Raw genomic sequence first — 72,089 nt, 5'->3', positions numbered from 1 at the left:
TTGTTGATGAACAAGTTCGCCAGTTGAGGTCCATGAGGATTTCTACAGTAAAGGTCCAGTGGAGGGGCCAACCAGTCGAGGAAGCAACTTGGGAGGCCGAGGAGGACATGGGGAGCAAATATCCACACTTATTTAGAACTCCAGGTATTATTCTAAACCCGTTCGAGGACGAACGTTTGTTTAAGAGGTGGAGAATATAATGACCCAACCGGTCATTTTAACTTTTAGAAACCTGTCCCCTAAAATAAAACTCCCCGAACATGCTTTTATTAATTTATGACTCGCGGGGATGGTTGGTTCGGGATTTGGAAGTGTGTGGGTTGAAATTGGAACACTTGGTTCCTTAAGTTAGCTTTAAATAGACAAGTTTGACTTCGGTCAACATTTTGAGAAAACAACCCCGAAATTGGGATTTGACGGTTCCAATAGGTTCGTTTGATGATTTTGGACTTGGGCGTATGTCCGAATCAAGTTTTGGATAACCTGGGAGCGTTTTGGCGCTTAATAGTAAACATCAACTATTTGAAGGTTTAAAATTCTTTAAATTTGGTTTGGAGTAGGATTTTGAGTAATTGAAGTCCGTTTGGAATTCTGAGTTTGGGAATAGTTCCGTATAGTGATTTAAGACTTGCACGCAAATTTTCATGTCATTCCGAGTAGTTTAAGTATATTTCGGCGCATTGGAAGTAATTTGAACAACTTGAAATTCTTAAGTTTGAATCAATTTGGTTTAGGGTACGATTTTTAGATTTGTTGTTATTTTACACATTTCGAGGGTTTGAGCAAGTCTGTTTTATGATTTCAAACTTGTTGGTATGTTCGGGCGGGGTCCCGGGGGCCCCGAGTGTCAATCGGACGAGGCTTGGACTAAGTTGGAAGTTGGGAGTCAAAATTAAAACCCCCAACTACTGTCAGAATTTTACATGCGCTTGGCCAGTCGCAGGTACGACATTCGCAGATGCGACAGAAGCTCGCAGGCGCGACACTCGCAGATGCGAGATTTCTTCGCATAAGCAGAAAAGGAATGGGAGGCCTGCCACCGCATGTGCGGAATATTGGGCGCACCTGCGAATGCGCAGGTGCGAGGCTAGACGCGCAGATGCAAGAATTGTCCAGTCGAGTGGAACTCGCACCTGCGAGGATTTTCTGCAGGTGCGGAGCCGCAGGTGCGTTCCAACCTCCGCAAGTGCTAAAGGCCTGTTTGGGAGAAAGCTTAAAAGAACGGGAATCCACCATTTTTAATTCCACACCTTTTGAGTTAAATACATAGATTATAGGTAGATTATAACTAGTAAATCTTAGAAATCAAGGGTTAGGTGAAAAAACCAGATTTTTATAAAAATGAGATTTTAACCACGAAAATAGTTATGGAATTGGGTAGAAATTATATATTTAAGTTCTTGAGATTATGGGTAACGTTTTCATCCGAAAATTTCCAGAATCCGAGAACGTGGGCCCGGGGTAAATTTTACCATTTTGGATAAAGTAATTTATTTAATAGATAAATTTCGAATCATTTAGCATATATTAATTATTTTGTATAATATTTGGATAATTTTGGATTTTCGGCGTCGAATCGAGAATTCAACGCGGCGTGGTAATCGGAAAGTGGACTTTGAGACGAGGTAAGTCTCTTGTCTAATCTTGTGAGGGGGAAATTACCCCATAGGGATTAAATTAAATAATTGTTGCTAATTACAGGGGCTACATACGCACGAGGTGATGAGAGTCCGTGCGTAGCTACTATTAATGCTAAAGTCTGGGTAGTTTAGGACTCAAAGTATGAATTACATGTGTACATTGTATTCTTTATTTAATTAATATTAATTGATATATATGAATATATTGTGAATTGTCAGATAAAGATATTAAAGGATGAGAATCTCATATGCTTGATTTTCTGTTTAAATTAATTAATTGTTAAAAGAAATTGTTCTTCCTCTCAAATTTATCTTATAATAAATATACTCTCCTTCCGGAGGTACATAAGAAAATGTCCTCCTTTCTTGTGGAGCGGGCCGAACACCTCGGCAGGATAGATGCATCTATGGATCGCGACGCACGTCCTTCGGCAGTGTACACGATACTCTGGATTGGGCCGTATGTCCTCGGCAGAAATCGTGCTTAATAATAATAATTACAAGATACTGTAATAGTTATTTCAAGCTTGCGAAGCTAATTGATAAATTGGAGAATCCTTGAAATTTAATGAATTATTATTCCTGCTTGTTAAGGAATTAATTGTTATTCCTGTAAATGAGATTAATTGATAAATTGCAAAAAAATTTAATTTATGGAATTTAATTAATATATATTGAGAATTGTTGCATTTGAAGGAATATGATTATTTCCGCTAGTTAAATAAATTAACTATGAATCATGTTGATTTAGATATTCTAGTTGTATTTCAGTTATTATTATTGACCCATAGTGAGTGTCAAAGTCGGCCATCTCGTCTCTACCACTTCGAGATTAGACTTGATACTTATTGGGTACACGTTGTTTACGTACTCATACTACACTTGCTGCACTCTTTGTGCAGGACCTGAGGCAAGTACTAGTGGGGGGCCTATCGTCTTATACCCACGTTATCTAGGGGCATAGTGGTGAGCTTCCTTTCTGAGTCGTTCTGCAGCTACTAGTGTCTCTCCTTGTATTTTTTATTCTGTCTATTTTTATTTCAGACAGTATTTGAGGTTTTGTATAATATACTAGAGGCTCATACACTTGTGACACCAAGTCTTGGCACACATATTGGTAGAATTTGGTATTTTATTATTTTTTTTTGGTTTTAAATTTTGTCAATATATGCTTAATTTATTAAGTTGGCTTGCCTAGATATAGTGTTGGGAGCCATCACGAACTATAGGTGAAATTGGGTCATGACAATAGCTTCGTATGATGATTTCAGACTTAGGCGTATGTTCGGATTTGGATTTGGTAGTCCGCAGGACAATTCGACGCATTTTGGAAAAAATTGAAAAATAGAAGATTTTTGGAAAAGTCCGACCGAACGTTGAATTTTTTATAACGAGGTCGGATTTTCGATTCCGGAAAGGTAAATAGCTCCATTACGTCAATTATGACTTATGTACAAAATTTGAAGTCATTTCGGATTGATTTGATACGTTTCGGCGCAAAATATATATGTTTCGATTCGATGCGCGATTCGTAATTCCGGCGTTGTTTCACGTGGTTTGAAGCCTCGACTAAGTTCGTATTGTATTTTGGGACATGTTAGTATAATTTTTTAAGGTCCCGAGGGCCTCGGATGGATTTTGGAAGGTTAACGGAGCAATTTTGACTTAAAGGAAGCTGCTGGAAATTCTGCTATTTCTGGGCAGCACCTGTTGGGATCGCACCTGCGGAATTTGGGCGCAAGTGCGACCTCGCAAAAGCGAGGATTTCGTCACAGAAGTGAGCTGGGCAGAGCTGGAGGAAGGTCGCAGATGCGAACAGCCTTCCGCACCTGCGCAATCGCAGGTATGATATTTTTTACGCAGAAGCGACGAGGCAGCGCAGAAACGAAAAGGCTGCGCACCTGCGATCATCGCAAAAGCGGAAATGGCTCCGCAGGTGCGAGCTTTGTGGCTGGGCAATGACCTCGCAGAGGAGTGCATTTGCTCGCAAAAGCGAGCACGCATGTGCGAAACTGGGCAGAATCATAAGGACCAAAAATGGTCATTTCGCCATTTTCGTTTTTTGGACTTTCGGAGCTCGGATTTGGGCGATTCTGGAGAGCTTTTTCACAAGCTTGGTTGGGGTAAGTGTTCTATATTCTAATGTGATTATATTTTATGAATCTATGATTATATTTATCATTTAATTCAAAAATTTTAATGGAAGAAATCATGTTTTTTGCAAACTCTTCCAAAAACGCAAATTTAAGATTTGGAGGTTGAATTGTTATTGGAATTAGATAAAATTGGTATGGTTGAACTCGTATCGGAATGGGTTTTCGAATTTCATGAAAATTATATCGGGTTCCGAGAAGCGAGCCCTTTGTTGACTTTTGTTGACTTTTTAGAATAAATTTTTAAGTCGACGTTTTATTATCCGAAATTATTTTCGATGAATTTTAATGAAGTTATACAATTGAATTGGATAGATTTGAGCTGTCCGGACGTCAATTCAAGCAAGAAGCCGATTTTTGGAATATCGGCCTAACTTCAAAAAGGTAAGTATCTTGCCTAGCCTCGAGTGGAGGAATTTCTCCTTAGGCATCGAATCTTATGTGCCATTTGTAAAATGTGAAAAGCCTCGTACGCGAGGTGACGAGTACGTACTCGAGCTTATATGTGTAAAATTTATTGAGTTAAAGTTTTAGGCATATTGTGTATTAAATTGGATATTTGTTGGCATTTATTGAATCATCTATTGTCATGCCTCAATTCGCATTTATTGAACTTGTTTTTATATGACGATTTGATGTGAATGTTACATGTATATTTATGTGAATTCCGTGAGTTTGATGGTTTGATATTCTTGGAATTTAATTTCATTATGAATTTTCCCTATGCAAATAATTAATTAAGCAAGTTTAAGAAGATGTGCTAATATAATTATCTAAATTTAGATTTAATGAAGGCTTTGCTTTATGCTGAATAATTTCTATCTCTGTTGATTATTTTTGTGGTGTTATATACATTGCGTGGAGCCTTCGGCTATTTGTTGTGAAATTAATTGATTTGGTTGTATCTTTAGAATTTGGTTGTGGCCATTGGGTAAATTGTGATATGAATTGATTTTGTTTTGTTGCCGTGATAATTTTCCGTATAAATTATTATGTTGTGTGAGTTGTCACTTTGAGGATATAAGGGTGGCATTCCACTATTGATATTATGTGGGTATAAGGGTGGCATTTCACTGTTGTTGTGTTTATTGAAATATTGTCTGGGAGGAGCGATAAGGGTAGCTATATGAGAGATAAGGGTGACAATAGAAGCGATAAGGGTGGCTATTGATATTGTCAGGGCGGAGGGATAATGGTGGCTATTATAGGAGAGATAAGGGTGGATATTGTCAGGGATGATATGTAATGATGTGGAGTGCTTGCATTGGTGATTTTATATGATGTTGTGATTTACCTTGTGTTTATTTTATACCTTGTACAATTTTTCTTGTTGTTAGTAAATTGATAATAGTCTGATTTATGTTGAAATTGGGAGCCTGTGGCCATTGCCAGGCGGATTATAAAAAGAAATGTGGGCACGAGGTGCCGTGAATAAATAATGATAATATTGGCACGTGAATTGTCCGTGCAGTTGAGATATGAAACGTGGGCACGAAGTGCCGGGGAAAATATGATGGTTTTATTATTGGCACGTAAACTGTTCGTGCAGATGTGATATGAAAAATGGGTCAATAACAATAACTGAAATAAAATTAGAATATTTAAATCATCATGATTTACAGAATTTACAATAATTTGTTTAATCAGCAGAGATAATCAAATTCCTTCAAATGTAACAATTCTCAATATATTAATTAAATTCCTTCAATTCAAATAGTTTTCAATTTATCAATTTAAATCTCATTTACACGAGTAACAATTAATTCCATAAACAAGCAAGAATAATAATTCATTAAATTCCAAGGATTTTCTAATTTATTAATTAGCTTCTCAAGCAGAAATAAATTATTAAAGTATCGTATAATTATTATTATTAAGCACGATTTCTGCCGAGGACGTACGGCCCGATCCAGAGTGTCGTGTACACTGCCGAGGGACGTGCGGCGCGATCCATAGATGCATCTATCCTGCCGAGGCGTTCGGCCCGCTCCACAAAAAAGGAGGACATTTTATTATGTGCCTCCGGAAGGACAGTATGTTTATTATAAGATACATTTGGGAGGAGAACAATTTCTTTTGACAATTAATTGATTTAAAAAGAAATCAAGTCTATGAGATTTCCATCCTTTAATATCTTTATCAAACAATTCACAATATAATCATATATATCAATTAATATTAATTAATCAAAGAATACAATTTACACAAGTAATACATGCTTTGAGTCCTAAACTACCCAGACTTTAGCATATATATCCTAAACACCATTCGTTGTGACAAGAGTGTTGCCCAATGGTGTTTTGTATTTAACAGACATAGAAGGCAAAGTTGTGGATAAGGCTATCAATTCTTATGCAGTCAAGAGATATTATGTATGATTTCTTTGCTTATCTTCAATTGCACATTTTGTACTTGGCATGTTCAAAGTTGGAATGACGAAGACATTTTATTCTACTAACCAAACACTTTTATCATATGCTACCCTTGGACTCTCATCACCCCGTGCGTACGTAGCCCCCACAATTAGCAACAATTATTTAATCTTAATCACCTATGAGGTAATTTCCCCCTCACAAGATTAGACAAGAGACTTATCTCGTCTTGCTCCAATTTAATCCACTATAAGTCCTTTTCCACGATTATCCAACTCTGTCTGGCTTGAATCTAGCCAAAATAATTCGATACAATCACTAAATATTATAGGAATCAATTCTATAAGAAAATACTACATTTTAAAGAAAAGATCCGAAATTAATTAAAAATTCGCCCGTAGGGCCCACATCTCGGAATCCGGCAAAATTTATGAAATCCGACAACTCATTCAATTACGAGTCCAACCATACCAGTTTCACTCAAATCCAACTCCGAATCGATACCGAAATCTCAAATTTTCGTTTCTATGAGATTTCTAAATTTTTTTCCAAATTTCAATCTCAAAACACTAATTAAATTGTGAAAACAATTATATATTCGTGTATATTAATCAAATCCGAGTTAGAATCACTTACCCCAAATGTCTTTCCTTGAAAATCTGTCAAAAATCGCCTCTGTTCAAGCTCAAGTTTGTCAAAAATGGCAAATGGGTTGATGCCTCTGTTTTTATAACTTACAGATCTGCCCAGTTCGATCTTGGGAGCTCGATCTGTCCAGTTCGATCTTGGGAGCTCGATCTCGGGAGCTCGATCTCGGGAGCTCGTTCTCGGGAGCTCGATCTCGGGAGCTCATTCTCGGGAGCTCGTTCTTGGGAGCTGGATCTAGGGAGCTCGTTCTCGGGAGCTCGATTTTTGTCAGGCAGCTCGATTTTGACAGGCAGCCCGATTTTTTACAGCATTTCCAGCAGAACAATTGCAGCAGCTAAGTCCTACTTTTGATCCATTAACCATCCGAAACTCACCCGAAGCCCTCGGGACCTCAACCCAAAATACCAACAAGTCCTAAAACATCATACAAACTTATTTGAAACCTCAAATCACATCAAACAATGCTAAAATCATGAATCATGCTCCAATTCAAGCTTAATGAAACTTAGAATTTTCAACTTCTACATTCGATATCGGAACCTATCAAAGCAACTCCGATTGACCTCAAATTTCACACACAAGTCATAAATTACATAATGGAGCTATGAAAAATTTCGGAACTGGATTCCGACTCCGGTATCAAAAAGTCAACTCCCCGGTCAAACTTTCAAACTTTAAATTCCTATTTTAGCCATTTCAAGCCTAATTTCACTACGGACTTCCAAATAAAATTTCGATCACGCTCCTAAGTCCAAAATCACCATACGGAGCTGTTGGAATCATCAAAATTCTATTCCGAGATCGTTTTCTCTAAATGTTGACCGAAGTCAAACTTAGCACTTTAAGGCCAACTTAAGGAACCAAGTGTTCCGGTTTCACCTCAAACACTTCCAAATCCCGAGCCAACCATCCCCGCAAGTCATAAATCATTACAAGCACCTACGGAAAGTTTTATTTTAGGGAACAGGGTTCTAAAAGTTAAAATGACCGGTTGGGTCATTACATTCTCCACCTCTTAAACAAACGTTCGTCCTTGAACAGGTTTAGAATTATACCTGAAGAGCTGAATAAGTCTAGATATCTGTTCCGCATGTTTTCCTCGGTCTCCCAAGTCACTTCCTCGACTGGTTGGCCCCTCCACTGGATTTTTACTGCAGAAATTCTCTTGGACCTCAACTGGCGAACCTGTGTATCAACAATGGCAATTGGCTCCTCTTCATAACCCAAGCTATTATCTAGCTGAACTGTGCTGAAGTCTAACACATGTGATAGGTCGGCATGATACTTCTGGAGCATAGATACGTGAAAAACTGGATGAACTCCCGATAGGATGGGAGTCAAGGCAAGCTCATAAGCAACCTCCCTAACTCGTTTCAACACCTCAAATGGGCCTATAAACCTTGGGCTCAACTTGCCCTTCTTCCTGAATCTCATAATTCCCTTCATCGGCGAAACCTTCAAGAGAACCTTTTCACCTACCATAAATGATATATCACGCGCTTTCTGATCCGCGTAACTCTTTTGTCTGGACTGTGCTGTACGAAGTCGCTCCTGAATCAACTTTACCTTTTCCAAGGCATCCCTTACCAAATCAGTACCATATAACTTAGCCTCACCTAGCTCAAACCATCCGATAGGTGAACAACATCGCTGACCATATAAAGCCTCAAATGGAGCCATCTCGATGCTGGATCGGTAACTGTTATTATAAGCAAACTCGGCCAAAGGCAGGAAACGATCCCACTGAACTCCAAAGTCAATCACACATGCCCTGAGCATATCCTCCAAAATCTGAATTGTCCTCTCTGACTGTCCATCGGTCTGCGGATGAAAGGCTGTGCTGAGCTCTACACGGGTCCCCAACTCACTCTGTACTGCTCTCCAGAAATGTGAAGTAAACTGAGGGCCTCTATCTGATATGATGGAAATTGGCACACCGTGCAACCGAACTATCTCCAAAATATAAATCTGGGCCAACCTATCTGAAGTATACGTAGTCACAACAGGAATAAAATATGCCGACTTGGTCAACCTGTCAACAATCACCCAAACTGCATCAAACTTCCTCAAGGTCCGCGGCAACCCAACTACAAAATCCATAGTAATTCGTTCCCATTTCCACTCTAGTATGGTCATCTGCTGGAGTAGGCCACCTGGCCTCTGGTGCTCATATTTAACTTGCTGGCAATTTAGACACCGAGCTACATACTCAACTATGTCCTTTTTCATTCGTCGCCACCAATAATGTTGCCTCAAGTCACGATACATCTTAGTAGCACCTGGATGAATAGAATATCGAGAACTGTGTGCCTCTTCCAGGATCTTTTTCCTCAGCCCATCCACATTAGGAACACATAGACGATCCTGGAGTCGCAGAACACCATCCGCTCTAATAGTAACTTCCTTGGTATCACCTCGTAGTACCATTTCACGAAGAACCACCAGGTGTGGGTCATCATACTGGCGAGCCTTGATCTGCTCCAATAGTAAAGATTGGGCCACAACACATGCAAGAACTCGGCTGGGCTCTGAAATGTCCAGCCTCACAAGTCTGTTAGCCAAGGACTAAATATTAGAGGATGATGGCGTTTCCTCTACTGAAATGAAAACCAAACTACCCATACTCTCTGCCTTTTTGCTCAAGGCATCTGCAACCACATTTGCTTTGCCCGGATGATACAAGATAGTAATATCATAATCTTTTAGTAACTCCAGCCATCTACGTTGTCTCAAATTTAGGTCCCTCTACTTGAACAAATGCTGCAAACTACGATGATCAGTGTAAACTTCATAAAACACCCCATAAAGATAATGCCTCCAAATCTTAAGAGCGTGAACAATCGCAGCTAACTCCAAATCATGTACCGGATAATTCTTTTCATGGGACTTTAGCTGAAGTGAAGCATATGTAATAACTTGCCCTTCCTGCATCAATACACAACCCAAGCCAACGCGCGAAGCGTCGCAATATACTATATACATCCCCAAACCGGAAGGCAATACTAACACTGGTGTTATAGTCAATGATGCCTTGAGCTTCTGAAAGCTCACCTCACAATCATCGGACCATCGGAATGGGGCACCCTTCTGGGTTAATTTGGTCAAAGGTGATGCAATAGATGAAAAACCTTCCACAAACCGACGATAATAACCTGCCAAACCCAGAAAACTCCTAATCTCAGTCTTCGAAGTGGGACGATGCCAATTCTGAACTGCCTCAATCTTTTGGGTTCAACTTTAATACCTTCGCCCGATACAATATGTTCCAAAAATGCTACAGACTCAAGCCAGAACTCACATTTGGAGAACTTAGCATATAACTTTTGTTCCCGTAATGTCTGAAGCACTAACCTCATATGCTGCTCTTGTTCCTCCTTAATGCGCGAATAGATTAATATGTCATCAATGAAGACAATGACAAACAAATCAATATATGGCATGAATACCCTGTTCATCAGATCGATAAACGCTGCTGGGGCATTAGTTAAACCAAAAGACATTACCAGAAACTCATAATGACCATATCTTGTACGGAAAACAGTCTTCGGAACATCTGAATCCCGAATCTTCAACTGATGGTACCCTGACCTCAAGTCAATCTTAGAGAATAACTTAGCACCCTGCAACTGGTCAAATAGATCATCAATACGCGGCAACGGGTACTTGTTCTTAATAGTGAATTTGTTCAATTGGCGATAATCAATACACATCCGCATTGTTCCATCCTTCTTTTTCACAAATAATACTGGTGCACCCCAAGGCGATACACTCGGTGTGACGAACCCTTTGGCTAGTAACTCTTCAAGCTGTTCTTTCAATTTTTTCAATTCTTTCAGAGCCATGCGATATGGTGGGATAGATATAGGCTGGGTATCTGAAGCCAAGTCAATACAGAAATCAATATCACGATCAGGTGGAATACCTGGAAGATCTGACAGGAATAAATCGGGGAACTCCTGAACTACAAGCACTGAATCAATAGCCGGAGTCTCTGCAGTAGTATCCCGAACATAGGCTAGATAAGCCAAACAACCCTTCTCAACCATGTGTTGAGCCTTTATAAAAGAAGTAACTCGATTAAATGAACTAATAGGCGAACCTTTCCACTCCAGCTTAGGCAATGCTGGAATAGCCAAGGTAACAGTCTTGGCATGACAATCTAGAATAGCATGATATGGAGATAACCAGTACATGCCCAGAATAATTTCAAAATCGGTCATCTCAAGCAATAGGAGATTTGCTCTAGTTTCATAACCACAAAATGTAATAATATAGAACCGGTAGATCCGGTTCACAACAACAGAATCGCCTACATGAGTGGACACATATACAGGAGTACTCAAGGACTCACGAGAAACATCCAGGAATTGAGCAAATAGAGATGACACATATGAATACGTAGATCCTGGATTAAATAATACTGAGGCATCTTTGCCACAAACTGAAATAATACCTGTAATCACAGCATCTGACGCCTCTGCATCTGGTCTAGCCGGAAAAGCATATAACCGAGCTGGAGCGCCAACTGTCTGGCCTCCGCCTAGCTGACCTCCACCTCTAGAACGTCCCCTACCCACCTGTCCTCCACCTCTGGGTGGTCGGACTACTGGTGGAGCAACCGGTCCGGTAAGCATAGGCTGCTGACCCCGCTGTACTAGTCTACCTCGAAGCCTGGGGCAAAACCTCCGCATGTGACTGGGATACCCGCACTCGTAACAACTCTTCGGTGCGATGGGCTGCTGACTAAGTGTCTGGCCTTGGGGACCTGAATACCCACTGGGAGGACCCTGAATAACTAGTGGGCGGTAAGAACTCTCTAGGATAGCAGTGAGATAAGGTCGCACTGGAGCACCTCGAGGAGGTGGTGGTGCTGGATATGGGGGTCTGCTGGACTGTCCCCTCACGAACTGACCTCTGCCCCCGGACGGAGCACCTCTCCAGAGTACCTGAACCGCTTATCTCTCATAATCTGCTCTCGGCTCCACTGACGTACACCCTCAATCCTCCGGGCTATCTCCACAACTCGCTCATAAGAAGTACCCATATCAACCTCTCGAGCCATAGTGGCCTGAATACTAGTATGTAAACCGGCTACAAACCTTCGCACTCTCTCTGCCTCAGTAGGGAGTATCATTAGTGCATGGCGAGATAATTCAGAAAACCTCGCCTCATAATCAGTTACTGACATCTGACCCCGCTGGAGCTGCTCAAACTGAAACTGCAACTCTTCCCTCTGGGAAGGTGGAATATACTTGTCCAAGAAGATACGGGTGAACCTGTCCCAAGTCATGGGAGGAGAATCTGTTGGTCTGCCAAGAGCATAAGACTGCCACCATCTACGGGCTCTACCCTCTAGCTGAAAAGTAGCGAAATCAACCCCATGGGATTCCAATATCCTCATGTTGTACAGTCTATTCTTGCAACGATTAATGAAATCCTGTGGATCCTCATGTCGCTCACCCCCGAAGACAGGAGGATGTAGTCTAGTCCATCTGTCCAATAGTTTCTGAGGATCGGCGGCTACAGCTGGCCTGGGTTCAGGTGTAGCTGCTGCCACTAGCTGGACTCCACCCACGGGTAGTGCACCCTAGGTCTGATATACAGCAGCTGCTTGTCCATGAGCCTGCGCGGTAGGGGTCTGTGCTCCCCCGCCCGCCTGAGATGTGGCTGGGTCTGCCGAAAATAAACTGGCCTAAGTCATATTATCCATGAATCGCAGCATACGACCCATGACATCCTGAAATCCCGGTGCAGATGTGAAGTCCACCGGAGCTGGCTCTGCCACAGGCACCTCTCCCTGCTCCTCAATAATGGGATTCTCTGGTGGATCCAGTGGCGGCATAACCAGAATAGTCCTGGGACGTCCTCGCCCTCTACCACGGGTTGGAGCCCTCCCTCGGCCTCTGCCTCGGCCTCTAGCAACTGGGGGAGTAGCTCTTCCCTGGTCTGGATCTCATTAGAGCGTGTTCTCACCATCTGTGAGAGAATAAGAGAAGGATATTTAGTACTACATCAATTGCACGATAGAATATGAAGAAAGGTAGTTTCCTAACACCATATAGCCTCTCGAAGATAAGTACAGACGTCTCTGTACCAATCCGCAAGACTCTATTTGGTCTGCTCATAACTTGTGAGACCTACGTGAACCTAGTGCTCTGATACCATGATGTCACGACCCAATTTCACTTATAGCTCGTGATGGCGCCCAACACCACATCTAGGCAAGCCAACTAATAAATCAAACGTACATTGGTTAAACTTTTATTCCAAGAAAATAATAAAATACCAACTTCTACCAATGTGTGTGCCAAGACCCGGTGTCACAAGTGCATGAGCATCTAATAGATTATACAAAACTCCAAATACTGTCTGAAATGAAATAGACAGAATATAATTATAAGAAGAGACACCAGTAGCTGCAGAACGGCTCAGAAAGGCAGCTCACCACTATGCCTCGGGATGACGTGGGTATGTGATGATAGGTCCTCCACTAGTACTTGTCTCAGATCCTGCACAAAAAGTGCAGCAAGTGTAGTATGAGTACGTAAACAACGTGTACCTAGTAAGTATCAAGCCTAATCTCAAAGTGGTAGAGACGAGATGGTCGACTTTGACACTCACTATGGGTCAATAACAATAACTGAAATAAAACTAGAATATTTAAATCATCATGATTTACAGAATTTACAATAATTTGTTTAATCAGCAGAGATAATCAAATTCCTTCAAATGTAACAATTCTCAATATATTAATTAAATTCCTTCAATTCAAATAGTTTCCAATTTATCAATTTAAATCTCATTTACAGGAGTAACAATTAATTCCATAAACAAGCAAGAATAATAATTCATTAAATTCCAAGGATTTTCTAATTTATTAATTAGCTTCTCAAGCTGAAATAAATTATTAAAGTATCGTGTAATTATTATTATTAAGCACGATTTCTGCCGAGGACGTACGGCCCGATCCAGAGTGTCGTGTACACTGCCGAGGGACGTGCGGCGCGATCCATAGATGCATCTATCCTGCCGAGGCGTTCGGCCCGCTCCACAAGAAAGGAGGACATTTTCTTATGTGCCTCCGGAAGGACAGTATGTTTATTATAAAATATATTTGGGAGGAGAACAATTTCTTTTGAAAATTAATTGATTTAAATAAAAATCAAGCCTATGAGATTTACATCCTTTAATATCTTTATCAAACAATTCACAATATAATCATATGTATCAATTAATATTAATTAATCAAAGAATACAATTTACACAAGTAATACATACTTTGAGTCCTAAACTACCCGGACTTTAGCATTAATAGTAGCTACGCACGGACTCTCGTCACCTCGTGCGTATGTAGCCCACACAATTAGCAATAATTATTTAATCTTAATCACCTATGAGGTAATTTCCCCCTCACAAGATTAGACAAGAGACTTACCTCGTCTTGCTCCAATTTAATCCACTATAAGGCCTTTTCCACGATTATCCAACTATGTTTGGCTCGAATCTAACTAAAATAATTCGATACAAGCACTAAATATTATAAGAATCAATTCTATAAGAAAATACTACATTTTAAAGAAACGATCGGAAATTAATTAAAAATTCGTCTGTGGGACCCACATCTCGGAATCCGACGAAAGTTATGACATCCAATAACCCATTTAATTACGAGTCCAACCATACTAGTTCACTCAAATCCGACTCCGAATCGATACCGAAATCTCAAAATTTCTTTTCTATGAGATTTCTAAATTTTTTTCCAAATTTCAATCTCAAAACACTAATTAGATTGTGAAAACAATGATATATTCGTGTATATTGATCAAATCCGAGTTAGAATCACTTACCCCCAAATGTCTTTCCTTGAAAATCTGTCAAAAATCGCCTATGTTCAAGCTCAAGTTTGTCAAAAATGGCAAATGGGTTGATGCCTCTGTTTTTATAACTTACAGATCTGCCCAGTTCGATCTTGGGAGCTCGATCTGTCCAGTTCGATCTTGGGAGCTCGATCTTGGGAGCTCGATCTCGGGAGCTCGATCTCGGGAGCTCGTTCTTGGGAGCTCGATCTCGGGAGCTCGTTCTCGGGAGCTCGATCTTGGGAGCTCGTTCTCGGGAGCTCGTTCTCGGGAGCTCATTCTTGGGAGCTCGATCTCGGGAGCTCGATTTTGTCAGGGGTTCAATTTTTTTCAGGCAGCTCGATTTTGACAGGCAGCCCGATTTTTGACAGCATTTCCAGCAGAAAAATTGCAGCAGCTTTTGCAGCAGTTAAGTCCTACTTTTGATCCGTTAACCATCCGAAACTCACCCGAAGCCCTCGGGACCTCAACCCAAAATACCAACAAGTCCTAAAACATCATACAAACTTATTTGAAACCTCAAATCACATCAAACAATACTAAAATCACGAATCATGCTCCAATTCAAGCTTAATGAAACTTAGAATTTTCAACTTCTACATTCGATATCGGAACCTATCAAATCAACTCCGATTGATCTCAAATTTTACACACAAGTCATAAATTACATAATGGAGCTATGAAAATTTTTGGAACTGGATTCCGACTCCGGTATCAAAAAGTCAACTCCCCGGTCAAACTTTCAAACTTTAAATTCCTATTTTAGCCATTTCAAGCCTAATTTCACTACGGACTTCCAAATAAAATTCCGATCATGCTCCTAAGTCCAAAATCACCATACGGAGCTGTTGGAATCATCAAAATTCTATTCCAGGATCGTTTTCTCAAAATATTGACCGAAGTCAAACTTAGCACTTTAAGGCCAACTTAAGGAACCAAGTGTTCCGGTTTCACCTCAAACACTTTCAAATCCCGAACCAACCATCCCCGCAAGTCATAAATTATTACAAGCACCTACAAAAAGTTTTATTTTAGGAAACGGGGTTCTAAAAGTTAAAATGACCGGTTGGGTCATTACAGTGACAGAACCAAATGGGTAAGAAAGACTTTTATGGGCATATGAGAAAACTTTGCAGATTGAACTATACATACTTGCTTGTTATTTTTTACTATATGAATAAGAAGAAGTATTAATCTATGAATATATCAATTAATATATAAAGAGCATGTCAACATTGTATGTGACCTTGCAGTTTATCTCCGTTTTCTCATTCAGACTCTTTCAATTATTTGATCATCCCTATTTTCTCTCCTCCTCGTCCTCAGTCTTCTTTTCTATTTCTGCTTTCTCTCTCACCCATGATATTAAGAATGAGCCTCGATAGGTTGGTCTCCATTAATATGTTATTTTCTTATTGAAACTAAATGTTCTTCATTGGTTTAAGAAAAGATGAATCAATTAAATCGATATAAGTAAATTTATCTCGTGTTTATAATGCTTTATGGTAGTTAATGTATACCTAATTTAAAATGGTTCTTCTCATATATTTGTCTCTTTCGAAAACTAAACTCTAATTACTCTGGTATGTACATTTAAGTAACGATGATATCTATTTTCTTTAATTCAATTGAAGAAACATTGCAATTACATCAAAGTCCCAACTACAACATCGCATGTTTGATTCCTATAATTAATAATTCTGTCTTACGATTTTCACCTTTTCTTTTTATTAGAATCCGGTCTTAATTCTTAGAAGTTTGTGTATACACACTCAATGGCTCATCTAATATGTTGAACTTTTTATCACACGTTAATTTATTCATCATACTAATGCTTGATGTTCCTATAAACTCTTTTAAGTGCATGTAAGAATAATTATTCTATAATTCAGTACTCAAAAGTTCTAATTTTAACGGACTCATGGGCTCTACTCAAAAAAATTATTATGCTTCCTATGTTAATTAGTTTAGTAGTGCCCCTTAACTCTTTCGCGATTTCTTCTCCCTTAAATCAATAATCCTAGTATATTATAAATAGTTATTGGTGTAAGGTCATCTTAATTAGAAATTTAAATACTTTAAACATCTTCATATTGAGCATATCATGCAATAGTATGCGCTATTCGCAGTCTGTAATTTGTTCACAATTATAAATTAAGCGTAGGTCCAGAGGTCATAGTGGTCATAGCTTTTTCATTTCAAATCTTGATTTTCAAAATTATTTCATGGTTTGAATTTTGTTAAAAGAACAAAATTAAGTGCATCCTAACATATACTATTTCTAGTTGTGTCATTTCCTTGTAAGTTTTTGGTATATATTTGAAACTTCAAACTCGTGTGGCATAACATTTCAAATATCTAAAAAGCTAAAATTGAACTCGTATTCTAATAAGAAAAGGATTCATTCCGATACAAATTTTAACTATTTCATTATTTGTTAATTTGTATTATAACCTATTTATTAAAGATATTATTATTATACTTAAAAAATAGAGATATTTACGTTGTGTAATGAATAAATTTATCGGTGGGCTGGATTTTCTCTTCTCCTATTGCTTTTTTTAATTTTCTATGAAGGGTTTGCAAAAATAAAATATTATTTGGTATTATTATGAATGGAAAATGAAAGAAACTTGAGATTGTATAAATTTCGTATGATAAGGAATGGGTTTTGTTGATGTGCTTTTTTAATCCAAGCAAATAATTAGTAGCCGATCCTTAGGCAACAAAATCCAAAGGTAGTACTTAATTAGAATTCTATTTCTATGATGTTTTACCCAAATAACTTATTAATTTTTGTATTTTTAGGCTATTTTGGTCGACCAACATTTTTCCTATGAGTTATTCTGTTTAATATTTTAGGGCTATTTTGGTCTATCAATATTATATTCTTACTTTTATAATAACTAGGCTCTATTTTATGTGCTTTGCACGTTATTAATAAAAAGAATATATCCATCTTATAAAAAATAACATAAAATATAAAAAAATAAAAAATAGTACATGTTGAAATATCTTTCATTTCTAAGGCGAACTTAATTAATAGAAATAAAAACTGAGAAACTATGAAAAGACATTTAAAGCTTTCACTATGTCTCCATAAAAGAAAACGATGAAATTTATTTAAACAAAGGTCGAGTGGCCAATCTAGTTAGAGTTTTTGTTTTATATTGTAATGACCCAACCGGTCATTTTAACTTTTAGAAACTCGTTTCCTAAAATAAAATTTTTCATATGTGCTTTTAATGGTTTATGACTTGTGGGGATGGTTGGTTCGGAATTTGGAAGTGTTTGGGTAGAAACCGGAATACTTGGTTCCTTAAGTTAATTTTAAATGGACAAATTTTACTTCGGTAAATATTTTGAGAAAACGACCCCAGAATCGGGATTTGAAGTTTCTAATAGGTTCGTATAATGATTTTGGACCTGGGCGTATGTCCGAATCGGGTTTTGGATAACCCGGGAGCGTTTTGACGCTTAATAGTAAAAATAAACTATTTGAAGGTTTAAAATTCTTTAAACTTGGTTTGGAGTAGGATTTTGAGTAATTAAAGTCCGTTTGTAATTTTGAGTTTGGGAATAGTTCCGTATAGTGATTTAAGACTTGCACGCAAAATTTCGTGTCATTTCGAGTAGTTTAAGTATATTTCGGTGCATTGGAAGTAAATTGAAGAACTTGAAATTCTTAAGTTTGAATCATTTGTTTTGAGGTGTGATTCATAGATTTGATGTTGTTTTACGCATTTCGTGAGTTCGAGCGAGTCCGTTTTATGATTTCAAACTTGTTGGTATGTTCGGGCGGGGTCCCGGGGGCCCTGAGTGTCAACCGAACGATGCTCGGACCAAGTTGGAAGTTGGGAACCAAAGCCGAAGCTCCCAGCTACTGTCAGAATCGCACCTGCGCTTGGCCAGCCGCAGGTGCAACACTCACAGGTGTGGAAGTATCTCGCAGATGCGAGTTTTTGTGCGCAGAAGCGGAAAAGGGAAGGGGCAATCGACCGCAGATGCGGAGAATTTGCGCACCTGCGAACGCGCAGGTGCGAAGCTTTGTGCGCAAATGCGAGAATTGGACAGGCAAGTGGAACTCGCACCTGCGAGGATTTTCCGCAGGTGCGGTACTCTGTCCGCAGATGCGAAAGACCTGTTTGGCAGAAAGCTTAAAAGAACGAAAATTCACCATTTTTGCCCATTTTCTTCCATTCTTGGGCGATTTTGGAGCTTTTTGAGAGGAGATTTCAACTAACAACTTTGAGGTAAGTTAATTCTATACCCTTTGAGTTAAATACATAGATTATGAGTAGATTATAACTAGTAAATCTTAGAAATCAAGGGTTTTAGGTGAAAAACCTAGATTTTTATAAAAGTGAGATTTTAACCACGAAAATAGTTATGGAATTGGATAAAAATTATATATTTGAGTTCTTGAGATTATGGGTAACGTTTCCATCTGAAAATTTCCAGAATTCGGGCACGTGGGCCCGGGGTGAATTTTAGAAATTTTACCATTTTGGATAGGGTAATTTATTTAATAGATGAATTTCAATTTATTGAAAATATATTAATTATTTTATATAACTTTTGGATAGTTTCGGATAATCGGAAAGTGGACTTTGAGACGAGGTAAGTCTCTTGTCTAATTTCGTGAGGGAGAAATTACCCCATAGGGATTAAATTAAATATTGTTACTAATTGCGGGGTCTATGTACGCACGAGGTGATGAGAGTCCGTGCGTAGCTACTATAAATGCTAAAGTCCGGGTAGTTTAGGACTCAAAGCATGAATTACTTGTGTAAATTATTTTCCTTGATTTATTAATATAAATTGTTATATATGAATATATTGTGAATTGTTAGATAAAGATATTAAAGGATGGAAATCTCATATGCTTGATTTTCTGTTTAAATCAATTAATTGTTAAAAGAAATTGTTCTCCTCCCGAATTTATCTTATAATAAATATACTCTCCTTCCGGAGGTACATAAAAATGTCCTCCTTTCTTGTGGAGCGGGTCGAACGCCTCGACAGGGTAGATGCATCTATGGATCGCGCCGCACGTCCCTCAGCAGTGTACATGACACTCTGGATCGGGTCGTACGTCCTCGGCAGAAATCGTGCTTAATAATAATAATAATTGCACGATACTTTAATAGCTTATTTCAGCCTGCGAAGCTAATTGATAAATTGAAAAATCCTTGAAATTAATGAATTATTATTCTTGCTTGTTAAAGAATTAATTGTTATTCTTGTAAATGATATTTAATTGATAAATTAAAAATTATTTGAATTGAAGGAATTTAATTAATATATTGAGAATTGTTGCATTTGTAGGAATTTGATTATTTTCGCTGATTAAATAAATTATTTTAAATTCTATAAATCATGTTGATTTAAATATACTAGTTGTATTTCAATTATTATTATTGACCCATAGTGAGTGTCAAAGTCGGTCATCTCGTCTCTACCACTTCGAGATTAGGCTTGATACTTACTGGGTACACGTTGTTTACGTACTCATACTACACTTTTTTGTACTTTTTGTGCAGGAACTGAGGCAAGTACTAGTGGGGGACCTATCGTCTTACACCCACGTTATCCAGGGGCATAGTTATGAGCTATTTCTCTGATCCGTTCTGCAGCTACTAGTGTCTCTCTTTGTATTTTTTTTTTCATCCTGTCTATTTTTATTTCAGACAGTATTTGAGGTTTTGTATATTATACTAGATGCTCATACACTTGTGACACTATGTCTTGGCACACACATTGGTAGGATTTGGGTTTTATTAATTCTCTTGATTTTAAATTTTATCAATAAATGCTTAATTTATTAAGTTGGCTTGCCTAGCCGTAGTGTTGGGCGCCATCACGACCTATAGGTGAAATTAGGTCGTGACATATATGCTCTTATAAGTACAAATTTTTTATATGTATTTTTTTCAATGAAAATTCTATTTCACTAACTTATCACTTATCTAGTAAAACTCTTAATCATTTTGTCTGTTATGTCCTACATTTGTGAATTTTTGAAAGAATCAATCGTTCGTTAAAGGGTATAGAAGTCGATATATAAGTTTAGGACTTAATAACTCAAATAATCGAAAAGTAGTATATTACTTAGGATTAGAATTCCATGATTAATGCTAAGAAAAATTATAAATTATATAATTTTATTCTGAAAAAAGTAATTTTCTTTTAAAGGACATAAAAGATTCTCTCCTCCTTTTCTCATTTAGTTTTATCCAAGAAACAAAAATACTCCATGGCACTTCGTAATATGATATTGGCTTTTAATATTTATTGCCCCTTAATTAATGGGAGACAAGACAACTTTTACATTACAATTTTATTTTCTTATCTCGACCCAATTTTATCTATAGGTAGTGATGGCGCCCAACACTACAGTTAGGCAAGCCAACTTAATAAATTAAGTATATATTGACAAAATTTAAAATTAAGAAAATAATAAAACACCAAATTCTACCAATGTGTGTGCCAAGACCTGGTGTCACAAGTGTATGGGCATCTAGTAGATTATACAAAACCTCAAATACTGTCTGAAATAAAAATAGACAGAATGAAAAATACAAACAAAGACACAAGTAGTTGCAGAACGGCAACTCACCACTATGCCCCTGTATAACATGGGTGTAAGACGATAAGTCCCCCACTAATATTTGCCTCAGGTCTTGCACAAAAAGTGCAGCAAGTGTAGTATGAGTACGTAAATAACGTGTACCCAATAAGTATCAAGCCTAATCTCGAAGTGGTAGAGGCGAGATGGCCGACTTTGACACTCACTATGGGTCAATAATAATAACTAAAATACAACTAGAATATCTAAATCAGCATGATTCACAGAATTTATAATAATTTATTTAACCAGCGGAAATAATCATATTCCTTCAAATGCAACAATTCTCAATATATTAATTAAATTCCTTAAATTCAAATAATTTCCAATTTATCAATTAATCTCATTTACAGGAATAACAATTAATTCCTTAACAAACAAGAATAATAATTCATTAAATTTTAAGGATTCTCCAATTTATCAATTAGCTTCGCAAGCTTGAAATAACTATTAAAGTATCGTGTAATTATTATTATTAAGCACGATTTCTGTCGAGGTCGTACGACCCGATCCAAAGTTTCGTGTACATTGCCGAGGGACGTGCGGCGCGATCCATAGATGCATCTATCCTGCCGAGGCGTTCGGCCCGCTCCACAAGAAAGGAGGACATTTTCTTATGTACCTCCGGAAAGAGATTATATTCATTGCAAGATAAATTCTGGAGGAAGAACAATTTCTCTTAACAATTAATTAACTTAAACAAGAAATCAAGTATATGAGATTTTCATCCTTTAATATTTTTATCTAACAATTCACAATATATATATATATATATATATATATATATATATATATATATATATATATATAATATTAATTAAACAAAGAATATAATTTACACAAGTAATTCATGCTTCGAGTCCTAAACTACTCGGACTTTAGCATTAATAGTAGTTACGCACAGACTCTCGTCACCTCGTGCGTACGTAGCTCCCACAATTAGCCACAATTATTTAATTTTTAATCACCTATGAGGAAATTTCCCCCTCACAAGATTAGACAAGAGACTTACCTCGTCTTGCTCCAATTTAATCCACTATAAGGCCTTTTTCACGATTATCCAACTCTGTATGGCTCGAATCTAGCCAAAATAATTTGATACAATCTCTAAAAATTATTGGAATCAATTCTATAAGAAAATACTACATTTTCAATAAAAAATCCAAAATTAATTAAAAATTCGTCTGTGGGGCCCACGTCTCGGAATCCGGCGAAAGTTATGAAATATGAACACCCGCTCAACCACGAGTCTACTCATACCAAAATCACTAAATTTCAATAACAATTCGGCCCTCAAATCTATCCAAGAGGATTTTCAAACTTTTCTAACTCAATTCACTAATTAAATGATAAAAATAGTGATGGATTGGGGTAATTTAACCAATATTGAGTTAAGAACACTTGACCTGTTGTTTTCTCTGAAAATCTCCCAAAAATCGCCTAATTCGAGCTCCAAATCGTTAGAAATGGAAGTCCCATTTTCAGAACTTAAACTCTCTGCCCAGTAATTTCTTCTACGCGATCGCGAACTTCCTCACGCGATCGCGTAACATAAATTTTTCTGCCCAATCATTACCCCTACGCGATCGCATTAAGTCCCACACGATCGCGATGCACCAGGTTCCAACTCTACGCGATCGCATCCCTCTTCACGCGATCGCGTAGCATAACGCGTGGCCCAACTTCCTCTCAAATTTCCCTTACGCGATCGCAAACAATGACACGCGATCGTGATACACACACTGGCCAATCCTACGCGATCGCGGACGTGTCCACGCGATCGCAGTGAACAAATTTCCAGCTGCCCAAATTAACCCTACGCGATCGCAACCCCATTCACGCGATCGCGTAGAACAAATCCACCTATGCCTAAATTACTCTACGCGATCGCAGACCAACTTACGCGATCACGTATAAGGATACCAGAAGAAAATACCAACAGTTATCAGCAGTGTTCCAAAGGCCAAAAATGATCTGTTAGTCGTCCGAAACTCACTCGAGACCCTCAGAACCTCGACCAATTATACCAACAAGTCCCAAAACATCAAATGAACTTAGTCGAACCCTCAAATCACACCAAACAACGCTAAAATCACGAATCATCCCCCAATTCAAACTTAATGAAACTTAAGATTTCCAACATCTATATTATGTACCGAAACATATCAATTCAAGTCCGATTGACCTCAAATTTTGCACACAAGTCATAAATGAAATAACGGAGCTATGTAAATTTTCGGATCTGAATTTCGACTCCGATATCAAAAAGTCAACTCCCCGGTCAAACTTCCAAACATAAATTCTTATTTTAGTCATTTCAAGTCTAATTTAACTACGGACTTCCAAATAAAATTGCGAACATGCTCTGAAGTCCAAAATCACCATACGGATCTATTGAAACCGTCAAATCCCGATTCCGGGGTCGTTTTCTCAAAATGTTGACCGAAGTCAAACTTGTTCATTTAAAGCTAACTTAAGGAACCAAGTGTTCTGATTTCAACCCACACACTTCCAAATCCCGAACCAACTATCCCCGCGAGTCATAAATTAATAAAAGCATGTTCGGAGAGTTTTATTTTAGGAGACGGGTTTCTAAAAGTTAAAATGACCGATTGGATCATTACAGTATTATTTTAATCTGTTAAAAAATTTTGCATTATAAATCACCCTTTCCTGCTGCAAATTATTTTGTTTCTCTCCTATAATTTACGATACCAGATTTTCCGTGCATATGTTAGCAGTTAGATCAATTTGAGATAGATGATCTGTCGTGCAACTTAAGCATAGATAAGGATCCTTGTAAGTTGCAATCTAAGACATAAATACAATTTAATTAGGGGATAAGGTATGATAGTCTCCACTGAACTACTTCTAAGCGTACAAAATCAACCTTTGAGCAGCAAAATCTCCAGACCCGTCCAAACTTGCGTATGACCAGAAGATAAAAAAGAACATGCATTAGTTTTGACTATCACTATTGAAAATTATCTTGACCAATACTTTATTATCAAGTGAAATAGATACAAGGAGTTAATTTTTAAGAGAGATTTCAAGTGACAAAAGGAAATAAATATCTCAAAAAGGACTGATATTCCTTGCTGCGATGGTTGATAAATCCTATTCTTAAACGCTGCAATAAGTCCAAGGAATTAATAGAAAAATGATATTGTATCGTAATCTAGAATATCGTACTAATTAATGTTTAAAAAAATACCTGTGGTTGGAAAACACAAATATGATTTAATATATTCACCAAATTAAAGCCCAATATCAGTATCCGCTAAATCCTTCCGATCCTTAGCAGAAGGATATTGTACGGCACATACTTGAATGGACAGATTGTTTAATTTTGTGGCTATTGCTCATATGTATAATGCGATCGATTCTGATCCTATTCAAATTGAGACTCATCCGGCAAAAGATTTGCTTCGTGAACACTTATTCATCAATCACATTCTGTCACAAATTAAAGTGGGACGATATACAGAAAATTTTATTTTCTTTATAGACATAAAATTAAACTTTGAAAGAGAAATTTGATAGTATGATGAAGAAAAATAAATTACTTCAAGAAAGTATGATATTCCTAATGTTAAACTATGGTTGATAAAGCCTATTAGTATTAAACTATGTAAGCAAGAAACGAAACCAAAGCATTAATGGAAGAATACATAATGTAAAACTCTCATAAGTATCTACAGTTGGAAATTAAAACAGACGCCTGATTCAATACTGTCCTAAATCATCGTATGTCCTAAATCGTGGTATCCATCCCTTGACAATGATAATTAATAGAAGAATGATGTTATATTGTCGGCACATACCTGGATGAATGCATTGTGTAATTGTGAGAATTGTACTATGTGAATTTGATTTAATTAAATATATTAGTATAGTGATTCTGACTTGGACGTGGATTATACATTTTAACTTGGATTCTACAACTAACGAAATACTTTTACAGTTTTGTACATTAATAATGTTAAAGATATATAATTAATAAAGGGCATAAAAGTCTATCAATATTATAAGGATATTTTAGTCGATCAACATTTAGCATAAAATATTCGTGCTTTTATAATAATATAGATATAGATATGTCACGACCCAAAAATCTCACTACAGGCGTCGTGATGGTACCTAGTCTCTAAGACTAGGTAAGACGATTTCAATTATATTTTTTTTTGAGCCATTTCTTTTTATTAAATAAGTAACCAAAACTAACAGTGGAACAAATATGAATGTACAACCTCCCAAGACTGGTAGTACTAAGTTATGAACTCTAACTGAATACATGGAATGATCACGAGGTCCGAATATACAATACTATTTGATTAAAAATTAACAGTACAATGAAATGAAAAGACTCCAAGGGACTGCGACGACCAAGCATCTCTACCTTGAATCCTTACGATCCCGCTTTAGCTCTTCTCAAGCCCAATAACTCCAATACCTGGCTCTGCACAAAAAATGTGCAGAAGTGTAGTATGAGTACACCACGGTTGGTACCCAGTAAGTATCAAGGCTAACCTTAGTGGAGTAGAGACGAGGTATAGTCAAGGCACTCACTAGTCTAATAGCATGTGCAATATAATATACAAAATAATAGGAAGAGATAACAATAAGAGCAACATAAAACAACCAGTAATATGCACATCAGACAACAAGAATAACATCACTACTAGAAATTCGACAAAAACCGACCGATCAACTTTGGTCGGTCAAAAAACCGACCAAAGTTGGTCGGTTTTTCTTTGGTGCAAAAATGCGAGAAACTATTTTTGTGTCCCGCGAAATTTATGTTTCAAGAAACCGACCAACTTTGGTCGGTTTTTCAACTAAAATAAATAAAAATTAATATTAAAAAAACCGACCAAAATTGGTCGGTTAATTCGGCCGGTCATTTAAAAAAACCGACCAACTTTGGTCGGTAATTTTACTTTTTAATAAAACCGACAAACTTTGGTCGGTTATTTTCGTGCGAAAATTCAATTAAAGAGTATAAATCAAATAAAAGACAGTCTTAAAACAAAATATATCAATGGTCTAGTGGTAGAATAGTATCCTGCCACAGTACAGATCCCAGTTCGATTCCCAGATGGTGAATCTTTTTATTACATAATTAAAATACCGACCAACTTTGGTCGGAAAAAATCGACCAACTTTGGTCGTTTTTGTTTTGCAATATTTTTTTTTAATTTAATTGACCGACCAAAGTTGGTCGGAAATTTCCGACCAACTTTGGTCGGTCCACACGTAAATGGTCGCGTTTTGGTCGGTTTTTGGCCATTACCGACCAATGTTGGTCGTTTTTTTGGTTGGTTTTTATCGGATTTCTAGTAGTGCATTAATATCGCTTAACAATTAATAAATACAATTACACACAATAAATCAAATCCTTCAAATAAATGTGTTTCACATATAATTCTTTGAAATAACACTCTTTCAAATATAAGTTTCTCAAATAATTACCTTTCAAATATAATTCTTTCATATAACACCTTCTACATAAAAATCCTTCCAAATAAATATTTTGAATATAATCCTTTCAATTAAAAAGTCACCATGTGACACCTCGTTTCATAATCATAAAAATACGGGTCTCAGCCCATTTCCATATTTTTCGTAAACACGGGTCTCAACCCATTTTTCATATTTCCACGGCACCTCGTGCCCATAATTAAATCATCATATTTCCCCCGGCACCTCGTTCCCTCATTTCATATCACAATTACACGGACAATTCAAGTGCCAAATATTATTATCATTTAATCACAGCACCCCGTGCCCACAATTCATATCACAACTGCACGGATAATTCACGTGCCAATATCCTCATTATTTACTCACGACACCTCGTGCCCACATTTTATTTTATAATCCGCCTGGCAATAGCCACTTGCTCTCAATTTCAACATAAATCAGATTGTCATCAATTTACTAACAAAAAAAAAATTGCACAAGGTATAAAAATAAACACAAGAATATCACAACATCACATGAAAATTATCAACCTCACATCATCACATATCGTCCCTAACAATAGCCACCCTTATCGCTCATATTGCCACCCTTATCACTCCTATAGCCACCCTTATCGCTCCGCCCAAACAATATCAATAGCCACCCTAATCGCTCATATTGCCACCCTTATCGCTCATATTGCCACCCTTATCGCTCCGCCCAGACAATATTCCAACAAACACAACCATAATGAAATGCCACCCTTATACCCACATAATATCAACGGTAAAATGCCACCCTTATATCTCCAAAATAATAATTAACACAACACAACAATTTACACGGAAAATTATCACGGCAACATAACAAAATCAATTCATATCACAATTTGCCCAATGGCTACAACCAAAATTTCAACGATGCAACCAAGTCAATTAATTTCACAATAAATAGTCGAAGGCTCCACACAATGTGTACAACACCCAAAAATAATCAACAGAGATAGAAATTACTCAACATAAAGCAAAGTCTTTATTAACTCCAAATTTTTGATAATTATATAAATACCTCTTCTTAAGCTCATTTATTTAATTATTTGCAGAGGAAAAAATTCAAAATAAAATTAAAATCCAATAATTATCAAACTAGAAAATTCACGGAATTTCATAAATAATCAAATAACAATCACATCAACTTGTCATATAACAACAGAATCAACAACACGAATTTAGGCACGACAAATAGATGATTAAATATATGCCAACAATTATCCAATTTACTACACAATATGCTGAAGACTTTAACTCAATAAATTTTGCACATATAAACCAAGTACGTACTCGTCACCTCGCGTACATGGTTTTCAATTACACAAATTGCACATAAGACTCAATGCCTAAGGGAAAATTCCCCCACTCGAGGTTAAGCAAGACACTTACCTTTTTGAAGTTAGGTCGATATTCCAAAATAGTTTTCTCACGTGAATTGACCTCCGTACGGCTCCAATTTCTTGAGCCTTACTTACATTACTACGTGGTTCCGAAAATCCTAAAAACTTTAATCTATTTATAAACATAACAAAAGTGAACTATAATTAGGAAGATTTTCATGGTTTCAGCTCATTTGAGCATTTTATCAAATACTAGGTGTGCAAATTTGGTTACAAGGTTCTTCTACAATATTTCCATCATTCCACAATCCAATCTTTACTTATTTGATCTTAAATATCTTCCACAAACCTTATTGGTACAAGCATATATACATAATACTCTTACACCCAAGAATCATACTCCTAATCACCAATCTTTTACCCCAAACTCGAAATTGAAGACTAGGGGTTGAATCTTACCTCTTTGATGAAGATCTTATGATTAGCTTCCCTGATTCTTGAAGATTGGATGATTAAAATGTTAGGTTCCCTCCTTCTCTCTCTAAAATACTCTTACCTCTCTCTAAAACCCTCAGAAAAACACCCTAAATTAAGCCCCAAATCCTATTTATCAAAATGGGATTGGGTTATGAAAATAGAAAAATTCACCCTCCGAAAGCAGGTCTGCGGTCGCATAATGGACCGCAGAATGGGTATGCGGGCCACAAAATTGATCGCAAAATCGGTGCCCAGAACTGGGCTCTTCTGGTCCATTATCCGACCAGTTTGCGGTCGCAGAAGCACTTTGCGATAGCATAACTGTTTTGCCATCGCATAATTGGTCGAAGAATTGCATTTTTCCAGCCTTTGGTAATTTGGTCATAACTTCTTGTAGGAATGTCGAAATGACAAACAGTTTGAAGAGTTGAAAACTAGACACATAGACCTTTCCTGTGATAGGTAATACATCATATAGCTCTTCATATCAAGAGAGGTATGCTCGTTTGACGTTAGGTCTTGTGCGAACTTACTTGAAACTTTAGTCTATTATGAAATTTTCAACTTCAACATTCGATGCCGAAACCTATCGTATCTAGTCCGATTGACCTCAAATTTTGTACACAAGTCATAAGTGACATAGCAGACCTATTCAAATTTTCAGAATTGGATTCCGACCTCGTTATCAAAAATTCAACCTTCGATCGAACTTTCCAAAATCGTCTATTTTCCAACTTTTGCCAAAAATGCGTCGAATTGTCCTACAGACTTCCAAATCCGAACACGTGCCTAAGTCTGAAATCACCATACGAAACTATTGACATCATCAAAATTCTATTCCAAGGTCATTTTCTTAAAAGTCAACTCTTTGGTCAACTCTTTCCATTTAAGCTTCAAAATGAGAATTTCTCTTTCAATTATATTCTAAATCTTCCGAAAATCAAACTCGATCACACCCGCGAGTCATAATACATATTATGAAGTTTCCCGGGACCTTAATTCATTGAACGGGGCGTTAATTCTTAAAATGATAAGTCGGGTCGTTACATTCTCCACCTCCTAAACATACGTTCGTCCTCGAACGTGCCAAGAATCTTTCTGAGGACTTTAAATTACTGAGTTTATTCTTACACACATACTTGTGGGTGATTCTACGTTCCCAAAATTTAACATGGATCCGACAACACCATCTCAATTGAGATTACTTCTTTTCTCCATTCTTATAAGGTTTAAAGCAAATTTCCTAACTCTCCAATCATTCCCAAAAAGCCTGATTTTCACTTCGACACACGGTATTAGTCTCAACTGGCTATAGTAACTCGTGCCTACGCACACATCAACTTTCTTGATAGTGTTGAAGTACTTCAGAATTTTTTTTTTCCGGGCTGCTACATTCTTCCCCGCTTAGAATCATTCGCCCTCAAACACATAACATATTTATCTCTTTCTTTGCAAATCTCAATCCTCCAAATTTTACTAACTCCAAAATTTTTCAAAAATTTTGGCAGAGTCCTCCCTGTAATTGGGCCTATCCACCTGCCAGAGTAACACCAAAACAACTCCTAACAACACATCCACAACCCAATAAAATACCACAAGGTGTATATCAATAACACCAATCTCAGCATTACAAGCACTGCATTATCATAATGATATCAGGACATGAAGCACATCATATGTATGCTCACCACCACATCTCTGGTCTTAAATGATGTTCATAATTAATTCCAGCATTATCAATTAATCTCATATTAACCACCACCTCATTTCGAATTTTCACAACACTGACAACAGAATGTGAGGCATGAAGACCTCATGATTGCTTACTCGGATTAATGAGTCACATTTAACGCCACCTGGGCACTCATCTCATAGGTTAAAACTCAATGTTTATAGAACGAAAATGGTTGAATATGCATAGAAAAGTATACAAGAATTATCAAATAAGCCTAACAGGCATGACTCCCTATTAATACTATTGTACAATTAAACTTCACAAAGGGAAAATTTTAAACTCATAAATATTTCACCACAAGGACCTTGTCCTTACATAACTTCCATCGCGGCTTATAGCCCGGTTTAAATATTTCACAACATGTAAAAATGCGAGGATCTCGTCCTCAACTCCGAATCACAAGTATGTTGCACATTATGCCAACTGAAATTTTCAATTTCCTTTCTTTGTTCTTTTCAATATATTTCATAAATAATTTTCACAACATATAATGAACCCTCCTACCGGTAGGGCATATAATTCATAAAAAATGGAATCAATTATTCCGAAATACATTAAACCCACTGTAATGAATAATAAAAATTACTTTTGGGCTTATAGCCCTCAATGGTATACCAAAAATAAAATGACAGACACAGGTTCACATCTTTAAATCTCCCAACAGGGATAAACATATAAGTGGGTCACAAATTTACGAAGCTCACCCATAAGTGGAGCATAATAGGAGGACTCACCTCAATATTCAGAACCGAATCAAATTAAGGACAATATCCTTTTATAATAAAATCAGGATCGTACCTGTAACAATAGCATCTGGTGTTTTGTCCTCATCCAAATCATAGTGATTAAATCAACGGGTCGGGCCTCCACCTCTTAAGCACCCACTACACGCATGTCCTCCACCTGTAGCTGACTATGCACGTGGAGTATCAACTGGAATAAAGCTTGTGGCTGGAGTGTTCAGATGAAATCCACCCCTCCCAAGTCTGGGACAATCTCTCATGATATGCCTAGTATCACCACACTCATAAGAACCCCTCTGAGGTTGCGACTGCTCGTACTGAGTTTGTGCCGGATAACTAGAATAATCACTGTAAGAATCTCGTGTCGGTGGTGCGCTATAAACTGGAGTACTCCGAGTAATCTGATGTGCGGACTGAGCTGACCGACTGCTCGAGCCTCTCCTATAATGGGTTCTAGCTGAAGAGTAAAACCCACTGAATCCTCCAGACCATCGAGACCTTTTGGCCTCCTTAGACTCCCTTTCCTCGCCTAAAACACCCTCAATCTTCCTTGCAATCACCACTACTTGTTGAAATGGAGCATTAGTTTGCAACTCTCGGGCCATGCATATTTTAATATCATAATCGAGCCCCTCAATGAATCTACAGACCTGTTCTCTGATTGTAGGAACTAAGATAGGTGCATGACGGGTTAACTCACTGAACCTGATAGCATATCTGACACTGTCATAGTGCCCTGACACAACCGTTCAAACTCTGTGCGCCACGCATCTCTCAGAGTCTGAGGAACAAACTCTTTGAAGAACATTTCCGAAAATTGAGCCTAAGTTAGTGGTGTGGCATCAGCTGGTCTACCTTCTTCATAGATTTTCCACCACCGATACGCTGTGCCTGACAGTTAAAATGTAATAAAGGAAACTCTGCTAACTTCCACAATACCCATGGTGCGGAGAATACGGTGACAATTTTCCAGAAATCCTTGAGCATCCTCTGTGGTTGTGCCACTGAAAGTTGGTGGATCATATTTCTTAAACCTTTCAAGTCTCTTTTGTTCTTCTTCTGATGCCTCGGTCCTGACCTCAGGCCGAACCGGAATAACAGGTTGTACCAGTACTACACTCGGAACCTGTCTAACGTGAACCTGCTGCTCTGGAGTTGTGGTAGGTGTTTGAGCTACTCCCCCAATCTGCGGAATGTTTGGTGCAACAGAGATCAATCCCGCATGAGTTAATGTACCAAACATACTTAGGAGCTGTGCTAAAGTTTCCTGAAGTCCTGGGATAACAACAGGTGCTTCTGGTACTTGTCCCCCAACTGGAGCTACTAGTGGCTCCTCAACTGTTATTCTGATAGGTGCTCTATTCGTAGCACTTGCCCTTCCTCGACCTCTACCTCGGCCCCGGCCTATTGCAGCCCTAGCAGTATGTGCATATGCTTGCTCAGCTAACCCAGTAGCACGTGTCCTCACCATCTTTGAGAGAATAGAGATACAAAGGTTCAAATTCCAAATTCAACAAATTCTGCACAACAAGAATAAAAGAAATGGAAATTTCCTAACAGTTCTGTAGCCTCTGGAAGATAAGTACAGACATTTTCGTACCGATCTGCAAGACTCTACTAGACTTGTTCGTGACTCGTAGAACCTATGAACCTAGAGCTATGATACCAACTTGTCACGACCCAAAAATTCCACCACAGGCGTCGTGATGGCACCTAGTCTCTAAGACTAGGTAAGCCGATTTCAATTACATTTTTTTTGGAGTCATTTGTTTTTATTAAGTAACCAAAACTAACAGCGGAACAAATATGAATGTACAACCTCCCAAGACTGGTAGTACTAAGTCACGAACTCTAACTGAATACATGGAATGATTATGAGGACCGAATACACAATATTGTTCGATTAAAAATTAACAGTACAATGAAATGAAAAGACTCCAAGGGATTGCGGCGACCAAGCAGCTCTACCTTGAATTCTTACGATCCCGCTTTAACTCTTCTCAAGCCCAATTACTCCAATACCTGGCTCAGCACAAAAATGTGTAGAAGTGTAGTATGAGTACACCATGGTCGGTGCCCAGTAAGTATCAAGACTAACCTCAGTGGAGTAGAGATAAGGTACAGTCAAGACACTCACTAGTCTAATGGCCGGTGCAATATAATATACAAAATAATAGGAAGCAGATAACAATAAGGGCAATATAAAACAACCAGTAATATGCACAACAAACAACAAGAATACCATTAATATCGCTTAACAATTAATAAATACAATTACACACAATAAATCAAATCCTTCAAATAAATGTGTTTCACATATAATTCTTTCAAATAACTATCTTTCAAATATAATTTTCTCAAATAATTACCTTTCAAATATAATTCTTTCATATAATACATTCTACATAAAAATCCTTTCAAATATATATATTTTGAATATAATCCTTTCAATTAAAAAGTCACCATGTGACACCTCGTTTCATAATCATAAATATACGGGTCTCAGCCCATTTCCATATTTTTCGTAAACACGGGTCTCAACCCATTTTTCATATTTCCACGGCACCTCGTGCCCATAATTAAATCATCATATTTTCCCCGGCATCTTGTGCCCTCATTTCATATCACAACTGCACGGACAATTCACGTGCCAATATCCTCATTATTTACTCACGGCACCTCGTGCCCACATTTCATTTTATAATCCGCCTGGCAATAGCCACATTCTCTCAATTTCAACATAAATCAGATTGTCATCAATTTACCAACAATAAGAAAAATTGCACAAGGTATAAAAATAAACACAAGAATATTACAACATCACATGAAAATCATCAACCCCACATCATCACATATCGTCCCTGACAATAGCCACCCTTATCACTCCTATTGCCACCCTTATCACTCATATAGCCACCCTTATCGCTCCGCCCAGACAATATCAATAGCCACCCTTATCGCTCCTATTGTCACCCTTATCGCTCCCATTGCCACCCTTATCGCTCCGCCCATATAATATTCCAACAAATATAACCACAATGAAATGCCACCCTTATACCCACATAATATCAAAGGTGAAATGCCACCCTTATATCTTCAAAATAATAATTAACACAACACAACAATTTATACGGAAAATTATCACGGCAACATAACAAAATCAATTCATATCACAATTTGCCCAATGGCTACAACCAAAATTTCAAAGATACAACCAAGTCAATTAATTTCACAACAAATAGGCGAAGGCTCCACACAATATGTACAACACCCAAAAATAATTAACAGAGATAGAAATTATTCTACATAAAGAAAAGTCTTTATTAACTCCAAATTTTTGATAATTATATAAACACCTCTTCTTAAGCTCATTTAATTAATTATTTGCAGAGGAAAAATCCAAAATGAAATTAAATTCCAATAATTATCAAACCAGCAAATTCACGAAATTTCATAAATAATCAAATAGCAATCATATCAACTTGTCATATAACAAGATAATCAACAACAAGGATTTAGGCACGACAAATAGATGATTAAATATATGCCAACAATTATCCAATTTACTACACAATATGCTCAAGACTTTAACTCAATAAAATTTGCACATATAAACCAAGTACGTACTCGTCACCTCGCATACATGATTTTCAATTATACAAATTGCACATAAGACTCAATGCCTAAGGGGAAATTCCCCCACTCTAGGTTAAGCAAGACACTTACCTTTTTGAAGTTAGGTCGATATTCCAAAATAGCTTTCTCACGTGAATTGACCTTCAGACTACTCCAATCTTTCTTGAGCCTTCCTTACATTACTACGAGGTTCCGAAAATCCTAGCAACTTCAATCTATTTATAAACATAACAAAAGTGAACCATAACTAGGAAGATTTTCATGGTTTCAGCTTTTTGAGCAGTTAATCAAACACTAGGTGTGCAAATTTGGTTACAAGGTTCTTCCACAAGTTTTCCTTCATTCCACAACCCAATCTTTACTTATTTGATCTCAACAATCTTCCCACAAACCTTATTGGTACAAGCATATATACATAATACTCTTACACCCAAGAATCATACTCCCAATCATCAATCTTTTACCCCAAACTCGAAATTGAAGACTAGGGGTTGAATCTTACCTCTTTGATGAAGATCTTCTGATTAGCTTCCTTGATTCTTGAAGATTGGGTGATTAGAATGTTAGGTTCTATTCTTATCTCTCTAAAATGCTCTTACCTCTCTCTAAAACCCTCAGAAAAATACCCCCAAATAAGGCCCAAAGCCTATTTATCAAAATGGGGTCGGGTTATGAACATAGAAATATTAACCCTCTGAAAGCAGGTCTGCAGTAGCATAATGGACCGAAGAATTGGTATGCGGGCCGCAAAATTGATCGCAAAATCGGTGCCCAGAACTGGGCTCTTCTGGTCCATTCTGTGACCAGTTTGCGGTCGTAGAAGCAGTTTTGCGATCGCATAATTGGTCGCAAAATTGTATTTTTCCAGCCTTTGGTAATTTGGTCATAACTTCTTGTAGGAATGTCCAAATGTAAAGCGGTTTAAAGCGTTAGAAACTAGACACATAGACATTTCGTTTGATAGGTAACACATCATATAAATCTTCATATAATTAGAGGTATGGTTGTTTGAAGTTAGGTCTTGTGCGAACTCACTTGAAACTTTAGTCTATTATGAAATTTTTAACTTCAACATTCGATGCCGAAACCTATCGAATCAAGTCCGATTGACCTCAAATTGTTTACACAAGTCATAAGTGACATAATGGACCCATTCAAATTTCCAGAATCGGATTCCGACCTCGTTATCAAAAATTCAACCTTCGATCGAACTTTTCGAAAATCGTTTATTTTCCAACTTTCGCCAAAATGCATCGAATTGTCCTACAAACGTCTAAATCTGAACACGCGCCTAAGTTAGAAATTACCATACGAAGCTATTGACATCATCAAAATTCTATTCCGACGTTGTTTGCTCAAAAGTTAACTCTTTGGTCAACTCTTTCCATTTAAGCTTCAAAATGAGAATTTCTCTTTCAATTAAATTCTCAATCTATCAAAAATCAAACTCGACCACACCCGCGGGTCATAATACATATTATGAAGTTGTCCGGGACCTTAAGTCGTTGAACGAGGTGTTAATTCTTAAAACGATAAGTCGGGTAGTTACAAGATATAGGCTCTCCTGTTTCTAAATGGATTTGGACAATATAATACGTTTTCAAATTAAATTAGTAATAGAAATGTTTTTAAGAAGTATATCCTAAAAGTAATAGGATTACATGGCTAAAAATATGTCCATATCCTGAAAGTAATTATACTAATAGAAAATCTAACATGTTCCTAAAAGTATTAGGTTTACATGCTAATATATAGTATTATGTATTTATGCTCGAAAATAATTATATAATAGAATTCCTAGAGATAATCATGTAGGATTACTAACTTATAGTATTATGTCCTAAAACTAATAGGATTACATGGTTAATGTCTAGAATTTTGATTGTGTCCTTTTATTGTGAGTTATATGCTTAATATTAAAAGGTTATTTTTGTAATCCAATATTTTATTCATGCTTTTATAATAATAATAGTATCTATGAACGTGCGTTGCACGTTAATAATGACACGTGATGATTTAAACATTTATTTATATGAAGGAATAATAAAATTTAATTAATGAGAGAAATTTGATGTTTAATAATACAACGATCATCTAAATACCAAAAAATATTATTACATTAGCATAATACATGAATTTAAAATAAAATAATATTATCAAAACTTACACAAATGATCAATTTTGTCATGTTAGTTAGATAATTATGTATTATAGTTTAAAAATATTTTAATGTGATGGTATCTTAACGAACATGTGATGACCCAAAATGTCATCTTTAAATTTAATAAGTAATTCTGTATTCTAAGAACTCGAAAAGCACCATTTATCATTCCTCGACTTTCCGGAAAGTTTTTATGTGAAAAATGGATTAATATGTGAAATAGAACTTTAAAACTCATCTGAGTTGACTTTGGTCAATATTTTGAGCAAACGGACATGGATCAGTGTTTTGACAATTCCGGTAGGTCCGTATCATGATTTGGGACTTGAGCGTATGCCCGGAATCGAATTTCGAGTTCCCTAGACCGAGATATGGAATTTTGATGAAAACTTAAAAGCTTGAAAGCTTAATGATTTTTAAGAAATTACTGATGTTGGATTTATTGACCCCGATCCGTATTTTAGTTCTGGAGCCCGGTATAGGTCCACTATAATATTTATGATTTGTATGCCGAATTTTGTGAGAATCGGAGTTGATTTGACTTGATTCGGACGTCCGGTTGTAAAAATATAAGTTTTAAAGTTTTCTTGAAAATTCCCTTTGATTTGGTATTCGATTCGTAGTTCTAGGTGTTAGTTTGGCGATTTGATCACGCGAACAAGTTCGTATGATGTTTTGGGCATTGTGTGCATGTTTGGTTTGGAGCCTCAAGGGCTCGGGTGAGTTTCAGATGGGCTACGGGATGATTTCGAACTTAGGAAATCTGGTTTTCTGCAGACTTCAGGCTTCTGGTGTGTTCTTCTTCTCGTTCGCGAACGCGAAGAGAAAATTGAGACTGGCACATTTTGTGCTTCGCGTTCGCGACATAGTGAACACGTTCGTGAAGGCTTGAGGTGCAAAGCTTTGCGTTCGCGATCGAAGCCTCGCGTTCCCGAAGGAAAAGAGGCTAACCAAGAAATTTCCTTCGCATTCGCGAAGGCCAAGCCAAGCAAGCTTCGCGTTCGCGAAGTAGCCCTCATGTTCGTGAAGTGTAAAATTGGGTAGCACAAATTTTGTGCTTCGCGAACGCGAGGCACTGACCGCGTTCGCAAAGGGTAAAAATCCCAGAAACAAAACTTAAGTTCTCGAAATGGGGTTTCAACCCATTTTCAACCATTTCCAATTTTTGAGCTCGGATAAGGCGATTCTTGGGCGATTTTCACGGAAAAACATTGGGTTATATGTTCCTTATCCTATATTGATTATATTTCATGATTCTATACTCATTTATATCATGAATCCGTGAATTTATGGAAGAAAAATCATATTTTTATAAATCTTCCAAAAACAAAAACTTAAGATTTGAAGGTCCATTTGATATCTGAATTGGATAATTTTTGTATGATTGAACTCGTAGCAGAACGGGTGTTCGTATTTCATGAGTTTTTTCGGGATTTGAGACGTGGGTCCCACTATCAAATATTTTAATTAATTTCAAATTATTATCCGAAAAATTAGTAAATTCATATGGAATTAATTCCTATGATTCGTATTGAACATATCGAATTGTTTGTGAATAGATTTGAAGATTTTGGAGACAAATTTAAAAGGAAAAGTTATGGTTGAGTAATTGATTGGAATTTGCAAAGCGAGGTAAGTGTCGTGGTTAACCTTGACTTGAGGGAATAGAACCGTTAAACTATTTGTTATGTGAAATGCATGTGAACGACGTATAGGCGAGGTGACGAATGTCTATACGTCGTCAAATTAATTGTTTGCATAATTACTTGAAAAATTATAAATCGTTTTAAATCATGAATTAATTATTATAATAATTATTTCTCTCGTATTCTTTGTCAAATATTAATTCTTGAATTCCTGCATTAATTGTTACATGCTATTTGAATTATGTGTCTTAATTGTTATTTGTCATTTAGCATATTAAATATTAAACTGCCTATTTTCTCCCTGATTTCCATAATAATTTGCTATTTGTCATTGTTTGTTTCATAATTAAATCATAATTACTGTATGCTTGTTGTCTTATAATTTTATATTAATTGTTGTATTTATTGGGGAAATTTCTTCTATAAGAGTTGGTAAATGGATATATTGGAGGATCGGGTAGTACGCCGCAATAGAATTGAATGAAATGGATATATTGGAGAATCGGGTTGCACGCCGCAACAAACTTATTAAAAGTCCATATTGGAGGATGGGGTTGCACGTCGCAACAGACTTATTTAAAAGTCGATATACATATATATATATATATATATATATATATATATATATATATATATATATATATATATTGGGGGTTGCAACAGAATGGAATGTGAATATATTATAAGAGCGGGTTGCACGCTGCAATGAAAATTGATAAAAATGATAATTGGTTATGACTGTTGAGTTGGCTTCATTTATTATAAATGAGATACCTGATTTATTTTTATTATTTGTTGTTGTTACTAATATTTCGTATAGGTTAATGTAAGTGACCCACCTTAGCCTCGTCACTACTTCGTCAAGGTTAGGCTCAGCACATACCAGTACATGGGGTCGGTTGTACTGATACTATACTCTGCACTTCTTGTGCAGATTTCGGAGTTGGTCCCAGCGGTGTACTATAGACTTGCTCGGATTTCAGCTACTCGGAGGAGACTTGAGGTATAACTGCACAGCGTCCGCAGTTCTGAAGTTCCCGTCTATTTTACTTTAACTGTGTGTTTGTTTCCAGACAGCTTTTTTTATTCAGACCTTTATTTGTATTTACTCTAGAAGCTCGTGTACTTGTGACACCAAATTCTGGGATGGTATTTAGTCACCATTGTTTTTATGGATTATTCACTATATTTTAGATTTTACTTTCGCAATTGTTCTTTGTTATTAATAAATTTAAAAATTATTTAAAAATTGCTTAATATTATTCTAACGTTATCTTGCCTAGCAAGTGAAATGTTAGGCGCCATCACGATCCGAAAGTGGGCATTTCGGGTCGTAAAAGTTGGTATCAGAGCACTAGGTTACATAGGTCTCACGAGTCACGAACAAGCTTAGTAGAGTCTGAAGGATCGGTACGGAGACGTCTGTACTTATCTCTCAGAGGCTATAAAGTTTAGGAATAATATCACTTCTTTCTTATTATGTCATGCGAATTTATTCTATCATCAATGATTGTATCATTCTACTCTTATTCTCTCGCAGATGGTGAGAACACGTAATACCTCTATCGATGGACAGGGACTAGAGCCCCCGGTGACAACTATGGCTAGAGGTCGAGGTCGAGGTCGTGCTAGAGGCCGAGGCAGAGGCCGAGGTAGAGCTCAGTCCAAAGCTCGAGCAGCTGCACCTGTTATAGAATCTCAGGTGGATCTTCAGGAGGAATTTCCAGTTCAGAATGTACCAGTTGGACCAGTTCAGGTCCCGAAAGGATTCATAGCCACTCCAAAACTTTAGGACGCTCTAGTCCGTTTGGTAAGTCTTATGGAGGGAGTGGCCTAGAATGGTATATTTCCAGTGGCACCAGTCATCTCACAGGATGGGGGAGGAGCACAAACTCCCACTACTACCACTCCAGAGCAGGTGGCTCCCCAGAATCAGGCTCCAGCAGCCCCTCCAGTTGGGGTAGTTCAGCCAGTTGTTGCGGCACAGACCGGTGATAGGCTCGCCATGTCTTTTGAAACCTTATTGAGACTGGATAAGCTTACTAAGCTCTTTCCAGTTCACTTCAGTGGTACACCTTCTGAGGACCCACGGGATTATCTTGAACGCTGCCACGAGGTGCTGCGGAACATGGGTATAGTTGAGACCAATGTGGTTGATTTTGTTGTATTTCAAATGACGGGTTCCGCCAAGAGATGGTGGAGAGATTATACATTGACCAGACCAGTCAGATCGCCTGCACTTACCTGGGAGCAATTCTCTCAGTTATTTCTGGAGAAGTTCCTACCTATCATACTAAGAAAGAAATTCCTTAAGAAATTTGAGCGTCTACAGCAGGGCAGTATGCACGTTATTCAATATGAGTCCCGTTTTGTGGATTTGGCCCGTCATGCTTTCCTTTTACTACCTACGGAGGGAGAGAGAGTAAGGAGGTTTATTGAGGGACTCACTCACCCTATCAGACTTCAGATGGCCATGGAGACCGGGCATGAGATTTCTTTTCAGGCAGCTGCTAATGTCACAAGAAGGATCGAGATGGTTCTTGCATATGAGAGATGACAGAGGTCTGATAAGAGGCCTCGTCAATTCGGTGGTTTCAGTGGTGCCTCGTCTGGAGGCAGGGGTAATTTTGGTAGGGGTTATCCTCCCAGACCATTTCATTCAGCACTTCATGCATCTCCTGGTACTTCAGGGAGTCACGGTCCTATTATGCCTTACTCTGGGAAACCAGCATTCAGTGCACATTCTGCTCCTATCAGTGCACCACCACTCCAGAGTTACTACAGCAGTTATCCGGCCCATTTGGGTCAGCTTCAGCTTTAGCAGCCACGATATCAGGATGGGTATTATGAGTGTGGGAACATTGGTCACATCAGGAGGTATTGCCCTAGATTGGCGAGTAACAAATCTTGGCAATATTCTCGTGCCATCATACCGGCACCGGTTGCTTCACCATCTGCTCAGCCAGCTAGAGGTAGGTGTCTGGCCATTAGAGGTGGAGGTCAGACCATTAGAGGTGGAGGCCATCCAGTTAGAGGTTGTCCCAGGGACGCAATTCAGAGTGGTGGGGCCCAGCCCCAATTTTATGCTTTTCCAGCTAGGCCTGAGGTCGAGTCATCCGATGCTGTGATCACAGGTATTATTCCAGTTTGCCATAGAGATGCTTCAGTTCTATTTGATCCAGGATCTACTTATTCCTATATGTCCTCCTATTTTACTTTATATTTGGTTGTGCCTTGTGATTCTCTGAGTGCTTCTGTGTGTGTATCTACACCGGTGGGAGACTCTATTGTAGTAGATCAAGTCTATCGTTCGTGTGTGATTACTATTGGTAATCTTGAGACTAGTATGGATCTTCTACTTCTTGATATAGTAGATTTTGATGTCATCTTGGGTATGGATTGGCTATCACCTTATCATGCTATATTGGATTGTCATGCCAAGAAAGTGACTCTAGCCATGCCGGGGTTACCTTGGTTAGAGTGGAAAGGAACTCCTAGTCATTCTGCCAGCAGGGTTATTTCTTATATGAAAGCTTGACGTATGGTAGAGAAAGGGTTTCTAGCCTATTTGGCTTATATTCGCTATCCCAGTGCGGATGTTCCTTCTATGGACTCAGTACCAGTTGTTCGTGAATTTCAAGAAGTATTTCCTGCATATTTGTTGGGGATGCCACCCGACAGAGATATTGACTTCTGTATTGATTTGGCTCCAGGCACTCAGCCCATTTCTATTCCACCATATCGTATGGCCCCACCAGAGTTGAAAGAATTAAAAGTGCAGTTAGAAGACTTGCTTGATCATGGATTCACTAGACCTAGTGTCTCACCCTGGGGTGCACCAGTATTATTTGTAAAGAAGAAAGATGGCTCTATGCGGATGTGTATAGATTGTCGGCAGTTGAACAAGGCCACAATCAAAAATAAATATCCGCTGCCAAGAATTGATGACTTATTTGAGGTCTGGTTACCATCAGTTGAAGATTAGGGCATCTGATGTCCCTAAAATAGCTTTTCATATTTGGTTTGGGCATTACGAATTCTTAGTGATATCATTTTGGTTGAAAAATGCCCCAGCAGCATTTATGGATTTGATGAATCGGGTGTTCAAGCCTTATTTGGATTCTTTTGTAGTTGTATTCATTGATGATATCTTGATTTACTCCAGCAGTCGAGAGGAACATGAGCAGCATCTTCGAAGTGTGCTTCACACTTTGAAGAATAATCAGTTATATGCCAAGTTTTCAAAATATGAGTTTTGGTTAGACTCAGTTGCCTTTTTGGGGCATGTTGTATCGGCAGAAGGCATAAAGGTGGATCCTAAGAAGATTGAGGCTGTTCAGAATTGGCCTAGACCTACTTCAGTTATAGAGATTAGGAGTTTCCTAGGTTTAGCAGGTTATTATCGTCGGTTCGTGGAAGGGTTTTCATCTATAGCAAGCCTATTGACCAGACTGACCCAGAAAAGTGTCCCATTCAGATGGTCAGACGAGTGTGAGTTGAGTTTTCAGAAACTCAAGACTGCTTTGACTACGACGCCAGTGTAGGTATTACCCATATGTTCAGGATCGTATACAGTATATTGTGATGCATCTCACATTGGGTTTGGTGCAGTATTAATGTAAGATGGCTGGGTGATTGCATATGCGTCGCGGCAGTTGAAGGTTTACTAGAAGAATTATCCTGTTCATGACTTAGAACTGGAAGCCATTGTTCATGCGTTGAAGATTTGGAGGCATTACCTCTACGGTGTCTCGTGTGAGGTATTTACTGATCATCGTAGCCTTCAGTACCTGTTCAAACAAAAAGATCTTAATTCGAGGCAGAGAGGATGGTTGGAATTGTTGAAAGACTATGATATCACCATTTTTGTATCACCCCGGAAAGGCTAATGTGGTGGCCGATGCTTTGAGTAGAAAGACTGTGAGTATGGGTAGTCTTGCGTATATTCCATTTGGTGAAAGGCCATTAGCTACAGATGTTCAGACTTTGGCTAATCCGTTCGTGAGGTTAGATGTTTCAGAACCCAGTCAGGTTCTAGCTTGCACAGTTGCTCGGCCTTCTTTATATGAGCATATCAGAGAGAGGCAGTATGATGATCCTCATTTACTTGTTCTTAAAGACACGGTGCGGCATAGTGATGCTAAACAGGTTGTTGTGGGGGAAGATGGAGTTCTACGAATGCAGGGTCGTATTTGTGTGCCTAATGTGGATGGGCTTTGTGAATTAATTCTTGAAGAGGCACACAGTTCCAGGTATTCTATTCATCCAGGTGCCGCTAAAATGTATCAATATTTACGGCAACATTATTGTTGGAGGAGAATGAAGAAGGATATAGTTGCATATGTAGCTCGGTGTCTGAATTATCAGCAAGTTAAATACGAGCATCAGAGACCTGGTGGTTTGCTTTAGAAGTTAGAAATTCCTGAGTGGAAGTAGGAGCGTATCACTATGGATTTTGTTGTTGGACTCCCACAGACTCAGAGAAAATTTGACGCAGTTTGGGTCATTGTGGATAGGTTAACCAAATCAACACATTTCATTCCAGTGGTAGTTACCTATTCTTCAGAAAGGTTAGCTGAAATTTACATTCGTGAGATTGTCCGCCTTCACGGTGTGCCCATGTCAATTATTTCAGATCGAGTTACATAGTTTACTTCACATTTTTGGAGGGTTGTACAGTGTGAGTTAGGCACGCGGTTGGAATTGAGTATAGTATTTCATCCACAAACAGACGGACAGTCAGAGCGTACTATTTAGATATTAGAAGATATGCTTCATGCTTGTGTTATAGACTTTGGAGGTTCTTGGGATCATTTCTTGCCACTTGTGGAGTTTGCGTATAATAATAGCTACCAGTCGAGCATTCAGATGGTTCCAAAGAAGGGCAAGTTGAGCCCTAGGTATATCGGACCCTTTGAAATTCTTGAAAGGGTGGGTGAATTAGCCTACAGGCTTGCATTACCACCTAGTTTATCAGCAGTTCATCCGGTGTTCCATGTGTCTATGCTCCGAAAATATCATGGTGATCCGTCCCATGTGTTAGATTTCAGTTCAGTCCAATTGGACAAAGATTTGACTTACGAGGAGGAGCCGGTGGCTATTCTAGCCCGGCAGGTCCGTCAGTTGAGGTCTAAGAGCTATCCTTCAGTTCGGGTGTAATGGAGTGGTCAGCCGGTAGAGGCATCTACCTGGGAGTCCGAGTCGTACATGCGGAGTAAATATCCACATTTATTCACCAGCTCAGGTATTTATTTTCTAACTCCGTTCAAGGACGAACGTTTGTTTTAGAGGTGGAGAATGTGATGACCCAAAATGTCATCTTTAAATTTATAGGTAATTATGTGTTCTAAGACCTCGAAAAGCAGCATTTATCATTTCTTGACTTGCGTGCGCAGTCCGTATAATTTTACGGAAAGTTTTTATGTGAAAAATGGATTAAAATGTGAAATAGAGCTTTAAAACTCAATTGAGTTGACTTTGGTCAACATTTTGAGCAAACGGACACGGATCAGTATTTTGACAATTCTGGTAGGTCCGTATCATGATTTGGGACTTGGGCGTATGCCCGGAATCGATTTCCGAGGTTCCTAGCCCGAGATATGGAATTTTGATGAAAAATTAAAAGCTTGAAAACTTAATGATTTTTAAGAAATTACTGATGTTGGATTTATTGACCCCGAGTCCGTATTTTGGTTCCGGAACCTGGTATAGGTCCACTATAATATTTATAACTTGTCTGCTGAATTTGGTGAGAATCAGAGTTGATTTGACGTGATTCGGACGTCCGGTTGTAAAAATATAAGTTTTAAAGTTTTCTTGAAAATTTCCTTTGATTTGGTGTCCGATTCGTAGCTCTAGGTGTTAGTTTGGCAATTTGATCGCGCGAGCAAGTTCGTATGATATTTTAGGACTTGTGTGCATGTTTGGTTTGGAGCCTCGAGGGCTCGGGTGAGTTTCAGATGGGCTACGGGATGATTTCGGACTTAGGAAATCTGGTTTTCTGCAGACTTTAGGATTCTGGTGTGTACGTTTTGTGCTTCGCGTTCGCGACAGAGTGAACGCGTTCACGAAGGCTTGAGGTGCAAAGCTTCACGTTCGTGAAGGAAAGGAGGCTAACCAGGAAATTTCCTTTGCGTTCGCGAAGGGCATCTCGCGTTCGCGAAGGCCAAGCCAGGCAAGCTTCGCGTTCGCGAAGAGTAAAATTGGGCAGCACAAATTTTGTGCTTCGCGAACACAAGGCACTGACCGCGTTCGCGAAGGGTAAAAATCCCAGAAACAGAACTTAAGTTCGGGAAATGGGGTTTCGACCCATTTTCAACCATTTCCAATTTTTGAACTCGAGTAAGGCGATTCTTGGGCGATTTTCACGGCAAAACATGGGGGTAAGTGTTCCTTATCCTATATTGATTATATTTCATGATTCCATACTCATTTATATCATGAATCCGTGAATTTATGGAAGAAAAATCATATTTTTATAAATCTTCCAAAAATAAAAACTTAAGATTTGAAGGTCCATTTGATATCGGAATTGGATAATTTTTGTATGATTGAACTCGTAGCGGAACGGGTGTTCGGATTTCGTGAGTTTTTCGGGATTTGAGATGTGGGTCCCACTGTCGAATATTTTAATTAATTTTGGATTATTATCCGGAAAATTAGTAAATTCATATGGAATTAATTCCTATGGTTCGTATTTAATATATCGAATTGTTTGTGAATAGATTTGAAGATTTTGGAGATAAATTTAAAAGGAAAAGTTATGGTTGAGTAATTGATTGGAATTTGCAAAGCGAGGTAAGTGTCGTGGTTAACCTTGACTTGAGGGAATAGAACCATTAAACTATTTGTTATGTGAAATGCATGTGAACGACGTATAGGCGAGGTGACGAGTGTCTATACGTCGTCAAATTAATTGTTTGCATAATTACTTGAAAAATCATAAATCGTTTTAAATCATGAATTAATTATTATAATAATTATTTCTCTCTTATTCTTCGTCAAATATTAATTCTTGAATTCCTGCATTAATTGTTACATGTTATTTGAATTATGTGTATTAATTGTTATTTGACATTTAGCATATTAAATATTAAAATGCCTATTTTCTCCTTGATTTCCATAATAATTTGCTATTTGTCATTGTTTGTTTCATAATTAAATCATAATTATTGTATGCTTGTTGTCTTATAATTTTATACTAATTGTTGCATTTATTAGGGAAATTGCTTCTATAACAGTTGGTAAATAGATATATAGGAGGATCGGGTTGCACGCCGCAACAGAATTGATTGAAATGGATATATTGGAGGATCGGGTTGCACGCCGCAACAGACTTATTAAAAGTCCATATTGGAGGATCGGGTTGCACGCCGCAACAGACTTTTTAAAAGTCCATATTGGAGGATCGGGTTGCACGCCGCAACAGACGTATTAAAAGTCCATATTGGAGGATCGGGTTGCACGCCGTAACAGACTTATTTAAAAGTCGATATATATATATATATATTGGGGGATCAGGTTATATATATATGGGAATCGGGTTATACGCCGCAACAAACTTGATTAAAATGAATATATTAGAGGAGCGGGTTGCACGCTGCAACGGAAATTGATAAAAATGATAATTAGTTACGACTGTTGAGTTGGCTTCAATTATTATAAATGAGTTACCTGATTTATTTTTATTATTTGTTGTTGTTACTAATATTGCATACAAGTTAATGTAAGTGACCAGCCTTAGCTTCGTCATTACTTCGTCGAGGTTAGGCTCGGCACTTACCAGTACATGGGGTCGGTTGTACTGATACTACACTCCGCACTTCTTGTGTAGATTTCAGAGTTGGTCCCAGTGGCGTACTATAGACTTGCTCGAATTTCAGCTACTCGGAGGAGACTTGAGGTATAACTGCACAGCATCCGTAGTTCTGAAGTTCCTGTCTATTTTACGTTAGCTATGTGTTTATTTCCAGACAACTTTCTTTTATTTAGATCTTTATTTGTATTTATTCTAGAAGCTCGTGCACTTGTGACACCAAATTCTGGGATTGTATTTAGTCACCGTTGTTGTTATGAATTATTCAATATATTTCAGATTTTACTTCCGCAATTGTTCTTTGTTATTAATAAATTTAAAAATTGGTTAATATTATTCTAACGTTGGCTTGCCTAGCAAGTGAAATGTTAGGCGCCATCACGGTCCGAAGGTTGGAAATTCAGGTTGTGACAGAACACTTCTTTGTGGACAATTATTTTTTGTGTATTTTCCTCCTAATTCTTTGGTTGCTCTGCCCTAACCAGAACTCTTGTTGTCGATCTTGATATCCCTCTTGAAAGTGCAACTTATAATTATTCGTGCAAGAAAATATATTGCGGTAAATATAGTCCAATATTTAGGACGTTTGTCCTTGTGCTTTATTTATTATATTTGCAAAACATAAACATACTAAAACTTATTTTCACACAAATTTAAAAGGTTATTCTTTAGTTTCGGAAAACGAAAGTTGAATTCAGGGATAAGAATATACTTAGAAGCACATTGACCAGTATCATAATTTTTGCATGTATGACGTTATTGTCAAAACTTCTATATACCACATGTGTACTATATAAACTATTTGGCGTATCTAAGTTTTTCAGTAGTATGATGGGCATATTTTTCTTCAAAATTAACCTATATACAATGGAAGATCAATTTTAACTTAGTCTATTATATAAACGGTGACATTAACATACGTAAGAAATAATAAACTTGACATCACACATGTTTGGTAGAAGTTCATTTGGTATTAAAGTATTTAAATATTCTTCTTTAGTAGTAGTTATTGGTATCATTTTCTGCTGAGTCAAAAATAAAAAAATATTTTGTTTTTACTATAAAATTTTGCAATCAAACTTTTATTTAGTTGATCAACATATTTATTTCTTCTAGCTAAGATATCTTTTTAATTCTATCATGTGATTTGCACAAATTGCGTTTTAACTAATGATAGAAATATTTCTCTTATTAAATGCACTACTATTACTATTGGGATAGATAATCAAGTGTTTAGGAAGAACCAAATCATCTTTTATTGGATGCTCTTCTTCGTTTCTGATGCGAAGCAAGAAGACATTGAATACTGGATCTGTTCTTACTTTATATTTCTTGTTAGTTGAATCTTTTTCATTTGAGGCTAGAAGTATAACTTTGACAAGCTAGCTATTTACAGTGTCTGATTTTTGACGATTTTGGAACTACTGGTAGTACTTGACATAAATCACTTCCCAAACCATTAATTTTCTAACAAACGGTTCATTAATATCTAATATATCTCTAGAACTCCGGGCAATTATTTCGATCGTTTGACACTTAGCCATAAGTATATCATGCCATATTATCAATTTTGCCTTCCTTATTGTCACGACCCAAAAATCTCACCTGTCGTGATGGCGCCAATCTCATATTAGGCAAGCCGACAATCTCAAATAACCACAATTTCTTTTAAGGTTAAAAACATAATATTTGATTTCAATAGAAAACCTCACAATTACAGATACAAAACACTCCCAAAATCCGGTGTCACTGAGTACATGAGCATCTAAATGATAACAAAGTCTGATTGATAAAAATACTGTCTGAAAATATAGAACAGTACAATAACTGAAAGGAAGAGAGTCAAGGTCAGCGGACGCCAAGCAACTACCTTGATAGTCGCCAACTGATAACACTCTGAGATCTAACAGTCGCCATGTCCGGACGTACCTGGATCTGCACACGAGGTGCATAGTGTAATATGAGTACAATCAACTCAATAAGTAACAAGACTAAGCTCTGGGCTGAAAGTAGTGACGAGCTCCGCAGGTACAGTCCAGTATATAAATAATGGTACAAAATGTAGTCATGCTTTCAAGTTCAACAGTTAAACTCAGTACAAGCAAAATCGATCAATATTGCATGATATGAGGAATATGACATCTCAGTGGCAAGACCTCATGTACTACTGGTCACTAATCATTTGGTCATTCGGTATTGTTTATGGCCAATCCAGCCCAGGGATATTCTATCCCGTATATATATGCATCAACTGACAGTCAGTGACTCAGTACCGTATAAAGCCAAATCTAGCCTAGGGGTAAATTTATCCCCAAATTATAATGATTCGGACAAAATCCATGTCAAGGGAAATTCATCACAAATATAAATAAGTAAGGCAAGTGCATACCCTGGGAAGTCCATCCCTAATATAAATCATCTACGCTCATTGTGGGTATGTACAGACTCCGGAGGGGCTCCTTCAGCTCAAGCGTGATATAAATCCGATATGGCCTACTGTAGGCGGGCAGTCCCGATCTGTATAATAATAAAGCCCATAAGGTCTGCTGCAGGCGGGCATCCCCATTCTATATAGTAATAATATATATAAAGCCAATATGGCCTGCTGCAGGCGGGCAGCCCCGATCCCATTAATATCCTCATAATGGATAAACATGACTGAATATGAAATATACATTTTAAAACAATTAAATTCAACAGCGACACGACCTTGTGGGTCCCAAAATATAGGCATATAGCCTTATTATGATCTTTAATAAGGGTCTCAGCTCAATTTTCCTACCATGTGGAAAAATATTCAGATAATAACATGATTCTTTAACTTTACAACTTCACAGAATTTATTCAAGTCACAATTTCTATGGTGCACGTCCACACGCTCGTCAACTATCATGTGTGTCACCTCCAAACAATTTATATAATACCAAATTCAGGGATTCATACCCTCAGAACCAAGTTTAGAAGTGCTACTTATCTCAACCCATGCAATTCTTTACTCTGCAATGCATTTGCCTCGCGTATCGACCTCCAAACGCCTCGAATCTCAAGTTCAGGTGGAGCTCGACGGTTTTTTTTTTATGGGACAGTTTTTGAGTTGATTTTTGGTGGTGGTTTGGTGCTGTTTTTGGGGCTATTTGGTAACTGATTTGGGCTGTTTCATAACTACCTTTTGTGGCTGCTTTGGAGGAGTTTTTGGTAGTGTTGTTGTATTGGTTTGGAGCTGGTTTTAGGTGACAAAACAGTGAGGTTATAAAGATGATCTATGGCTGAAAAACATGAGCTATCATTGCCTTCACATGATAAAGAGTTAAGCATGAGAATGGTGATGAAAACAAAATGTTCTTTTGGGTGGAAAACACTGCTCACTCTTTTCTTTTTGTCCGGCTCTCAATTCTCTCTTTTTCGCTTTTTCACTTACTCAATTGTTTTTTTTCCTTTTTGTCCCCCACCCCTAATGATAAAAGCCAATTATATAATATAGTATGATGTGTGAGTTGTTAAAGAGAAAAAAGGGGGAAGTGGAAAGTGAGGTGTGTGTTGTGAGGAGACGTGAGGGAAAGGGACGTGAAAGGTGGGAAGTTAGGCTAGAAAATGGGAATTATAAAAACTCTATTCCGGAGTTGTTTACACACAAGTTAATATCCGGTCAACTATTTCAACTTAAGCTTTCATCCTTGAGACTAAGTATCTCAATACATTCCAAAACCTCCCGGACCCGAACCAATTACTCCGACAAGTCACATAACAACTGTAAAGCACAAAATGAGCAGTAAATAGGGGAACGGGGTTGTAATACTCCAAACGACCGGCCGGGTCGTTACATTATCCCCCTCTTAAACAAATGTTCGTCCTCGAACGGGTTTAGAATTATACTTGGAGTCTCAAATAGGTGTGGATATTTGCTCTGCATCTCCCGCTAAGTCTCCCAAGTAGCTTCTCCGACTGGCTGGCCTCTCCACTGCACTTTCACCGAAGTTATGTTCTTTGATCTCAAATTTCGAATCTGGCGGTCTAAAATGGCTACCGGCTCCACATCATAAGTCAAATTACCATCCAACTGCACTGTGCTGAAATCCAAAATATGAGACGGATCCCCAACATACTTCCGGAGCATAGATACATGAAACACTGGATTAACTCTTGATAGACCAGGAAGCAATACAAGTTCATAAGCCACTTCTCCAATCTTCTTAAGCAGCTCAAACAGCCCAATATACCGAGGGCTCAACCTTCCCTTTTTCCCGAACCTCAACACACCCTTCAAGGGAGAAATCTTGAGCAAAACCTTCTCCCCCATCATGTATGCAACATCACGGACCTTCCGGTCGGCATAACTCTTCTATCTAGACTGCGTCGTGCGAAGCCGCTCCTGAATCAATTTAACCTTCTCCAAAGCATCCTGAACCAAATCAGTACCCAATAGTCTAGTCTCACCCGGCTCAAACCAACCCACTGGAGACCGACACCATCTCCCATATAAAGCCTCATACGGAGCCATCTGAATGCTCGATTGGTAGCTATTATTGTAAGCAAACTCTGCCAGTGGCAGTAATTGATCCCAAGAACCCCCAAAATCTATAACAGAAGCGCGAAGCTTATATTCCAATATCTGAATAGTGAGCTCGGACTGTCTGTTCGTCTGAGGGTGAAATGTTGTACTCAGCTAAACCTTTGTACCTAATTCTCACTGTACTGCCCTCCAAAACTTTGATGTAAATGGCGTACCCCGATCTGAAATGATGGACACTTGCACACTGTTTAGGAGAACAATCTCACGGATATAAATCTCAGCCAACCGCTCTGAAGAATAATTAGTACCAACTGGAATAAAATGCGCGGACTTGTTCAACCGATCTACAATCACCCAAACAACATCAAACTTCCTCAAAGTCTATGGGAGCCCAACTACGAAGTCCATGGTAATATGCTCCCACTTCCACTCCGGAATTTCAAGTCTCTAAAGTAATCCACCCGATCTGTGATGTTCGTACTTCACCTGTTGACAATTTAAACACCGAGCTACAAACCCAATTATATCTTTCTTCATTCACCTCCACCAATAGTGCTGCCTCAAATCCTGATACATCTTTGCGGCACCTGGATGAATGGAGTACCGTGAACTGTGAACCTCCTGGAGAATCAACTCATGCAAACCATCTACATTAGGCACACTTAACCTACCCTACATTCGTAATACACTGTCATCCTCAATGGTGACTTCCTTGGCATCACTGTGCTGAACCATATCCTTAAGGACAAGCAGATAGGGGTCATCTTATTGGCGTTCTCTGATACGATCATAAAGAGAAGACTGGGAAACCATACAAGCCAAAACTCGGTTCGGCTCCGAAATATCCAATCTAACAAACTGGTTGGCCAAGGTCTGAACATCAACTGCAAAAGGCCTTTCACCAACAGGATTGAATGCAAGGCTACCCATACTCAACGCCTTTCTACTCAAGGCATCGGCCACCATATTGGCCTTCCCGGGATGATACAGAATAGTAATATCATAATCCTTCAGCAGCTCCAACCATCTCCGCTGCCTCAAGTTCAGATTCTTCTGTTTGAATAAGTGCTGAAGACTCCGATGATCTTTAAATACCTCACAAGACACACCATAGAGATAATGTCTCCAAATCTTCAATGCATGAACAATGGCTGCCAATTCTAAATCATGGACGGGGTAGTTCTTTTCATGTGGCTTCAACTGGTGCGAAGCATAAGCAATCACTCTACCCTCCTGCATTAAGACACACCCAATACCAATTCGAGAAGCATGACAATACACTATATAAGAGCCTGAAGTTGAAGGCAAAACTAGAACTAGAGTTGTGGTCAAGGCAGTCTTGAGCTTCTGAAAGCTCTCTTTACACTCATCCGACCACCTGAATGGAGCACCTTTATAGGTCAATTTAGTCAAAGGCGATGCAATAGACGAGAAGCCCTCCACAAAGCGACGATAATAACCAGCCAAGCCAAGAAAACTCTGAATATCAGTAGCTGAAGATGGCCTGTGTGTCACGACCCAAAATCCAACTAGTTGTGATGGTACCTAACCCAACTCGTGAGGTAAGCCAACTATTCACTATCCAATTCCAATGTAATTTAACAAGATAATTAAGTAAAAGAAAATATCTAAATCTTATACATTCCCCAAGGACTGGTAGTACAAATCATAAGCTTCTAAGTTAGAATTTACAAAACTAGTATGAAATAAATACATCATCTATTCGAAATGTACATAAAAAGATTCTTATAAATCTAAAGCTACCATGAACAAGAGGCAGCTACAACCGAAACACAAGTACATCTTCAATTCCATATCTCATCGAGTACAGCAACATCAACATCCAATATCTGCACGCATGGTACAGAAGTGTAGTATGAGTACAACTGACCCCAGGAACTCAATAAGTAACAAACCTAACCTTAGGTTGAAAGTAGTGACGAGCTTGTACCAAGGTCGGGTCCAATTTCAATAACCAACAATAGTTCATAACAAAATAAAAAAAGTAATACCAGAAGTAACTCAACGATCAAATGCTCAACAAAACATGATTTCTGAAAATAGTTCTACCTTTCAAGTACATCAATGAAAACCCAAATCATTTACCAAAGTTGCCAAAAATATGAGTAAGTTGAAAACAGTAATTTTCCCAAAAATCATTTCCACAATAAATAAGATGTTTCATTTTCTTTCCAGATAGCCAGTGAAAAATGCATCATTATGCCCATAGGCTAGTATGTGTGAGAAGTCATGAATAACGTGATACCGTACAACACGAGAAAAATACATCTCTATGCATGTATGTCATGTGTGCATGTCAATGCAATGTATCTCAGTGATAATACCATATGCATACTCTCAAAGTATCAATTCACTCAGTCATCCCCATCACTCAGTCCTCACAGTCACTCAATCCTCCCAATCGCTCGGCACTCGGGACTTGCACTCAGTAGATACATGTGCTCACTGGGGAGGGGGGGGGTGTACAGACTCCGGAGGGGCTCCTTCAGCCCAAGCGCTATAAACCGCACGAACAACTCATGTGCTGCACGGACAACTCACATGCTATAATATAAATAGCTGGATCCGCACGGACAACTCACGTGCTATATAAATAACTGAATCCGCGCGAACAACTCACGTGCTATATAAAGCCGATAAGGCCTGCTGCAGGCGGGCAACCCCGATCCACATAATAATAATAATGTATATAAAGCCAACATGGCCTGCTGCGGCGTGCAGCCCGATCCCAAAAATATCCTCACAGTCAGGCCCCCGGCCTCCCTCAGTCATCAATCTCTCCAGTCTCTCTCTCATAGGCTCACAATGTCATGAAAATAGCCCGAAAATGATGATATGATGTATCAATAAATAACAACAGAGAATGAGATATGATATGTAATGAAATGAATATGACTGAGTATGAATGTTCAATTCAAAACAAATAATTCACAGCAATATGACCTCTGTGGGTCCCAATAATACTGGCACATACCTCAACATGATTTTTAATATGATTCTCAGCTCAATTTCTTTAAAACATAAGACTACATAAAAATGCCAAGATTATTTGACTACAAAATTTCATAGAACCAATTACGTCACAATTTCTATAGTGCACTCCCACACACCCGTCACCTAGCATGAGCGTCACCTCCAAACAATTCACATAATACGTATATTCAGGATTTATACCCTCAGCTCCAAGATTAGAAGAGTTACTTACCTCGAACAAGACGAATCCAATGTCAAGCAAGCTAAAAAAATGCTCCAGAAATCCCATTCTGCACGTATCAACTTCTAAACGGCTCAAATTTAGCCAAAATTAATTCGATTCAGTCAATACCAATTATCGTAATCAGTTCCATAAGGAAATACTAATTTTTCAATAAAAATCCAAAATTAACTCAAATATTTCCCGTGGGGCCCTCAGAACCCGACAAAAGTTACAAAATATGAACGCCCATTTAACCACGAGTCCAACCATATCAATTTTATCAAATTCCGACATCAACTTGACCCTCAAATCTTCAAATTAAAGTCTATGAAAATTTCTACTATTTTTAACCCAAAACACTAATATGTTGATAAAAATAACAATAGATTCGTATAACTTAACCAAAACCGAGTTAGAATCACTTACCCCAATCCATATGGTGAAAATCGTCTCAAAAATCACTTAAATCCGAGCTTCATAGCTCCAAATGTGTTAAAATGGCCGAAACCTCCAAATATGTTAAAATGGCCGAAACCTCGAAATCACGAAGGACAAAAATTTCCAGCCAAAAATTTTCCCTTCGCGATCACCAAGAAAAAACTCCACAACTCTTCCGGATAGTCTCTAGTATAATGGTCATAATCTTTTGTACAAAACTCCAAATGATAAATTGTTTGACTTTCTGAAAACTAGACATCAAGATCTACAACTTTTATTTTTGAATCATCTCCAAATTCCTCATAGATTGCGAGATATGAGCTTCCAAAATCGGGTCAGTGCAGCAGAGATTTTGTTCTATGCGATCGCGAAAGTGCTTCCGCGATCGCGATTTACAAGGCCCAAAACTCCTGTTTGCTCTTCGCGAACGCGACCAAATGTTCGCGATCGTGATGCACCCCTCTGTAGATAGAATCCAACAATTAAAAATGGCCTAGAAATGGTCCGAAACCACCCCGAATCTCACCCGAGCCCCTCGGGACCTCAACCAAATATAGCAACAAGTCCTAAAACATCATACGAACTTAGTCAAATCCTCAAATCACATCAGACAACTCTAAAACCACGAATCATGCCCCAATTCAAGCTTAAAGAAACTAAGAAATTCCAATTTCTACATTCGATGCCGAAACCTATCGAATCAAGTCCAATTGACCTCAAATTTTTCACACAAGTCATAAGTGACATAACGAAGCTATTCCAATTTCCAGAATCAGATTCTGACCCCGATATCATAAAGTCAACTCCCCGGTCAAACTTTTCAAAAATTTAACTTTCGCCATTTCAAGCCTAATTCCACTACGGACCTCCAAATAATTTCCCGGACACGCTCCTAAGTCCAAAATCACCATACAGAGCTATTGGAATCATCAGAATTCAATTCCAAGATCGTTTACACATAAGCGAATATCCATTCAACTTTTCCAACTTAAGTTTTTAATTATTAGACTAAGTGTCTCATTTCACTCCGAAATCTTTTCGGACCCGGACCAACTAACCCGATAAGTCATAAATCAATTGAGCATTAAATGGGGGAACGGGGCTGTAATACTCAAAATGACCGGCTGGGTCGTTACACTATGCCAACTCTGAACTGCCACTATTTTCTTCGGATCCACCTTAATCCCCTCACTGGACACTATATGTCCCAAAAATGCCACCGAACTAAACCATAACTCACACTTAGAGAATTTGACATAAAGTTTCTCTTCCCTCAGCCTCTATAGTACAATACTCAAATGTTGTGCATGTTCCTCCTCGCTACGTGAGTACACCAGGATATCATCAATAAATACTACGACGAATGAATCAAGATATGGTTGGAATACACTATTCATCAAGAGCATAAATGATGCTGGGGTGTTCGTCAGCCCAAAAGACATCACGAGAAGTTCATAATGACCATAACGGGTCCTGAATGCTATATTTAGAATATCCGAATCCCAAATTTTCAACTGGTGATACCCAGATCTCAAATCAATTTTTGAGAATACCCTTTCTCCCTGAAGCTAGTCAAATAAATCATCAATAAGCGGCAAAAGATATTTATTCTTGATTGTAACTTTGTTCAGCTGTTTGTAATCGATGCACATCCGCATAGTATCATCTTTCTTTTTCACAAACAGAACGGGTGCACCCCAAGGTGACACACTAGGCCTGATAAATCCCTTAATTAAGAGTTTCTGAGGTTGTTCTTTTAATTCTTTCAACTCAGCTGGTGCCATATATGGAGGAATAGAAATGGGCTGAGTGCCCGACACAAAGTTAATACCGAAATCAATATCTCTTTCGGGTTGCATACCCAACAGGTTTGCAGGAAATACATCCGAAAAATCCTGCACTACCGAAACTGAATCAATAGTTAGAGTATCTGCCTCAAGATCTCTCACAAAGGCCAAATATGACAAACACCCCTTCCCAACCATACGTTGAGCCTTCAAGTAAGAAATTACCCTACTGGGAACATAATCTAGAGATCCTCTCCACTCGACCTTCGGCAATATCGGTATCGCCAACGTCACTATTTTTGCGTGACGGTCCAGAATAACATGTCATGGAGACAACCAGTTCATACCCAAAATTACATCAAAATCAACCATACTAAGCAGTAAGAGATCAACTCTAGTCTACAGTCCCCCGATAGTTACCACACACGACCGATACACACGATCCACAATAATAGTATCGCCTACCGGCGTAGATACACAAACATGTGAAACAAAGGACTCACGGGGCATATCAAGATAATGAGTAAAATACGATGAAACATACGATTATGTGGAACGAGGGTCAAATAATATAGAAGCTTCCATGTGGAACACTAAGACAATACATGTGATCACTGAATCTGAAGCAACGGCATCTGGCATGAAAGGAAAAGCATAGAATCGGGCCTGACCACCACTTGATCGGCCTCCCCCTCTTTGGCGACCCTAGCTGACTGAGCCCCACCCCGAGCTGGCTGGGCGGGTGGTGGAGCAACTAGTGCAGAAGTAGTAGCCTGACTCCTCTGCTAAACTGGACCTCGCAAAAAGCGGGGACAATATTTTCTCACATGACTCAGCTCTCCACACTCATAGCAATCCTTCTCAAAAAATGGTGGAGAGTTCTAAGTAGGACCTCGAGAACCAAAATAACTACCAAAAAAACCTCGTACAGATGATCCCTGAACTGAAAGAGCACGGGGCGTACTCTAGGGTGGCAGGGCATTGAGAGATTACTGACCCTTATGAGAAATATATGAAACATGGTTGGATGATGCACCACGGTGAAATAGACGACCCGTCTGAGCATGCCTGTATGGACGACCCCTACTGTGGTAGGACTGCCCTCCAGAAATTACTCCACTAGAACCGCCCGAACCTCGAGGCCTTTTGGCCTCCCTCTTACCACGCTGCTGGCAACGGACCACCTCTATCTGCCGAGCAATGTCAACCACCTCATCAAAAGTGGCATCAGATACCCTCTCCCTAGTCATAAGTAACCGCGGATGATATGTGAGGCCATCAATGAACCTCCTAATCCTCTCCCTATCTGTGGGAACCGACCAAACTGTGTGACGAGCCAACTCAAAAAATCTCATCTCGTACTGGGTCACAGACATGCCATCTTGCCGAAGCTTCTTAAACTGTCTGCACAACTCCTTCCTACGAGATTGCGGCACGAACTTCTCCAAAAATAGAATAGAGAACTCCTTACATATAAGTGGTGCTGCACCGGCCGGCCTGCACCTCTCATAAGCCTCCCACCATCTGAATGCAGCCCCAGAAAACTGAAAAGTAGTGAATGAGACCCCACTCATCTCCAGAATACCCGATGTCTGAAGCATATGCTGGCAGTTATCCAAAAAGCCTTGAGCATCTTCTGACTCAGCACCGCTAAATGATGGAGGCCGAAGCCTCCCAAATCTCTCAAGTCTCCTCTGCTCATCATTTGCCATAACGGGGACTACCGGGGCCTGAGCAACTACAACCGGATGGGCTGGTAGTGCCCCCGGTAATTGAAGTCCCTGCACTACCTGCTCTGTAGTACGGGCAACAGGGGTATGAGTACCTCCCTCGTCCTGAGAAGTGGCAGGTGCGGCCTGAGCCGAAACCACATGCACAAGACCAGTGCAAACTGTCAATATCTGGGCCAAAGCCTCTTGAAGTCCTGGAATCATAATATGTGCAGTTGGTGCCTATACTGGTCCCGCCGAATCGACTATATCCAGAATTTGCTCTTGAGATGGAGCAACTGGTGGTGCTACAGGTGTTGTTCCAACTGTTGTACAAGCTACACCTCGACCTCTACCTCGGCACCAGCCTCTACCACGGCCCCGGCCTCTCACGGCCCTAATCGGTCGCTGACCATCCGATCTGATAGTACACTTCCTCACCATCTATGAGAGAATAGAATAACAAAAAAATTTCGGAATCAATAAATTCACACGACAGAATACAAGAATTTGAAATTTTTCCCAAGGGTTCGGCAGCCTCTCGAAGATAAGTACATACGTCTCTGTACCTATCCATAAGATTCTACTAAACTTGCTCATGACTCGTGAGACCTATGTAACCTAGGCTCTAATACCAACTTGTCATTACCCAAAAATCTCACATGTCGTGATGGCGTCTATCTCAATACTAGTCAAGTGGATAATCTCAAATAACTACAATTTCTTTTAAGGTTGAAAACATAATATTTGATTTCAATAGAAAACCTCACAATTACAGATACAAAACACTCCCAAAACCCGGTGTCATAGAGTACATGAGCATCTAAACGATAACAAAGTCTAACTGATAAAAATACTGTCTGAAAATATAGAACAATACAATAACTAAAAGAAAGAGAGTCAAGGTCAGCGGACGCCAGGCAGCTACCTTGATAGTCTCCAACTGATACCACTCTAAGATCTAAACAGTCATCGTGTACGGACGCACCTGGATCTGCACACGTGGTGCAGAGTGTAGTATGAGTACAACCAACTCAATAAGTAACAAGACTAACCTCTGGGCTGAAAGTAGTGACGAGCTCTGCAGGTACAATCCAGTATATGAATAATGGTACAGAATGTAGTCATGCTTTCAAGTTCAACAGTTAAACTCAGCACAATCAAAATAGATCAATACTGCATGATATGAGGAATATGACATCTCAGTGGAAAGACCTCATGTACTACTGGTCACTAATCATTCGATCACTCGGTATTGTTATGGCCAATCCAGCCCAGGGATATTCCATCCCAAATATATATACATCAACTGACAGTTAGTGACTCAGTACCTTATAAGGCTAAATCCAGCCCAGGGGTAAATGTATCCCCAAATTATAATGATTCGGACAAAATCCATGTCAAGGAAAATTCATCATGTAACGACCCGACATGTCATTTTAAGAATCTATGCCCCATTCAGCTACATAAGGTCTCAAGCACCTTTGTAATATGTATTATGACCCGCGTGTATTGTCGAGTTTTAGTTTCGGAAGATTCATAATTTAATTTAAAGAACAATTCTCATTTTTGAAGCTTAAATGGAAAATGTTGATCGGAGAGTTAACTTTTGAGCAAACGACCCCAAAATGAAATTTTGATGATTCCAATAGCTCCATATGGTGATTTTGGACTTAGGATCATGTCCGAAAAATTTTTTTGGAAGTCCGTAGTGAAATTTTGCTTGAAATGACGAAAGTTGAATTTTTGGAAAGTTTGACCGGGGAGTTGACTTTTTGATATTGGAGTCGGAATTCAGTTCTGAAAATTTTCATAGATCTGTTATGTCATTTATGACTTGTTTGCAAAATTTGAAGTCAATCGGAATTGATTTAATACGTTTCGACGCAAAATATAAAAGTTGAAAGATTTGAAAACTCATAATTTGATTCGATGCGCGATTTGTAATTTCGGCATTGTTTGGCATGGTTTGAAGCCTCAACTAAGTTCATATTGTATTTTGGGACATGTTGGTATATTTGTTAAGGTCCCGAAGGCCTCGGGTGGATTTCAGAAGGTTAACGGAATGGATTTCGGACAAAAGGAGCTGATGGAATGTTTCTGCTGCAGAAGCTGTTTTTGGACAGCAACTGGTGCAATCGCAGAGCTAATTTTGGAAGCTTATATCTCGAAATCTATAAGGAATCTGAATATTATCAAAACATAAAAGTTATAGCCCTTTGATTCTAGTTTCCAGAAAGTTAAACCATCCATCATTTGGACATTTGTACAGAAAGTTATGGTTGACTGAATGAAGGCTGATAAAGCAGTTTCGCCAGAAATTTCTGATGCGTGGAGCCGACTTTGGAAGCTTAAATCTCGAAATATATAAGGAATCTGTAAATTATAAAGACATAAAAGTTGTAGCCCTTTGATTCTAGTTACAGAAAGTTAAACCATTAATCATTTGGACATTTGCACAGAAAGGTATGGTCGACTGAATAAAGGCTGGTAGCGGTTTATATTTGCCCGAAAATCAGGCAAAGTCGCATTTCACACATGCGACTTGCCTGGGCAGAATGCTTAAAAACGGGAGTTAGCCATTTTTACTTATTTTTAAGTTTTGAGTCTCGAATTTGGGCGATTCCAAAGGGATGTTTCACGACTTCAACTTGGGTAAGTGTCCTATAACCAAAAGTAATTATATTTCATAAATCCATTGTTATATTCATCATTTATTTCGGATTTAAATGGAAGAAATCAAGATTTTTTTCAAAACTTTTCAAGAATGAAAATTTTAGATTTGGAGGTCGAGTTATTATCGAAATTTGATAAAATTGGTATGGGTGGACTCGTAATTGAATGTGTTGTCGGATTTTGTGAGTTTCGTTAGATTCCGAGACGTGGGCCCCACGGGCGATTTTTGAGTTAAATTTTGGATTTTGTTGGAAAATTAGTATTTTCATATGGAATTAATTCCTATACTTAGTATTCACTGAATTGAATTAATTTGATTAGATTTGAGCTGTCCGGAGGTCAATTCAAGCAAGAAGGTGATTTTGGAATATTGGCCTAACTTCAAAAAGGTAAGTATCTTGCCTAACCTTGAGTGGGAGAAATTTTCCTTAGGCATTGAGTCTTATGCACAATTTATGTAATTAAAAACCATGTACGCGAGGTGACGAGTACGTACTTGGTTTATATGTGCAAATTACATTGGTTAAAATCCTTAGACGTCCTTATATATTAAATTGGAAATTATTGGCACTTATTAAATCCTTTGATTTGTCTTGCCTAAATCCTTGTTTTGTTGTATTTGTTTTTATATGATGATCTGGGGTGATTTTCACCTTGATTTTTATGTGAAATATTATTTTGTTGAGTTGTTCACTCCCGGATATATTTTTTAAGATTTTATGCACATTATGGTCGAGTCATGGGCTCTTTATTGAGGAAAATAATGTATTGTTGAATTTTATGGCAAGTTGTAATATTTGAGCACTTGATGTGTAATATGTGATAAATTGTAATATTTGAGCACTTGATGTGCAATCTGTGACAAATTGTAATATTTGAGCACTTGATGTGCAAGCTGCGATAAGTTGTAATATTTGAGCGTTTGATGTACAATCTGTGATAAATTATAATATTTGAGCGGTTGATGTGCAATCTGTGATAAATTGTAATATTTGAGCACTTGATGTGCAAATTTGTGATATGTTATAATTTTTTAGCACTTGAGGTGCAATGTATGATTTATGATAACCCGGGGGCATTGCTGTTGTTGCATATTTACTTTGGGACTACGAGGCTGTACCTCGGGAGATCCCCCTATCTTGCATATTTACTTTTGAGACTACAACGCGATTCCTCGGGAGTTCTCCCCGCACATTTACTTTTGAGACTACGAGGCGGTTCCTCGGGAGATCTCCCTGCACATTTACTTTTGAGACTACGAGGCGGTTCCTCGGGAGCTCTCCCTGGACATTTACTTTTGAGACTACGAGGCGGTTCCTCAGGAGTTCTCCCTGCACATTTACTTTTGGGACTACGAGACGGTATCTCAGGAGCGCCCTTTTGTTGACATATTTCTATGGTTTCCCTTGTCTTTGGTTCTTTTGTATTTTCGTGATAGGAAAATCCTTGTGAGCTGTCGTGATGTATTATTTGATTTTACTATGTGTTTGTATTCCCTCTTGTATTGTGTTGTCTTGGGCTTTTTAGTACGAGACTCTTAAGATTTATATTCCTGATTTTTATTATTTTTGATGACTGAGTTGTTTTAAATAAAAAAGTTACTATTATGTTTTGAACTAATAATTTTTACATACGAAGCAATAGATTATCTGATTTTTTTTATAATTAAAATGTCATTTTTCTTCACTCCAACTATTTCTAAAATAAACTCATTTCTTTGTTGAATTCTTACTCAGTTTAAAAATGATAACCTTACTTTATTGAAAATAAATTAATCGTGCGGATTTTATGAGAGTTATCTGTTCGGTTGCGATAGAGATATGGGCACGAGGTGTAGTAAAAATATGAAAGTGGGTTGAGACCCGTATTTTTATAATTATGAGATGAGGTGTCACAAGGTGACTTTTATTTGAAAGGATTATATTCGAAATAATATCTATTTGAAGGAATTATATTAGAAAGAGATTTATGTGAAAGAATTTTATTCTGAAGAGTATTATTTGAGAAACATACAGGCGAAAGATTTATATTGGAAGGACTTGATTAATTGGTTGTACTTGTATTCATTATTCGTTGCGCAATATTTATGGTGTTCTTGTCGCCCCACTGTGTATATCACTGGTTGATTATTGTTGCCATTGTTGTAATTTGTTTCCTATTCATTTTTGCATACTATATTGTACAGGTTATTAGACTAGTGAGTGTCTCGACAGTACCTCGTCACTACTCCACTGAGGTTAGTCTTGATACTTACTGGGTACCGACCGTGGTGTACTCATACTACACTTCTGCATATTTTTGTGCAAAGCCAGGTGTTGGAGATATCGGACTCGGACAAAGTTAAAGTGTCATCGCAAGGATTCAAGGTAGAGCTGCTTGGTCGTCGCAGTCCCTTGGAGTCTTTCCATTTTATTGTACTGTTAATTATTAATCAAACAGTATTGAGTATTCGATCCTTGAGATCACTTCATGTATTCAGTTATAGTTCGTGACTCAGTATTACCAGTCTTGGGAGGTTGATAGAATTTTTTCTGCTTGAATTATAATTATAATCGGCTTACTTAGTCTTAGAGACTAAGTGCCATCACGACGTCTGTGGCGGGATTTTGGGTCGTGACACATCACAAATATAAATAAGTAAGGCAAGTCCATGCCCTGGGAAGTCCATCCCGAATATAAATCATCTAAGCTCACTGGGGGTGTGTACAGACTCCGGAGGGGCTCCTTCAGCCCAAGCGTGATATAAATCTGATATGGCCTACTTGTCACGACCCAAAATCTATAAAGGTCGTGATGGCGCCGGATTCCACTGTCAGTCAAGCCAACAATAAATACTTAATTAGGTTCTCATTTTGTTACTTTTGAAATCATATTTTCCTTCAATTAAATAGCAAAATATGGAGTTTACAAAGTAAATAATAATATTTTCAACAATTTCAATACAAGACAACCCATAATCACCCCAAAACCCAGTGTCACAAGTGCATGAGCATCAACTAGAAAGATAAAATAAAATAGAACACTTGTCGAGAATACAAATTAGACAGGAAAATACATAAGTAACTCTGAAGGAGACTCTGCTGGCTGTGGAACGTAGATGGGAATGCAGCTCACCTAAGTCTCCGCATTTAACCACACCTCTACGCCCGCCAGGCTGCTAGTCATATATGCACCTGCACAAAAATGTGCAGCAAGTGTAGTATGAGTACGTAAATCAACGTGTACCCAGTAAGTATCCTGCCTAACCCCGAAGAAGTAGTGACGAGGGGTCGACTTCGACACTTACTAGTGGTCCAATAATATCAGGTATAGTAAAGAAGTGAATGAATATGAGACAGAGTAAATATATGAAACAAACAAGTATAAAATACGTATATAATTTTTCTCTTCACAATTTACTCAAGCTTTTAACTAGGAAGTTCCCTCCATAACCGGAGCATATATATAGCTACAGTGGATTTCATCAAAGAGGTTGTCATAATCCAAATCAGGGAAAATCCCTCAGATACACTGGCTTCTTGCCAAATGTCATGCATGATTCCATGAGGATAATATATATATATATATATATATATATATATATATATATATATATATATATATATATAGGAAATGCCGAGGCATACGGCCCGATCCAACATAAAAGTAAATAGTGCACTGCCGAGGGTCGAACGACGCGAACCTTAGATGCATCTATTACCCTGCAGAGACGAACGACCCGCTCCCATGAGAATGTGGTACATAAATCATGCCGAGGCGAATGGCCCGATCCCATAAGAGTGTGGTACATAATTCCTGCCGAGGCAAACGGCCCGATCCCATAAGAGTAGTAGAAGGAAATTGTAAGGCCCCGTAAAATTTTTGCAATAGAAAATAATGTTTCGTGGTGTCGAATTGGTTGAACAATGCACCGAAAAGTAAAGAAAGATTTTTGGGGGAAAAGTGCATTTCTGCAGTCCACTATGCGACCGCAGAATCACTCTGTGGACCGCATAATGGCCGCAGAGTGAGGCAGTTAATTGAGTCAGTTGGAAGCAATTATGCGGTCGACTATGCGATCGCATAACTGTTATGCGGTGTACAATGTGACCGCAGAGCAGTTATGCGGACCGCATACACATGCAGTTCTTTTGGCTATTTTGTAACCAATTATATGACCGGTATGCGGTTTGCATATCGATTAAGCGATCGCATATGCGACCGCAGAACCTATTCCGGAGCTTCATTTTTGGATTTTTAAAACCCGACCCTACTTCGTTAAATACACCTTTTGGGCCATTTTTGAGATATAATCTGATATTTTAGAGTGAGAGAGAGTGCCCTAGAGTGAGAACGTACTCTTCAATAATTGTTCTTCAATTCTTGCTCAAGTTTTGGAAGATTAAGAAGGCAAGCTCACTAGGTCTTCATCCTAGAGGTAAGATTCTACACCCTAAACCCTAATTTCGAAATCATCTGAAAATGGGTAATTAGCAAGATAATTTTTGGGCATGAGAGTTGATTATTTTACATGCATGTGATATCAATGGGTGTAGGAAGATTGTTGAACTAAGCATGGTAAAGATTGGGTTATGGGATGATGGAATCCTTCATAAAAGGACCTTGAAACCTTGTGCACACCTAGTGTTTGATAAAATGCTCAAATGAGCTAGAACCATGATCATCTTCCTAATTTTGATTCAATTTGTTATATTTCTAAAATAGATTGAAGTTGCTAAGAATTCCGGAATATTTTAGAGCTTAAGGAAGCTCAATTAAGGTATGTTGGATAAACTCTTCTTTAAGAATTGGAATTCCCAATATCCTTGTAAGTTCTGAAATGTTGATTATAAATGGAGTATTTCGATAAGTTTGTGATGAAGATATATGTTCAATTCGTGTTTCAAATGCTCTTATCATATTGCATTATAAATTGAGGATGTGTCCCAAACTATGGATTATGTATCCACATGTTATAATTTCTAGTCGTGATTTATGTGAAAGTTATTATGCCAAGTTGTGTAGAGATTGTGATTGTGATACACCTTCACCCACATACATTGGGGTGAGGCGGCATGACCGCTTTGTGTGTGGATTATGGTATAGAGATTTTGATTGTGATACACCTCCACCCGCATATATATTGGGATGAGGCGGCATGACCGCTTTGTGTAGGGATTATGGTATTGTGGGACTGCACCTCCACCCGCTTACATTGGGGTGAGGCGGTACGACCGCTTTGTGTATAGTTTTGGTATTGTTGTGGCACCACCACCCGCATACATTGGGGTGAGGCGGCATAGCCACTTTGGGTTGGTATTGGTATCGTTGATGCATTTCCACCTGCATACATTGGGGTGAGGCGGCATAGCCGCTTTGTGTAGGTTCTTGGTATTGTGGTTATACATCCACCAGCATACATTGGGGTGAGGTGGCAGGGCCGCTTGAGTAGAGTTGTGGTATTTTACATACACCTCCACCTGCATACATCGGGTGAGGCGGCGGGGCCGCTTTGTGTGAAGATGGTTACAGAGGATCTCATCTTAAATCCTATAAATGTTATTGATAGCTCTTAATAAGCTTGCTCTGGTTTAAACGGTTATCTATATTATACTATTACCGCATTGGTTCATCATATTCATCTTGTATTTTTGAATTCTTAAATTGGTGTATAGTTTTCATACTAGTACTATTCGACGGTACTAACGTCCCTTTTGTCGGGGGCGCTACATCTTTAAATGGATGCAGGTGGTTCCACACCAGGAGATACTGATCAGCTATAGCAGTACACCTTCTTCCCAGCTGACTTGGTGAGCCCCACTTTATCACGGGGTCATGTATCTTTTGTTCTTTGTGTATTCTGTTTGAGGTATAGCCGGCAACATTGTTGCCGGCATTATCATTGTACTCATCTTTATCTATAGAGGCTCCGTAGACATAGTATGGGTTGTGTATTGGTACCGGGAAAGACAAAATATGTTATGTTGTGGTTGTATTACTTGTCCATTGAGACTTTAAAAATGATGAAGCTATTGAAAATGAATTGGTATTGTAGACGTGAACACCATTTTGTCTAATTAATGAAAATATGTATTATCTCCATTTGTGGATGAGTTTGGGTAGAAGGAAATCTAGCAGGCTTGCTCGGTCGAGTTCACTCGGTTAAGCGCCGGTCGCGCTTCTCGGTTTTGGGGCGTGACAGAAATACCCAGCTCGCGAATCATACGTGTGACGCGGTCAAATATAAATTTAAGGAATCTCCCCTCTAGCGGATCATACTTGCGACGCGGTCAAATATAAATTCAACATTAAAATCATATCTCTTTCTTAATTCTTTTCAAAATAAGGGAAATTTAGCTTGTAGCTTTTTAAGGAAATTGCCCCGCTCACGAAACATACATGCGACACGGCTACACATAGATTTCTTAAGCAATATAGCATTACTCAATCCTTTTCGAAATTTCGAAGTTCAAACGAAACCTTTTAAATCTTACGTTCTTCAATTTCAACTCCTTTCAAAACATTTAATAACCAAACTCAACCTCGCTCCCTCTCAAGGCAGAAAATAAACATAAATCAATAACAACAAGGCATGATGTGAGCCTGAAACTACCCGGACATAGGCATAGCTAGTAGCTACGTACGGACTCTCGTCACCTCGTGCGTACGTAGTCCCCACAAATAGAAGAACACAATAATTTAGTTCACCTATGGGGTTAATTCCCTCTTACAAGGTTATAAAGGAGACTTACTTTGCTCCGAAATTCCATAACCTGCTCCAACGCCACTCTAACAACTCAAACTGATGCCCAACGCTCCAAAACTAGTCAAACAATGCGCAAACCAATAAAAATATACTCTAATACTCATAACAATTCAATTTACTACAATTTCCAACTCCACTCGAAAAATCGATAAAATCACCCTCGGGCTCACGTGCCCGGATTCCGAAACTTTTTGAAGATAAATATTACCCATAGCATTATGAACTCAAATATATAATTTGTTCTCAATTCCTTACCCAAATTCGTGGTCAAATTCCAAAAATACCAATTTCTAGGTTTTTCTTCAAAATTTCAAATTTCTACAAATTTTCACGTCTAAATCCTTATATAAACCATGTATTTAACTTGCAATAGGTGGGAATCACTTACCTTGTCATAGATGATGAAGATGGAGCTCCAAAATCGCTCCAAGACCGGCTCCCATGGAAGAAATGAAGTGCAAATGAGCCAAAATCTCGATTTTAAAAGAACACTGCCCAGGTCTTTCCCCATCGCGATCGTGTAAATCCACTCGCGATCGCGAAGGTAAATCAACAGCTTCCTAAAAGCTTTTCTTTCGCGAACGCAATACCCAGAACACGATCGCACTGCTCAGCCCCTTCCTCTTTCGCGATCGCGAACCCTGCTATGCGATCGCATAGAACAACCTTCACCAAACGGGCCAACCCCATTAACACAGTGTGTTCGCGATAGCCCTGACGCGTACACGAAGAACCTCCAGCTCGACCCTCCGCGAATGCGAACTATTATACGCAATCGCGTAGAGTAAAAATTCCACCAGTCCACTTAACCCTTCGCGATCGCAGCACTTTCTTCACGATCGCGGAAGAGGAAACAAGATGCCCAGAAACCAGCAATTCCTCAAAGTCCAATATCCGTCCAAACTCGATCTGAGACACACTCGAGGCCCTCGGGACCTCAACCAATTATACCAGCAATTCCCAAAACACATTACAAACTTAGTCAAGCCTTCAAATCACATCAAACAACATCAAAATCATGAATCGCACCCCAATTCAAACTTAATGAACTTTGAAACTTCAACTTCTTTAATCGATGCCGAAGACTATCAAATTATGTCCGATTGTCCTAAAATGTTGCACACAAGTCATAATTGACATTACGGACGTACTCAAACTTCCGAAATCGGATTTCGACCCCGATATCAAAAAGTTCACTTCTGGTTAAACTTCTCAAAAACCTTCAAATTTCTAGCTTTAGCCAAATGACTCCAAAATGACCTACGGACCTCCGAATCTACTTCCGGGCGCGCTCCCAATACCAGAATCACCATACGGAGCTATTCCTAAACTCGGAATCCCAAACGGACATTGATAACATTGAAATGCACTTCAACCAAAATTTATGAAATTCTTTCAAAATGCCAACTTCCACAATAGGCGCCGAAATGCTCCCGGTTCATCCAAAACCCGATACGGACATACGCCTAAGTCCGAATCCATCATACGAACCTGTTGGAACCTTCAAATCCTGATTCCGAGATCGTTTACTAAAAAATCCAACCTTAGTCAATTCTTCCAACTTAAAGCTTATGAAATGAGAATTTTCTTTGCAAATCAACTCTGAACTTCCAAAATTTCAATTTCGACCACGCGTACCAGTCATAATACCTGAAGTGAAGTTGCTCATGGCCTCAAACTGCTAAACGACGCGCTTGTTTGCTCATGGCCTCAATGCCCGATTCCATAAGAGTAGTAGAAGGAAATACCCCACTCGTGAATCATACGTGAGACGCGGTCAAATATAAATTTAAGAAATCTCCCCGCTAGTTGATCATACTTGCGACGCGGTCAAATATAAATTCAACATTAAAATCATATCTCTTTCTTGATTCTTTTCAAAATAAGGGAAATGCAGCTTGTAGCTTTTTAAGGAAATTACCCCGCTCGTGAAACATACATGCGACGCGGTTACACATAGATTTCTTAAGCTATTATAGAGTTACTCAATCCTTTTTGAAATTTCGAAGTTCAAACGAAACCTTTTAAATCTTACGTTCTTCAATTTCACCTCATTTCAAAACATTTAATAAGCAAACTCAATCTCGCTACCTCGCAAGGCAGACAATAAACATAAATCAATAACAACAAGGCATGATGTGAACCTGAAACTAACCGGACATAGGCATAGCTAGTAGCTACGTACGGACTCTCGTCACCTTGTGAGTAGGTAGCCCCCACAACTAGAAGCACATATAGGGTTAATTCCCTCTTATAAGGTTAGAAAGGAGACTTACCTTGCTCCGAAATTTCATAACAGGTTCCAACGCCTCTCTAACACCTTAGACTGATGCCCAATGCTCCAAAACTATCCAAACAATGCGCAAACCAATGAAAATATACTCTAATACTCATAACAATTCAACTTACTACAATTTCCAACTCCGCTCGAAAAATCGGTAAAATCACCCTCGGGCCCACGTGCCCAGATTCTGAAACTTTTCGAAGATAAACATTACCCATAGCATTACGAACTTAAATATATAATTTGTTCTCAATTCCTTACCCAAATTCGTGGTCAAACTCCAAAAACACCAATTTCTAGGTTTTTCTTGAAAATTCCAAATTTCTACAAAATTTCACATCTAAATCCTTATATAAACCATGTATTTAACTTGCAATAGGTGGGAACCACTTACCTTGACATATATGTGTAAGATGGAGCTCCACAATCGCTCCAAGACCGGCTCCCATGGAGGAAATGAAGTGCAAATGACCCAAAATCTCGATTTTAAAAGAACACTGCCCAGGTCTTTCCCCATCGCGATCGCGGAAATCCACTCATGATCGCGAAGGCAAATCAACAGCTGCCTAAAATCTTCTCTTTCGTGAACGCGATGCCCATAACGTGATCGCACTGCTCAGCCCCTTCCTCTTTCCCGATCGCGAACCCCGCTATGCGATCGCATAGAACAACCTTCACCAAATGGGCCAGTCCCATTAACACAGCGCGTTCGCGATAGCCCTGATACGAACGCGAAGAACCTCCAGCTCGACCCTCCGCGAACGCAAACTATTATATGCGATCGCGTTGAGTAAAAATCCCACCAGTCCACTTAACCCTTCTCGATCGCGGCCCTTTCTTCGCGATCGCGTAAGGGGAAACCAGATGCCCAGAAACCAGCAGTTCCTCAAAGTCCAATATTCATCTGAACTCGATCTGAGACACACCCGAGGCCCTCGAGACCTCAACCAATTATACCAATACGTCCCAAAATACATTATGAACTTAGTCGAGCCTTCAAATCACATCAAACAACATCGAAATCATGAATCGCACCCCAATTCAAACTTAATGAACTTTAAAACTTTAATTTCTACAATCGATGCCGAAACTTATCAAATCACGTCCAATTGTCCTCATATTTTTCACACAAGTCATAATTGACATTATAGACCTACTCCAACTTCCAGAATCGGATTCCGACCCCGATATCAAAAAGTCCACTTCCGGTCAAACTTCTCAAAAACCTTCAAATTTCTAGCTTTAGCAAAATGACTCCAAAATGACCTACGGACCTCCGAATCCACTTCTCGATGCGCTCCCAATACCAGAATCACCATACGGAGCTATTCCTATACTCGGAATCCCAAACGGACATTGA

The sequence above is a fragment of the Nicotiana tomentosiformis genome, chromosome 6, assembly GCF_000390325.3.
Source record: "Nicotiana tomentosiformis chromosome 6, ASM39032v3, whole genome shotgun sequence".
NCBI classification, from domain to species: domain Eukaryota; kingdom Viridiplantae; phylum Streptophyta; class Magnoliopsida; order Solanales; family Solanaceae; genus Nicotiana; species Nicotiana tomentosiformis.
This window is presented reverse-complemented; position numbering follows the sequence as displayed.